This window comes from Scyliorhinus torazame, chromosome 4, assembly GCF_047496885.1.
Source record: "Scyliorhinus torazame isolate Kashiwa2021f chromosome 4, sScyTor2.1, whole genome shotgun sequence".
Taxonomy (NCBI): Eukaryota; Metazoa; Chordata; class Chondrichthyes; order Carcharhiniformes; family Scyliorhinidae; genus Scyliorhinus; species Scyliorhinus torazame.
The window spans coordinates 32,105,820-32,177,908 of record NC_092710.1 but is presented as its reverse complement, the minus strand read 5'-3'; positions in this window follow the sequence as shown (position 1 = coordinate 32,177,908).

The window sequence follows — 72,089 nt, the reverse complement described above, 5'->3', positions numbered from 1 at the left end:
TAAACCCCAAGAAAGCCCAAATTTTGGAAGACAAAGTGCTATATTTGGGAACGATTATCACGCATGGTAAATGTGAGATCGAGCATAAAAGAATTGACTCGATTGTCAAATTGCCCCTTCCTCAGAATGTTTCAGCCCTCCGGTCATTTTTAGGATTGGTTGGCTACCGCCGAAACCATATTGACGGCTTCGCCACCAAGGCAGCACCCCTCTCAGACCTCCTAAAGAAAGGAGCCCCCTGGGAATGGCTTCCACAGCACACGGATGCTGTAGATGTTTTAAAGCGCGCACTCATTGCAGCCCCCGCACTACAGGTTCCAGACCCGCTTTCCCCCTATGCTATAGAGATAGCTAGCACAGACCGCACCCTTTCGGCCGTACTCCTCCAGGAACGGCACGAACAGTTACGAACAGGCATGGCTACGCCTCCAGAGTTTTAGATCCTGTGGAGCAGGGATTTTCGGCCTGTGAAAGGCACCTGCTCGCAGTTTTCTGGGCAATCCAACACTTTTCGAACATCACCGGACTAAACCCCATCACAATCTTCACGGAACACACCCCCACCCAACTTTTACTAGACGGATGACTTAAGGACGGTACAGTAAGCTAGATTAGAGCAGCCAGCTGGACTCTTCTTTTGCAGGGACGGGACATCACTTTTAAAAGGACCAAATCCCACACTTTCCCAGCCGACACCCTTCAGCACCCAGGTAACCCCCACAAATGTGAAATCATCTCACCGCACCACAACACAGGCCCCTTTATCGCAAAAACACCCCCCAAAAGAAAGGTAGAGCCCCCAGAACACAGACACGTGCGCACCTTGGAGGATATATGTGGATGGTTCTTCCACTTTATTGGATGGGAAGCGCATTACAGGATGCGGCATCTATGTTGAGGATGCGCAGGGATGCGCCCTCGATGAAATCTCCTTAAAGCTACCAGGACACTTAGGCGCGCAGGCGGCAGAACTAGCAGCCATTGTGTACATCGTGATCACCCAGATTCCTTCCCTAGCCCAGCAGACATATGCTCGGACAGCCTCTATGTCTGTAACAGCCTCACAGAATTCCTACCCCTGTGGAAAGCAAGAGTATTTGTTTCCACGGACGGAAAACACCTCCCTTCAGCCCCATTGCTCCGGCACATTTTAAACAAAGCACAGGACAGGATATTCGGCATTGTTAAAGTCCGAAGTCACCACCGTTCCTCCCCACCTGGAAATGTAAAAGCCGACGCACTGGCTAAAGCAGGTTCCAGACATGGACAGTTTTGGAACCCCCCCTGAAAGTGCCCCAGTGAATGCAGTTCAGGTCTCACAGACTAATATCGAGGATTTAGTGCAGGCCCAGAAGCAAGACAGTAATCTCAGGAAGATTTTAAAACAAGCTTTCCAGCCCCATACGATAGGTTTAAAAATGCACTGACCACACATGACGGTGTGATCCTAAAAGACACCCTTTATGTGGTTCCTGAACAGGTCAGGAATCAGCTTATTTGATTGTTCCATGATAGTCATGGGCATCAGGGAATCGACCCCACTACATCCCACCTCAGGCAGCTCTGTTGGTGGCCGAATTTAAAGGACGATGTCACGCACTACGTTGAAAATTGCCTTATCTGTGCCCAATACAATCCGGACACATAGGCAAAGAAAGCTCAGCTCAGCCACACCCATCCCGTAAATGGCCCCTGGACTAACCTCCAGATTGATTTTATAGGACCATTGCCCTGTAGCAGGATGGTCACAAGTATGTGTTAGTTGTGATAGACACATTTACAAAATGGGTAGAAGCGTTCCCATCTAGGACTAACATGGCAAAGACTACCGCAAAGATTTTAACCCACTACATCTTCACAAGATGGGGACTCTCCGCAGCATTGAATCCGACCAAGGTTCCCATTTTACGGGACGTGTCATGAAGAACGTCCTCACAATATTTGGCATTACCCCAAAATTCCACATTGCATACCACCCCCAGTCCAGTGGTATCGTAGAGCGAATGAATCGGACCCTAAAGGCAACCCTCACAAAAATGGTCCAACAAAACAGCACCACTTGGGATTCAGTCCTCCCTTTTGCATTAATGTTTTTACGTAACACCGTTTCAACATCCACAGGATACACCCCACACAATCTCATGACCGGACGCCTCATGAAAGGCACAGAATTTTTATTAGGACTTGACTTGACCAGCCCCAAAGTGACGGCCCTCACACACGAGAACGCAGTAAAACAACTAGTTGATAATGTAAAAACGGCTCAGCTAGCAGCCGCAGTAAGATTAGGCACCAGAGGAAACAGAGCAAGGCCTGTTTCGACAAGACAGTGCACGCGACTGAGTTTGATGTAGGACAGCAGGTCATGCTCTCCATTTACGACCCCAGCACGTTCCTGTCACCTAAGTATTCGGGTCCGTACTCCGTTGCGCACAAAGTAAGTCCCTCCGTGTATAAAATTAAGTACCCCAACTGGAAGACTGCGTGGTTCCATATTAACCAGCTCAAGGCATATGGCTCACAGTCTAACCACACACACCACGTCATGCTCGACACAGCAGACCAAACCCCGCCCACAGCCAATGTATCCCTACCCTCCCCCAACACGTCCACCCCATCCACGGACTTGACCTCGGCTCCACCACCGAACGCTAGACTCCGCCCCGGAACGCCCACAGACAGCAGCAGCAGAGACAGCGACTGTGACACAGACAATAGCCACAGCACCACTCCCTACTATCCCCATGCAATAGGACCCACACCCAGCGAATCTGAACACGATTCGAGTGATCCCTTCCTGATCACATTCCTCAACAAACCCCACCAAAGGCCACTGCCCTACGATGACGACTCCGTCCCCACAGAATTAGATACAACTTTTTGGCACCGTGCCAATTCATACAGGCTCGTCCGAAACAACGAGATAGACCCTAAGTCACTTGCAGCTTCATCAACCCTCATCCATTCCAGAGTATGGCATCAGGGAGAAGAGGGTGACTTTGAGTCTGACTCCCAAAACGAGAACCCCTTTGCGACCCTGTTCGCAACTGATAACTGAGGTGTCCAGATGAAGTTTTAAAAAGGAACCGTTTGGGAGAAACGGGTGTCCTTTCTGATGGAACCTGCAGCATTTGTCTGTTAGTATTATTGTTAAGTGTTGTCTGTAAACTCGGAAGTTCCACAGCAACACGCCATATTTTTCGGCAGAAACCTGTGAAAACGTGCCAGCACGCTTATCGGCAGAAACGGCTGAGAGCTTGCCAGCCCCCGTTCATAACTGCTCTTCTGGTTCGATGGTAGAACTTTTACAGCAACCCACCACGATGACTACATTTTTGCCCGTTCTTGCCGGTTGCTCAGGCAGTGGAGAAACGGCATTGGTCCCCGCCCTGCCTGAGGACCCCCCCTCTGGTCAACTACGCTCGTGTAGAGCACATACGGCATTGATCACCGTCCTACCCAGGGATTCCATCCAAATCTTACCCGCCATGGCCCATAAGCACCACATTTCTGGCTCATTATGTTCAAAATTCTTTTGTTTGGTTTTGGCAACCAATGGTTGCTTTCCTCTGCTATTTACATCCTAAAATGCTAGGATGGTAAATGACACAGGCTGCGAGACGGCTCGCAGTACAGCAGTATGTTCTTAGATGCCTTGTCCGAATATTCTGTTTTACAAAAAATTACGGAGTCACACATGGTGACCAATTATAAAGGGAAATTGGCACTAAAAGATAGACATGCTAACATTCAAGATATTACACAAGATAGTAACAGATATTATGCTTGTGTCCATAGAACTACGGAACCTCAGGAACTCCAGAGGAAGAAAAAGAAGAAGACAGAAAGACGGAAAGGTGAAGACAACCTTCATGCTCACCTGGATCTTAGCAGGATCCCTTCAGTTGCATGAGGATGCTACCCCCCTGACCCTACCACACTGGCCGTGAATGATTCCCACCCCTACCATACACTACACCCTGACATGGTTAACCCCAAGATAGTTACCGACACCCCGACCTGGTGTGACAAGTTTCTAACCTGGAATTCACTATCGTACATTGTAAAATCACTCTTAGTACTGGCGATAATCTGCAGTGTCGTGCAGACACTTAGACTCAGAAAATGGCGAAGGAGAGCCTCCCGCTCTCACACCACGGTATACACGTTTAGGTCCCCTATTTTCGGCCCCCATCCCTTGGGGGAATTAAAGTGCATCCGCTTTCTTTATGGGTGTTTGTTTTTGTTCAATAAAGAATGTAAACCTCTGTGCTTGACTGCCAAGCCAGACAAACGTGTCTTGCTGCTATTTGTACATTTAAAGTGTTGTAGATTATTTTTGATAGTTTATTGAGGATAGTTAGAGGTACTGGTTTTGTTATGTTGTAATGCATGTCCCTGTTGAGACATAGTGCCACTTAGAATTGTTAGTTAAAAAAATTTCATACATAGTTGTGGTCAGTGTAGAGGCCATGGAAAGAGTGCTCGCTGGGTCAGGAAGTGAAGACAACGCAGTCATCTGATCCTTCACGCTTCGCGTTAGGGATCACAAGGAGGGTGTGTAGCCACCTCGGTTGGCCACTTCCCGACTTAAAATGGAGATCTATAAAGAATGCAGGGAAATTCAGCCAAACCAGGAAAAGCTAGCAAGTGCAAAGTCTCCTGTGTATTAGAACTTGCTGACGCCCAGACAGCACTGAAACTCATAGCCATCTGCATACTAATGGGCGATCCCCGGGAACAATTGAAACATGTAAGGTGAATAAGGCCAAGCCAGACTCCTCGGCGCCAGCAGGAGCCAAGACAAAGGAAGGCCAACGGACACTCAGGGACCGCCCAGCAATCAGGGAACGGCTCCAGTATTCAAGAAATCGATCCAAGTGATCGGAACATAGTCCAATCACTTGGAACCAGGTATTGGGTCCGCCCCGAATGGCGCGAAGTCCCTGGGGACGATAAAGTAGAGCCCCCAGGTTCAAATCGGTCTTCTTGGCAGGATCACTCAGCAGCGCGAACCAACCCTTGACAGTGACCTGTCTAGCTGCTGCAACAACCAAGTAAGTCTCCAGTCAACGCACGCTACGAGATAGGCGCTCCTAGCTACCAGTCCATACCAGCTTTTGAATCCTGCAGACTCAGAATCGAACGAAAGGCCTTTTGTTCCCCTGACCTGGTGGGTCAGTGCCGAAGCAAAGTATAGGCCTTTTAGCGATAGAGATAGTCTAGAAAGTAGAGTTATATGCATGAGTAGTGATTTACTGTGTATAATAAATGTGTTTTGATTAGAATCTTGCTAATTGGTGTGTTGAGTTATTGATCAGTACTTGAACTTGAACCTCGTGGCGGTATCATAAAGATACCTGGCGACTCTAGAGCAAAGGTGATAAAAACAGAGCAAATTAAGTGAAGACACAACGGGCAACAAATTAAGAGCCAACCTGTTGCTAACTTTTGGTTGGTTCAATTGGCTCTGTTTTATAACCTTTGCTCTAGAGTCGCCAGGTATTTTTAAACCATAATGGCAGTTATGTACAGGCCTCCTAACAGTGGTCAGGACCGGGGGCACAAAATGCACCACGAAATAGAAAGTGCATGTCAGAAAGGCAAGGTCACAGTGATCATGGGGGATTTCAATATGCAGGTGGACTGGGTAAATAATGCTGCCAGTGGACCCAAGGAAAGGGAATTCATTGAATGTTTACAGGAGGGCTTTTTGGAACAGCTTGTGATGGAGTCCACGAGGGATCAGGCCATTCTGGACTTAGTGTTATGTAATGAGCCAGACTTGATTAAAGACCTTAAAGTAAGCGAGCACTTAGGAGGCAGTGATCATAATATGGTAGTATTCAATCTCCAATTTGAAAGAAAGAAGGTAGAATCAGATGTAAAGGTGTTACAGTTAAATAAAGGTAACTACAGGGGCATGAGGGAGGAACTGACGAAAATCGACTGGGAGCAGAGCCTAGTGGGAAAGACAGTAGAACAGCAATGGCAGGAGTTTCTGGGAGTAATTCAGGACACAGTACAGAGGTTCAGCCCAAAGAAAAGAAAGGTTATCAGAGGGGGGATTAGGCAGCCATGGCTGACAAAGGAAGTTCGGGAATGCATCAAAGCAAAAGAGAAAGCCTATAATGTGGCAAAGAGTAGTGGGAAGTCAGAAGATTGGGAAGGCTACAAAAACAAACAGAGGATAACAAAGAGAGAAATAAGGAAAGAGAGGATCAAATATGAAGGTAGGCTAGCCAGTAACATTAGGAATGATAGTAAAAGTTTCTTTAAATACATTAAAAACAAACGGGAGGCAAAAGTTGACATTGGGCCTCTCCAAAATGACGCTGGTAATTTTGTGATGGGAGACAAGGAAATAGCTGAGGAACTAAATAAGTACTTTGCGTCAGTCTTCACAGTAGAAGACATGAGTAACATCCCAACAATTCCGGAGAGTCAGGGGGCAGAGTTGAATATGGTAGCCATCACAAAAGAGAAAGTGCTAGAGAAACTAAGAGGTCTAAAAATTGATAAATCTCCGGGCCCAGATGGGCTACATCCTTGAGTTCTAAAGGAGATAGCTGAAGAAATAGTGGAGGCGTTAGTTATGACCTTTCAAAAGTCACTGGAGTCAGGGAAAGTCCCAGAGGATTGGAAAGTCGCTGTTGTAACCCCCCTGTTCAAGAAGGGAACAAGGAAAAGGTTCTTTTTCGGAATGGCAACCGGTGACGAGTGGTGTCCCGCAGGGTTCAGTGTTTGGGCCACAGCTGTTCTCTTTATATATTAACGATCTAGATGACGGGACTGGGGGCATTCTGGCTAAGTTTGCCGATGATACAAAGATAGGTGGAGGGGCAGGTAGTATGGAGGAGGTGGGGAGGCTGCAGAAAGATTTAGACAGTTTAGGAGAGTGGTCCAAGAAATGGCTGATGAAATTTAACGTGGGCAAGTGCGAGGTCTTGCACTTTGGAAAAAATAGAGGCATGGACTATTTTCTAAACGGTGACAAAATTCATAATGCTGAAGTGCAAAGGGACTTGGGAGTCCTAGTCCAGGACTCTCTAAAGGTAAACTTGCAGGTTGAGTCCGTAATTAAGAAAGCAAATGCAATGTTGTCATTCATCTCAAGAGGATTGGAATATAAAAGCAGGGATGTACTTCTGAAGCTTTTCAAGCATTAGTTAGGCCCCATTTAGAATACTGTGAGCAATTTTGGGCCCCACGCCTCAGGAAGGACATACTGGCACTGGAGCGGGTCCAGCAGAGATTCACACGGATGATCCCAGGAATGGTAGGCCTAACACACGTTGAACGTCTGAGGATCCTGGGATTATATTCATTGGAGTTTAGGAGGTTGAGGGGAGATCTAATAGAAACTTACAAAATAATGAATGACTTAGATAGGGTGGATGTAGGGAAGTTGTTTCCATTGGCAGGGGAGACTAGGACCCGGGGACACAGCCTTAGAATAAAAGGGAGTCGCTTTAGAGCAGAGATGAGGAGAAATTTCTTCAGCCAGAGAGTGGTGGGTCTGTGGAATTCATTGCCACAGAGGGCGGTGGAGGCCGCGACGTTGAGTGTCTTTAAGACAGAAGTTGATAAATTCTTGATTTCTCGAGGAATTAAGGGCTATGGAGAGAGAGCGGGTAAATGGAGTTGAAATCAGCCATGATTGAATGGTGGAGTGGACTCGATGGGCCGAATGGCCTTACTTCCACTCCTATGTCTTATGGTCTTATGGTCTTCTGGTTCCTTACAGGTTTCAATACACATGATTTTTGTATTTGCGAGTCTTTGCCTGGCTGTTGGCTGAATTTCCCTTCAGCCTTTGAGGTTCTCCATTTTAAGTCGGGAAGTGGTCAACTCAGGTGGCTACACACCCTCCTTGTGATCCTCACGCGAATCGTGAAGGATCACATAACTGCATTGTCTTCATTCCCTGACCCGGCGAGCACTCTTCTGTGGCCTCTACACTGCCCATAGCTATGCAAGAAAATGTTTAACTAACATTCTAAGTGGCGCTATGTCAAAACAGGGACATGCATTACAAAATTAAAAAACGGTACCTCTAACTATCCTCAATAAAGTACACTTACTAAACATTCAATCATCCTAACTTCTTAAACAATACACACAAAATCATGGCAGCATTATTCACATTTTTCCTGGCTTGGCAGTCAAGCTCAGGATTGTGCAATCGCTCATGAAATACATTTCTTTATTCACAAAAGGAACGCAAACGAATGTCCTTCATGATAGATCGCGGGGATCGGGGGTCTGGTCATACCCGAAAATAGGGGATCTTATCCTATATACCGGGATGTGAGTGCGGTAGGCTCTCCTTCTCCATTTCCTCATGCAGATAGTCTGCACGATGCTGCAGAGTATCGCCAACACTAATAGGGATTCTATTAAGTAGGACAGGGGGTACCAGGTTATAAACCTGTCACACCAAGATGGTGTGATGTCACTTGTGACTGGGCTCTGGATGCTATGGGGAAGTGAATCATTAACGGCTAGGAGGGGTTGGGGGTCAGGGGTCTCGCGTTCGCGTGCAACCAGATACATATTATAATGGTGGTGATCAACACGGAAGATGTCCTCATTGTTCTTCTTTCTCTTCTCTTCTTTTCCTGGGGCTTCTGGAGTTCTGTGGGATCAAGCATAGTGTCTGTTAGTATCTTGGTTTAATATCTCGTCTGTTAGTATGTCTGTCCTTTAGTGCCAATTCTCCCTTTATAATTTGTCACCATGTGTGACTCCCTCATTTAAAAAAAATCATATATTCAGGACAAGAAACACTTAAAAATACTGAAACATGTGCGAGCCGTCTCACAGGCTGTGCGGTTTACCATCCAAATGTTTGAGGATGTAAATAGCAAAAGGATGGCAACCTAAGTGTTGCCTGAAAATAAAACAAAACTTTTTGAACTAAGTGTGCCGAAATGAGGTGCGTATGGGCCGCGACGGGTAAGAATTGGTCATCGTGGGGGCTGCCTCTCGTGATTACCTTCGAATCAGGAGAGTAGTTATGATTGTTGTCAGCCAACAGACTGGTTCCTCTGAACTATTTTCTGGGACAAACTTGTACCTTTAACAGCCAGTGGGCATTAAAAGAGTGGTGGCGTGGGGCCATGAAAACTTTTAAATTCACAAACAAAATTTTTAACATGTACATTAAACAAACAAACATACATCAAACATGGTGCAGGTTCCATCAGAATACAGGACATTGTAAATCACATTTGGACTGGGGTGTAACTAGCATATGGAGGGAGTTCAGCATGACCGAAGAAGAGTGGAAGGAGGAGCGAAACAAAAATGAAGTGACCTTGCTGAGGTAATGCTGCCATGAGAAGTGGTGGGTATGCGCTCACAGTTTGCATGGGGCAGCTGGGACCCTGTAGCTGCTGTGGGTGGTGTTCACTTTCATATCTGGGGGCAAGTCTAGCTGGTGGGGGTCTCCTGCAATCTCGGGTGAAGTGTCCTGACTGCCCATACTTGTAACATGACCCCTGGGGCAGATAAGGTGGAGCAGGCTCTCTGGTGCATTGTTCCCTTGGGTATGGTTCCCTGGGGGGTGGGGGGGGGGGGCTGTTGGCGTCTTTGCTGGTTCGGTGGGCATTTGTGGGCTGACTCCGTTGCTGTTTCAGGGGGGCTTGACATTCTCGTGCGTGATGTCCTAACTGTCCACAATTGTAGCATTCCTGGGATTTAGGCTGCTGTGGGCTATTTCCCTCATTTACCCATGCGAGGTTCTGGTGCGTCCTAATTGGATGCATGCTCTTCCTGCTGTTCTTCTGGTTTCCTAACTGTGGGTTTGTTTTGTACAGACTGCTCCCAGGCGCGGGACAATCTTTTAAAAACCCATTTCTCATTGTGGGCTTCCTCTGAGGGATCATAATTCGTACAGGCTTTTTGTCCTGCCTCTGTGGCATGGGAGATAAGGGTGCGGGTCCATTTGGCCATACCATCTTGGGACAAATGGGCACGTTCTAAATTGCTAAAAACTGCTGTGAAATGGATCCACAGGCATCCAGCAAACACTGTGGGGTGTTCCGTCTTTTTCTGCCTGCACTTATTCAGGCCTTCTACGGGGTCACCTCTGTTGTAGCCGATCGCGTCTTGGATCGCTGCATGCATTTCTGCAAGGGTGCCTCCTCCTACATTCTGTGGGTCGGGAAGGGCTGCTGCGACTGAAGGGCCTAAACTCAAAACTGTGAGCTTCATGTGCTCACGCTCATCCAGGCCATACATGGTCGCCTGCTGCTTTACTCTCACAAAGAAGTGGTGGGGGTCTGAGGTGGGGAGGAACAGTGTGATTTTCTCGCACACGTCCCGTAATTGGGACACGGTTAAGGGGGTCGTGTACAGCAATTCCGCGTCTCTGTCCGATGTGACGGTGCGGTGGGTGATTACTGGGTTCATTGGTGCCTGAATTATCTGCTCTGTGGGGGGTTGGGGCGCTTTTCTCTTCTGGGGCTTTCGTTGTGCACATGTTCCCTGAACATATCTATGCACGGTCTCATTTAATTGTTCCCAATCCGGCCGTCTTCCTCATCTAATTTGGATCCAAAGGTGCTCTGGAATCCATTCTGAACTGAAAGTAGAGACTGCAGTTCTGCAATCTGCTTCCGGCACTTTTCGTGATCTAATGAGCTTTGTCTGTGCTCCATGGTGGTAGCATGGAGTGCTTGTAATGCTGTTTTCAGGTCGCTACACTGCCTTTGCAATGCCTCTACCTGTTTCTCTGTTTCCTCTCTTACCAGGACTGCACATTGCGTGTCCTGATATGCCTATTCGTACAGTGTCTGGAAGCTGCTTAAATGCGCCAGACAAGACTGGTGTGCCCGCTTGGCATCATCCACTTCTCTGTCCTTTGCTGCTAACCTCCTTCTTAGTTCTACATTCTCTTTTTTTATCTCGCTTACATCGACCTTACTCATTCGATGTGCCTCCTCTATCTCTCTGCGGAGCGTCCGAAGGACCTCCTCTATGCCTCGCAATTGTGTCAGACTGGACACGATTGCCATCGGCTTGCGAGTTTTCCCAAGCTTTTCCTATGAATTTCTGACAGGTTCTCCCACCAAGTATGTCCTATACTCCCGGGTCCTGTTTCCTCATTGTTACAGAATTCGCTCCAAAGGGGCCATCCTTTCCCTTTGAGGTACTTTCTGATTTCCTCTTCCCAAACCGGACACTGTCCTACTCTACTGCTGGTTGCTGCGACCACGAATGCCTCGGGGTTCATGACGCATTGCATTGCCTGCATTGCCATCTTTCCTCTCTGAATACTTTTCTTAAAATTTGGAACGAGGGGTATTAAGGCGGTGCTGTAATTACGGGTACGGCTTTCGCTATTTCCAAAATACAAACTCCCGACAGATTTTTCGCAACAAAAATCTGTCAGTTTACCTTATAACCCTGTTAGTTATGCATGCATTAACACACTTCCGGATTATGAGGATTGATCAGAACTGCTTGAACACTTGTGGTTTTTCTGTTCCCAATTGGATTTCTGATTCAAATTTTAGGGTTCTCCCGGAGTGGTTAAGCCACTTCTAGATCGGGTCCCGTCACGATGTCGCCAGTAATATGTTGCTAACCTTTGGTTGGTTCAATTGGCTCTGTTTTATAACCTTTGCTCTAGAGTCGCCAGGTATCTTTATGATACCGCTACGAGGTTCAAGTTCAAGTAATGATCAATAACTCAACACACCAATTAGTAAGATTCAAATCAAAACACATTTATTATACACAGTAAATCACTACTCATGCATTAAACTCTACTTTCTAGGCTATTTCTATCACTAACAGGCCTATACTTAGCTTCGGACTGGCCCACTAGGTCAGGGGAACAAATGGCCTTTTGTTCGATTCTGAGTCTGCGGGATTCAAAAGCTGGTATGGACTGGTAGCTAGGAGCACCTATCTCGTAGCGAGCGTTGACTTGAGAGGCAACAAGACAGGTCACTGTCAAGGGTTGGTTCAAGTTGCTGAGTGACCCTGCCAAAAAAGGACGATTTGAACTTGGGGGCTTAACTTTATAGTTCCTAGGGGCTTCCCGCCCTTCGGGGCGGACCCCGTACCTGGTTTCAAGTGATTGGACTACTTTCCGAATACTTGGATCGATTTCTCCAATGCTGGAACAGTTCCCTGATCGCTGGGCGGTCCTAAGTGTCTGTTGGCCTTCCTTTGTCTTGGCTCCTGCTGGCGCCGAGGAGTCTGGCTTGGCTTTATTCACCTAAACTGTTGCGATTGTGCCCTGGAATCGCTCATTACTGTGCAGATGGCGGCTGCATTACTATGCAGATGGTTGCTGGTTTCAGTGCTGTCTTGTTCCTTACAGGTTCCAATTCACATGATTTCTGTATTTGCTAGTCTTTGCCTGTGTTGGCTGAATTTCCTTTCAGCCTTTGCAGTTCTCCATTTTAAGTCGGGAAGTGGCCAATTCAGGTATTCAGGTAGCTACAAACCAAAGTTAGCAACAATACCATACCCAATCGTTCTGAAAGCAGAATCAAGGACCGCAGGCAAGGTAAGTCCATAGATTGCGCTGAGCGCAATTAACGTTTTACTATTAAGCTGCATTAAATCGTCTTTATTTCGGGCATGAATGTCACTGAAAATATGACATGTCACGAATAGAGTAGCTCAGAAATTGTTATTTTCTCTCTAGTCTAGGAATAGGAAACTTGCCATAATGCAGTTTAATGGAATAAAACTTACAAATGTAATCTCACAATGCCACTGTCTTAAATGTTACGTAAATAGATTTCTAGGTTACACTTATGTCCACTGCTCCTGTTACATTGTTGTGATTTCCTCCACATGTACTACTAATACCCGTGCAGTAAAGTAACAAAGGTACGAGGATCTGCTGCTTCTGGTTGTAGCTTACATTTACTCTGAATGTGATTTCACATGTCTGCTTCACTTTCCTATCCTGTTACCAGTTTCTTCAAGTACATCACGTCTACCTTAGAAGTGACCACGTTTCTCTGGTTTTGCAGTACAGCACACTTAATCAACATTCTCGGTATTAACAAAATTCAACTGGGTTAGCGATACAAATGCTGTGGTGACAGGGGCAGGTCAGAGAGTAAGAGTCTTGCGGCGAGTGACTCATCTCCAATTTCTGTCAACAGCCTACAAGACACAAGTAAGGCATGGGATTAACTGCTCTCCCCTTGCCTGGTGAGTGCAGACCCAACAAAACACAAGAAGCTTAACGCCATCCAGGGCAAAGCAGCCATCTTGATTGGCATGCTTCCACATTCACTTGCTCCACCAACAAAGGCCTGGAGCAGCAGTGGGTACTGTCTACAAGATGCATTCAAGGAACTCACCAAGGCCCCTTAGGCAGCACTTTCCACATACAGGAGCACTACCATCTAGAAGTATAAGGGCAGAACATACGTGGGAAATACAGTACCTCGAAGTTCCCTTCCAAACCACTCCGCATCCTGATATGTAGCATGGTAGTACAATAGTTAGCACAGTTGCTTCACAGCTCCAGGGTCGCAGGTTCGATTCCCGGCTTGGGTCACTGTCTGTTTGGAGTCTGCATGTTCTCCCCGTGTCTGTGTGGATTTCCTCCGGGTGCTCCAGTTTCCTCCCACAGTCCAAAGATGTGCAGGTCAGGTGGATTGGCCATGCTAAATTGTACGTCGCCAAAAAAGGTTGGGTAGGGTGATTGGGTTACGGGAATAGGTTGAAGGTGTGGGCTTGGTTGGGGGGCGCTTTCTAAGGGCCGGTGCAAACTCGATGGGCCGAATGGCCTCCTTCTGCACTGTAAATTCTATGAATCTAGGTAAATATTTAGCCGTGCTTTCATTGCCGCTGGGTTCAACCCTAGATCTCTATCTCTAACAGTATTGTGGACGTATCTATAATACACAGTCGGCAGTGGTTCAAGAGGGAGCTTCTCAAGGGAAACTATGGATGGGTAACAAATATGCCCTCGCCGCGATGCTTGCACCTTTTGAATCACTAATAATAAAACAATATATAGCTGACGGTGCTCCTGCGAGACTGGTGACCATCCTAAAATATTATTTGGAGTATAGCTGGCATAGTTCTATAAAGGCCAATCTATGTCCTACACAAACAATGGGACAATACACTACATTGGACGTAGACATGATCCTCTATTATAATTTACAACGTACTCTTGAAATAACTACTATCCCCACACATTCTGTCCGCATTATACTTGCAATTGAGATGACAGAGGCCACATGGCTAATGACACCTGACACGTACAGAGCAAGTGATCACCTTTTTCCGTTGTTAGTGGCACAGGTATGCAGACAACATTTCTTCTTTCTTCCAGGGGTGGCTTAAAACCTACATGTTAGAAAAGCACGCTCTTTCTAAACGAATGCATTCTACATTTTTACCAGAGGCGAAAATTCTACTTTGATACTCATGATAAGCTGCACTCATGGAGAGTTGGAAAGATTCTGCTCATATTATAGAAGGAAATATACAGTGGAGCTGAACAATTATATGGAGTGGTAATGATTTTCTACGATTAACTCAAAGGCTCCCCTATTCGATTCAGTACTGCCAACCTACCACACGCTAGTTGCGAAAGTGCGGCCTCGCTACCGAGAGATGAGTGTGGCCGCGCCACGTAGCGGCCATGTTCCTCGGGCATTAATAGCCCATCGTAACGTTGGAGCAGAAGTAGCTAGTTGGCCCTTCCAGTTTGCTATACAAGTCAATGATATCCTGGCAAGTCTGCCTGTGGTCTTAGATGCACGTTCCAGTCTGCACCAGATTATCCTTGACCCCCATGCCTAATAAATATCTTCCTAACTCTTGAATAAATAAAAATTACATCACCCAGTTTGGCAAAAGAGACTTACACACAGGCGAATGAAAAGTTTGGAGAAAATGCATCTCCTTATCTCTGCCTTAAAAGGGAATCCTATTTTATTTTAACTATGTACCCTATTTGAGTCAACCCCACAAGCGGATATATCCTCCGGGTAGCCATCTAAGTGTTATGTCAACACTTAAACTAAAGATTGTCATATCGGTAACTCCTGCAGTAGTGATGTCCTCCACTTACAACTCCACATGAGGCCTGCTTATACTTGCAATTGTGATGACAGAGGCCAAATCACTAATGACACCTGACACCCACAGAGCAAGTGATCACTTTTTTCCATTGTTAGTGGCACAAGGGGGGCACGGTTGCACAGTGGTTAGCTCAGTTGCTTCTCAGCTGCAGAGCCTCAGGTTTCATGCCCGGCTTGGGTCACCATCTGTGCGGAGTTTGCACTTTCTCCGGGTGCTTCGGTTTCCTCCCACAGTCCAAAGATGTGCAGTTTAGGTGGATTGGCCATGCTAAATTGCCCTTAATGTCCAGAAAAAAAGGTTGGCTGGGGTTACCGGATTACGGGGTGTGGGCCTGGGTAGGGTGCTCTTTCCAAGGTCCGATGCAGACTCGATGGGTCGAATGGCCCCCTTCTGCACTGTAAATTCTTTGATTTACTCGTGAAGGTACTGTGCTGCTACCATGCTCATTAGATCTTATATTTACACTACATGCCACGATTCGTGTCGTGATCCCACACAAATTGGATGCCTTCATGTTTTTCATTTCCTAATGACAATGCTGCAGTTACATTACATGTCATGACGTTCTGCGGCCGCTAGCGGTATCCACTATTCTACATTAGATGAGAATATGGGGCTCTACGAGGGATACTAATTCGAAGTTGCATTAAAAGTAGATTTGAGGCACGTTACAGTGCTGTCATTGAATTTATCATGAACTGACAATGCTGTTCTCGTATTAATTGCTCTGACAATGATGCTGGATCAGTCTACTCAACAAAGCGATTGAAAAATAAACGCATGGAAGGAATGTACTGAAAGCGACAGTTTGGTAAGGAGGAAAGAAGGTCTGCAGACGATAAGACCAATGAAGTCCGTATTCATATGAAACTAGACACCTTTTAGTTAAATGTGAGGAAAATAGCACGGCCTAAGGAAAAAATACTAAATTACAGAAATCCGAATTTCATTAAAAATATCCTCGGAGGGATACATAACACGTGAAAAAATAGTTTGAATGGATACAAAAGCACGGTGCATGTATCCTTTGGATGTTTTTTTAAAATGACGGTACGAACAGCTGGGGCGCGATTCCTGCAATTCATGTCCATCGTGGGATTGGCAGGAATTCCCACATACTCTGGATTGGCAAGAATTCGGGGATTGTATTCGGCTGCTGGACTGAAGAGCAATGGTTCTGACTTTGAAGAGTGGCTGGAAGCACAAAAGTCCATAAGGGGAGGGGGGCTGAATATTTACTTGCACGCACATTCTTGGAGGTTGTCACCCCTCTGTTGAAGAATTTTCATGATGTGGAGATGCCGTCGTTGGACTGTGGTGAGCACAGTAAGATGTATCAGAACACCAGGTTAAAGTCCAACAGGTCTGTTACGAATCACTAGCTTCTGGAGCACATCTCCTTCTCAGGTGAATGAAGAGGTGGGTTCCAGAAACATATATGTAGACAAAGTCAATGATGCAAGATGATACTTTGAATGTGACGGAACAACTGGTGAGATGGATAATCACAGGTTAAATAGGTGTGAGTTGTGTCAAGCCAGGACAGTTGGTAGAATTTTGCAAGCCCAGGCCAGATGGTGGGCGGTGACTGTAATGTGACATGAATCGAAGGGCAGTCAAGGGCATACAGCCTCTGATCTTCAGACAAGCATTCTCCAGGCGGTCTTCAGGATGCGCGATTACGCAGAATGGCCGAGCAGAAAGTGATAGTCAAGTTATGCACACGTGAGTACGGCCTGAATCGGGAACTTGGAATCATGTTGCATTACAATCACCCCGCCACCCCCCTCCCCCCCCCCCCCACCGGAAATCCTATTGGCAAGCGGCGTGAAGATACAATCCTATCGCCAGCGAAGGGTGCCCGGCAGAGAAGCACACGACTGGAGGATCGAAATGTCCTACGCGTGGCCGTTAATACGGAAAATGTATAAACGTAATGGAATCTCATGGCAGAAATGCAGCAAAAGCTATGGTAATCATTGGATTTCCTCATCAACGACATTTTTCCCTGTTAACTAACCACGTCTGTGCGCACAATCCCAATGACACATTGATAATTTACGAAGCCGCCTAGATACCGTGGTGCTAATTACAACAACATCTGAGGATTCTCCTCAGCTTTCTGGCCAATAGTCATCCATCAGTAATGCCCGAGAACAACTACACGCATCGCCTGCATCACATTGCAGTTATTGGAAATTTAATGTCGGCACTTAGCATCCAGCTGTTGGATTAAGTAGGATGAACTAACTCAAATGTAAAAGCCAAGAGGACATAGTTGGAGGGACATGAGCATACAGAAGGCACCATTTACAAAATTGTGGTCCGGTCTACGGAAAAAACTCGGCCTGACTATGCTTTGGATTCCGCTCATTGATACTGTTGGACGACTAGGCGATGTAAGCAGCTCATAAGCAAACTTCTGTGCTGCCTGCAGTACCCGATGGCGGGTGTCCAGTACCGATATATATCACCGCGTGTTTCCAATTTCTTATTTATAAAATTAATTAGGCCATCAGCACCCAAATGTTCTTCACTCGCGAACTGAATTGGTAGTTGGCAAGCGAATTTCCGAGGAGTAGTCAGGTAGACAGCAATTGGGAGCATTCGACTCTCCAATCTTCCCGCGAATGCAAGAAAGGTGCAAGGACAGAACATAACCCTTGTGTTTGCAGAGAATGTTGCCTTCTACTGCCTGAATGTATCCAAGTTCTAGAAAAAGTGACAATCCATTCTACGAGCTTGGTCGATTACCTTAAATTCGTTGCTAGGCTTGATAATAGCGTTCTCAGGATTGTTCCACAAGTGTTGTCCCATGGAGGAATCACATCGAACTGCAAACGTGTTGTTTATGGTCCTGAAAGAGAGGGCTTATTGGGTAACTTCTGTAATCTGTTATTAGGGATCATCGAAAAAATATGCTGTTTGAATAGAGCAAATCATTGGGATGGATGACCTATTTTCCTGTGTTGCACTGACCCAAACAAAATCACACGAGGCATTGCTCAAGTTTATGGGAGGAAGATAATGCATGTAGTTGTTCTCGGTCATTACTTTCTGGTCCACCGACAGCATTCTATCAGTGGAGATTGCCCCTCGCTTAGGCTTTGCATACTCACAGAATGAAACAATTGCTTAACATGTTGTTGACTGCCGGCAAGAGGGATGGAATAACATTCTTCTACTGCTTGAGAAGAACTGAAAGGAAATACCCTGTCAAGATATGATTGAATGTTAGAAATAAGACGACAAGAACGTACAACGTAGGAGCAGAAGTCAGCTATTCCGGCCACCGAACCGAATCCGTCAGTCCATGAGATCATGGCTGATCTGATATGATCCAATTTCCTGGATTATCCACGTAATCCTTGATTTGCTTACTGACTAAAAAATCCATCTCAGCCTTGAACATGTTCAACCGCCTTACCTCTACGTCTCTCTGCAGTAAAGATTTCCACAGAATTACTACCATTTAACAGAAGAAATTCCTCATCACCCCTATCTCATGTGGGCGACCTCTTTAACTGAGACGATGCCCTCTGCTCCAAGCCATGGAGGAAATAACCTCTCAGCATCTACCTGGCCAATCCTGTTTTCTTTTATTCCATGCTACTATGCACTCACGTTTTATCTTCACCCTCGGTATATTGTTGGTCATCTTTACCTTTTGTCTCTCTTTACCTTTCCCCATCCTCTGGCTACCAGCAATCGTCGCCACACTGTCTATTTTTTCATTTGATTTAATTCTACCCTGAACTTTCTTGGGTAACTGTAGTTGATTTAACCTAATCCTGGCTTTCGTCTTCCCCACTGGAATATATATTAGTTGGGAGTTACGAATTATTTCCATATAAGTATGTAGTTGCTCATCAAACAAATTTTCTGGTAAACCCATTTCCTCGTCCATTCCAACCAACTCTGCCATCGTACCTATGTAATTGCCCGCATTTAAGTTGAGCATGGTTGTTTCCGACCCAACTGTCTCACTCTCAAATTGAATGCTAACTTCTGACATGCTTTGGTCACTGCTTCCAAGGACAACTTTTGCTCTGAGATTATGTATTAAACCTGCCTCATTACTCATTTCTCGATTCAGTTTTTTCTAGAAAACTGCCCCGAATACACTCTATAATTGCATTGCAGACAGTAGGATTTAATTGATGCTATCGGATGTGACAGTGGCATGCATGTTAATGTTAGTCATTGAAGCAGGGAGCACGTCAACGTTTAAGATTACGTTAAGTAGTGTTTTGAAGGAATGAAAGACATTGGGAACGGCGCTGATTAATACTGAGGACTACCACCCAAGAAGATGAGGCAACATCAAACGCAATGCACGGTGGTGACCCGGATGGTTTATTTCTGTTCTGCAATTTCAATTCAACGATATGTAAGATCTTCTGTTACCATGTGTGAGGAAATCTGCTCAATAACTGATACGGCTGTGATACGAATAATACATTCGCATAAAGGTGATTGATTTAATTAACGAACCGTAATGGCATTGAGCGTCCTGACTGAGAAGGCGCTTCAGAAAATTAAACATTAAAAATAATTTCCGCTCTTTGTGTGAAATATCAAATTCATCGGTGATTTTATTGTGAAGAGAGAATTTCCTGTTGTAAGTTGACTTTCGTAATGGCGAAACCGCCAGAAGCGCGTGGAGGAGTTTGCTGTTTGTGCAACTCTATGCTTGCGTGGGCGACTGTGTATTTTCCTGTACGTGTTTTTAATGTCTGTAATGTTTTCTGCTTGTGTGCCATGTATTGCACGTGAGATTTGTGTTCCGTTTGTGCACTGGTAATTGCATGTGCAATTTGTCTTGTACGTCATATATTGAATGTAGTTTGCGTATGTTTCGTTTATTATATATACGCATTATCTGTGGGTGTGTTTTCCTTGTTAATTGGATGCACATGTAAATGAGTTCTTATGTTTTTAAGAGAATGTGTCATCTATACTTATACCTTGTAACTGTGTCAACTCGCATGTGTTTGGTGGTAATATGTGTTCTTTTCAAGTGTGTGTTAGTTGCATATGTTGGTGTCTTGTAGTGTGTTTTTGTTCTTTGTTGCGTTTGAGTGTGTTTATATGTATATGCATCTGTGGAGTTTATGTGTCCCTATACCTTCGAGAGAAATCTTACATCAGAACCAGATGAAGTGGGTGAAATCCCTAATGAGTTCTTTGTCTCGGTATTCACCAGGGAGAAGGACATGACGGGTGTTGAAGTCAGGGGTAGGTGTGTAAACGCTCTTGAGAACGTCAATATATCAAAGGAGGAAGGGTTGAGCATCCTAAATTGAATTAAGGTAGACTTATCCCTGGGGCCTAATGGGATCTGTCCCAGGTTACTGCGGGAGGCAAGGGGAGAAATAGCTGAGGCCTTAAAAGTAATCTTCACATCCTCTTTGACCACAGGCGAGGTTCCAGAAGACTGGAGATTAGCCAGTGTTATTCCCTTGTTTAAGAAAGCAAGGACAATCCAGCAAATTATTGGCTGCTGAGCCAGTAGTGGCGAAGTTTTGGGGGAAAATACTGAGAGACACGCTATATGCATATTCGGAGGAAAATTGACTAGTTTGTGACAGGCAGCATGGTTTAATATAGGGAAGGTCATGTCTCACCAACTTGATTGAGTTTTTTAAAGAGGTGACAAAGGAAATTGATGAGGGAAGGATGTGGTTGTAGTTTATATGGACTTTCATAAGGCGTTTGACATGGTCCCACATGGCAGTCTGGTACAAAAACTAAAATCACATGGGAGTCGGGGTGAGCTGGCTAGATGGATACAGAACTTGCTTGGTTATGGAACACAGAGAGTAGTAATGGAAGAGTGTTTTTCAGAATGGATATCTGGAGCTAGTGGTGTTCCACAGGGATCAGTGCTGGGACATGTGTTGTTTGTAGTATGTATCAATGATCAGGAGGAATATGTGGCTGGTCTGATTAATAAGTTTTTGGATGACACAAAGATTGGCGGAGTTGCTGATAGTGCTGACGATTGTCAGAGAATACAACAGGATATGGATAGATTGGAGACTTGGGCCCATAAATGGCAGATGGAGTTTAATCTGGACAAATGTGAGGTGATACATTTTGGATGATCACATCTACTTATGAATTCGACTGTAAATGACAGAACCCTTAGGAACATTACCATGCAGAGGTATCTGGGCGTGCAGGTCCACAGTTCACTAAAAGTGGCAACACAGTTCGCCATGGTGATTAAGAAGGCATATGGCATGCGTGCCTTCATAGAGGAGTTGGGAAATCATGTTGCAGCTGTATAAAACCTTGTTTAGGCAGCATTTGGGGTATTGCCTGCAGTCTGGTCACCACATTATCAGGAGGACGTGGAACCTTTGGAGAGAGCGCAAATAATGTTCACCAGGATGTTGCCTGGTCTCGAGGGTGTTGGCTATTAGGAGAGGTTGAATAATCTAGGATTGTTTTCACTATAAAGTCGGAGGCTGAGGGGAGACCTGATAGAGGTCTTCAAAATGACGAGAGCCATGGACAGGGTGGATATTCAGAGGGTTTCTTTCCAAGGTTGGAAGTGTGAATTACAAGGGGGCACAGGTTCAACGTGAGAGGGGGAAAGTTTAATGGAGATCTTTTTAACACAGATAGTAGTGGGTGCCTGTAACACGCTGCCACAAGATGTGCTGGAACCAGGCACATTTCCAACATTTAAGAGACATCTGGATGGATACATGAATAGGGATGCAAACAGAGGGATATGGACCGAGAAAGGGCAGAAGTTTTTTTTAAATCAGGGCATCATGATCGGCAGCGGCTTGGAGGACCCTAGAGCCTGTTCCTGTGCTGTACTTTGCTTTGCGCTTTGTTCTATACGAACTACGGGAAACAAGCTTCAGTTGTTACAAAAGAATTACTCGCAAATCTGAGCCTTATTAAAACATTTCATTTTGCAGGGAATGGCATAGATATATTCAGCTTGGAAGACGAATGTCTTTTTATTCTGGGCCACCCTGATCATCATTCATTCGCTGTCACACTGAACATAAGACAAATCAACTTCACTGGAAGGTAAAATGTCCGTGTTTAAAAACAATAATTAACGCTGCACCAGATCACGAAGAAATGCAATGGGGTGGTGCTTCCTGCTGTCTTGTAAAAACTTTAATGGAAGACTTCAGACATAAGAACATAAGAACATAAGAACTAGGAGCAGGAGTAGGCCATCTGGCCCCTCGAGCCTGCTCCACCATTTAATGAGATCATGGCTGATCTTTTGTGGACTCAGCTCCACTTTCCGGCCCGAACACCATAACCCTTAATCCCTTTATTCTTCAAAAAACTATCTATCTTTATCTTAAAAACATTTAATGAAGGAGCTTCTACTGCTTCACTGGGCAAGGAATTCCATAGATTCACAACCCTTTGGGTGAAGAAGTTCCTCCTAAACTCAGTCCTAAATCTACTTCCCCTTATTTTGAGGCTATGCCCCCTAGTTCTGCTTTCACCCGCCAGTGGAAACAACCTGCCCGCATCTATCCTATCTATTCCCTTCATAATCTTATATGTTTCTATAAGATCCCCCCTCATACTTCTAAATTCCAATGAGTACAGTCCCAGTCTACTCAACCTCTCCTCGTAATCCAACCCCTTCAGCTCTGGGATTAACCTAGTGAATCTCCTCTGCACACCCTCCAGTGCCAGTACGTCCTTTCTCAAGTAAGGAGACCAAAACTGAACACAATGCTCCAGGTGTGGCCTCACTAACACCTTATACAATTGCAGCAGAACCTCCCTAGTCTTAAACTCCATCCCTCTAGCAATGAAGGACAAAATTCCATTTGCCTTCTTAATCACCTGTTGCACCTGAACACCAACTTTCTGCGACTCATGCACTAGCACACCCAGGTCTCTCTGCACAGCAGCATGTTTTAATATTTTATCATTTAAATAATAATCCCTTTTGCTGTTATTCCTACCAAAATGGATAACCTCACATTTGTCAACATTGTATTCCATCTGCCAGACCCTAGCCCATTCACTTAGCCTATCCAAATCCCTCTGCAGACTTTCAGTACCCTCTGCATTTTTTGCTTTACCACTTATCTTAGTGTCGTCTGCAAACTTGGACACATTGCCCTTGGTCCCCAACTCCAAATCATCTATGTAAATTGTGAACAGTTGTGGGCCCAACACTGATCCCTGAGGGGCACCACTAGCTACTGATTGCCAACCAGAGACGCACCCATTAATCCCCACTCTTTGCTTTCTATTAATTAACCAATCCTCTATCCATGCTACTACTTTACCCTTAATGACATGCATCTTTATCTTATGCAACAACCTTTTGTGTAGCACCTTGTCAAAGGCTTTCTGGAAATCCAGATATACCACATCCATTGGCTCCCCGTTATCTACCGCACTGTTAATGTCCTCAGGAAATTCCACTTAATTAGTTAGGCACGACCTGCCCTTTATGTCCAATGGGACAATTTCCATCCAGATGCCTCGCTATTTCTTCCTTGATGACAGATTCCAGCATCTTCCGTACTACCGAAGTTAAGCTCACTGGCCTATAATTACCCACTTTCTGCCTACCTCCTTTTTTAAACAGTGGTGTTACGTTTGCTAATTTCCAATCCGCCGGCACCACCCCAGAGTCTAGTGAATTTTGGTAAATTATCACTAGTGCATTTGCAATTTCCCTAGCCATCTCTTTTAGCACTCTGGGATGCATTCCATCAGGGCCAGGAGACTTGTCTACCTTTAGCCCCATTAGCTTGCCCATCACTACCTCCTTGGTGATATCAATCCTCTGAAGGTCCTCACCTGTCATAGCCTCATTTCCATCAGTCACTGGCATGTTATTTGTGTCTTCCACTGTGAAGACCGACCCAAAAAACCTGTTCAGTTCTTCAGTCATTTCCTCATCTCCCATTATTAAATCTCCCTTCTCATCCTCTAAAGGACCAATATTTACCTTAGCCACTCTTTTTTGTTTTATGTATTTGTAGAAACTTTTACTATCTGTTTTTATATTCTGAGCAAGTTTACTCTCATAATCTATCTTACTCTTCTTTATAGCTTTTTTAGTAGCTTTCTGTTGCCCCCTAAAGATTTCCTAGTCCTCTAGTCTCCCACTGATCTTTGCTACTTTGTATGTTTTTTCCTTCAATTTGATACTCTCCCTTATTTCCTTAGATATCCACGGTCGATTTTCCCTCTTTTTACCATCCTTCCTTTTTGTTGGTATAAACCTTTGCTGGGCACTGTGAAAAATCACTTGGAAGGTTCTCCACTGTTCCTCAACTGTTTCACCATAAAGTCTTTGCTCCCAGTCTACCTTAGCTAGTTCTTCTCTCATCCCATTATAATCTCCTTTGTTTAAGCACAAAACACTCGTGCTTGATTTTACCTTCTCACCCTCCATTTGTATTTTAAATTCCACCATATTGTGATCACTCCTTCCGAGAGGATCCCTAACTATGAGATCCTGAATCAATCCTGTCTCATTACACAGGACCAGATCTAGGACCGCTTGTTCCCTCGTAGGTTCCATTACATACTGTTCGAAGAAACTATCGCGGATACATTCTATAAACTCCTCCTCAAGGCTGCCTTGACCGACCTGGTTAAACCAATCAACATGTAGATTAAAATCCCCCATGATAACTGCTGTACCATTTCTACATGCATCTGTTATTTCTTTGTTTATTGCCTGCCCCACCATAATGTTACTATTTGGTGGCCTATAGATTACTCCTATCAGTGCCTTTTTCGCCTTACTATTCCTGATTTCCACCCAAATGGATTCAACCTTATCCTCCATAGCACCGATGTCATCCCTTACTGTTGCCCGGATGTCATCCTTAAATAACAGAGCTACACCACCTCCCTTACCATCCACTCTGTCCTTCTGAAAAGTTTGATACCCTCGGATATTTAACTCCCAGTCGTGACCATCCTTTAACCATGTTTCAGTAATGGCCACTAAATCATAGTCATTCACGATGATTTGCGCCATCAACTCATTTACCTTATTCCGAATACTACGAGCATTCAGGTAAAGTACACTTACGTTGGCTTTTTTACCTCTGTTCTTAATCTTAACACCTCGATCAGTAACCTCTCCTAAGTTATATTTTCTCTTAACCTTTCTCCTAATTTTCCTTGTCGTCGAACCCATATCTTCCTGTAACAACCTGCCGCGTCGCTTACCATTAATGTTTTCACTTCCAGTTTTATTTCTTTTAGTATTCCTGGTCCTATTCACTGAGCTCCCCTCAGTCACTGTACCTTGTACTGTCGCCCTTTTTGATTTTTGACTATGGCTTCTCTGCCTTACACTTTCCCCCTTACTGCCTTTTATTTCTGTCCCTGTTTTACTACCTTCCAACTTCCTGCATTGGTTCCCATCCCCCTGCCACATTAGTTTAAACTCTCCCCAACAGCTCTAGCAAACACCCGCCCTAGGACATCGGTTCCAGTCCTGCCCAGGTTCAGACCGTCCGGTTTGTACTGGTCCCACCTCCCCCAGAATCGGTTCCAATGTCCCAGGAATTTGAATCCCTCCCTCTTGCACCATCTCTCGAGCCACGTATTCATCCTCTCTATCCTGACATTCCTACTCTGACTAGCTCGTGGCACTGGTAGCTGTTGTGTAGCACATGTTGTTGTCTACCTCTGTGATCGTATTGCTCCTGTCATTAGCTTTGAGTTTTGAAAAAAAAAATGGCTTCTGCTGGATCGGCAAATTTCGACACAGTGAAGCTGATATGTTTCACTCTATCTTCACAGCCAAGTGGCATCCGGGCAGCCAGAAACAGGGTGGATCAGTTTCATCGAATTATCACAGGTTATGTCTAGGTTATGTTAAAGGAGAATAAGGGTATTTATTGCTTGCAGCGGGTATAAAACAACACACAATCATCAGCAGTTTGCTCAGAGAACTATTGTTACTTTATGATAGCAACTTTAGCGCACGTTTCATTTCGATTGCTTTATTTCCCCACCACCCCCAGATCAGTGAGGGATCAATTCGCAAAGGTCAAATGCAAATCTGGCTGTAGTCCATGTAGTCCAGTCCATGGCTGGATTTAATATTGGTTTAGGAAGGATTATGAATTGGTAAGCAGAAAAGACGCAGAGAGTAGTTTAAACTGTTTCGCAAACATTAACTCCCTTCACCACCAATGCAGAGTGGCATCGGCGTGTACCATCTACAAATGCACTGCAGGAGCTCGCCAGGGCTCCTTAAGCAGAACCTTCCAAACTCACGACTAGCACCATTTAGAAGGACTAAGGGAACAGATACATGGGAAACCCGCCACCTGGAAGTTCCCCTCGAAGTCATGCACCACCCCAACTTGATAATGTATCAAGCTGTCGCTGAGGAAGTCAACATCCTGGAACTCCCTGCCTTAGAATCCAGTGGCCATACATTCATGAGATGTACTGCAGTGGTTCGCAATGGGAGCTCACCACCAACGTTTCAAGGACAATTTGGGATAGAATCACGAGATTACAGTGCAGAAGGAGGCCATTCGGCCAATTGAGTCTGCATGACCCTCTGTGAAATACCATCTGTTCTCGGTCCCCGCCCCACCCTATCTCTGTAACCCCAGGTATTATTTTTGGGCACTCAGGAGCAATTTAACATGGTGTTGTATCTGTCCAATTCAGATACTTCAACCAGCTCAAAGAACAAAGAAAAAAGAAAAGTAAAGACAGGAACAGGCCCTCCGGCCCTCTGGCCCCCCAAGACTGCGCCGACCATGCTGCCCGTCTAATCTAAAATCTTCTACATTTTTGGGGTCCGTATTCCTCTATTCCTATGCTATTCATGTATTTGTCAAGATGCCCTTTAAACGTCACTATCATCCCTGCTTCCACCACCTCCTCAGGCAGCGAGTACTAGGCACCCACTACCCTCTGTGTAAAAAACTTACCTCGTACAGCTCCTCTAAACCTTGCCTCTCGCACCTTAAACCTATGCCCCCTAGTAATTGACGCCTCTAACGTGGGAAAAAGCCTCTGACTATCCACTCTGTCGATGTCCCTCATAATGCTGCAGACCTCTATCAGGTCGCCCCTCATCCTCCTTCGTTCCAGTGAGAAAAAAACCAAGTTTATTCAACCTCTCCTCATAGCTAATGCCCTTGAATACCAGGCAACATCCGGTAAATCTCTTCTGCACCCTCTCGAAAGCCTCCACATCTGATATTGTGGCGACCAGAATTGAACACTGTACTCCAAGTGTGGCGAAACTAAGTTTCTATAAAGCTGCAACATGACTTGCCAATTTTTATACTCAAACCCCCGGCCAATGAAGGCAAGCATGCCGTATGCCTTCTTGACTCCATTCTCCACCTATGTTTCCCCTCTCAGTGACCTGTGGACCTGTACACCAAGATATCTCTGACTGTCAATACTCTTGAGGGTTCTACCATTCACTGAATATTCCATACCAGTATTAAACCTTCCAAAATGCATGACCTCACATTTGTCCGGATTAAACTCCACCTGCCATTTCGTCACCCAAGTCTCCAAACAATCTAAATCCTGTTTTATCGTCTGACAGTCTCATCGCTATTTGCAATTCAACCAAACTTTGTGTCATCTGCAAACTTACTAATCATACCAGTTACATTTTCCTCCAAATCATTTATATATACGATGAACAGCAAAGGTCCCAGCATTGATCCTTGAGGAACACCAATAGTCACAACACTCCAATCAGAATAGCACCCTTCCATTCCTACTCTCTGCCTTCTATGACCTAGCCAGTTCTGTAACCATCTTGCCAGCTCACCTCTGATTCTGTGTGACTTCACCTTTTGTATCAGTCTGCCATGACGGACCTTGTCAAAGGCCTTGCTGAAGTCCATATAGACAACATCCACTGCCCTACCTGCATCAATCATCTTTGTGGCCTCCTCAAAAACTATATCAAGTTAGTGAGACACAACATCCCCTTCACAAAACCGTGCTGCCTCTCGCTAATACGGCCACTTGCTTCCAAATGGGAGTAGATCCTGTCTCGAAGAATTCTCTCCAGTAATTTCCCTACCACTGATGTAAGGCTCACCAGCCTGTAGTTCCCTGGATTATCCTTGCTACCCTTCTTAAACAAAGGAACAGCTTTGGCTAATCTCCAGTCCTCCAGGACATCACTTGAAGACAGTGAGGATCAAAAGATTTCTGTCAAGGCCTCAGCAATTTCCTCTCTTGCCTCCTTCAGTGTTCTGGTGTAGATCCCATCAGGCCCTGGGGACTTATCCACCTTAATATTTTTCAAGACGCCCAACACCTCATCTTTTTGGATCTCAATGTGGCCCTTTTTCTTTTTGACAAAGCCGACAATATCTCTCATTATCCAACGATCCCGAAATTTGCCATATTTATCCATTTTCCTCATAGGAACATGCCGATGCTGAATACCTTTCAACTGACATTTTAAAGCATCCCACATGTTAGATGTTGATTTACCCTCAAACATCAGCCCCCAATCTATGTTCTTCAGTTCCCACCTAATATTATTATAATTAGCCTTCCCACAATATAGAACATTCGCCCTAGGACCACTCTTATCCTTGTCACCAGCACTTTTAAACTTACTTAATTGTGGTCACTGTTCCCGAAATGCTCCCCTACTGAAACCTCTACCACCTGATCGGACACCCAAAACCAGATCCAGCACAGCCCCTTCCCCAGTTGGACTATCTGCATGTTGTTTTCAGAAGCCCTCCTGGATGCTCCTTACAAACTCTGCCCCATCCAAGTACCCAGCACTAAGTGAGTCTCAGTCAATATTGGCGAGGTTAAAGTCTCCCATCGCAACAACCCTGTTGCTTTTACTCCTTTCCAAAATCTGTCCAGCTATCTGCTCCTCTATCTCCTGCTGGCTGTTGGGAGGCCTGTAGTAAACCCCCAACAATGTGACTGCACCCTTATTATTCCTGATCTCTATGCATATAGCCTCCCTGCCCTCTGAGGTGTCCTCCCGCAGTACAGCTGTGCTACTCTCCCTAACTAGTAGCACAACTCCTCCACCCCTTTTACATCCACCTCTATCCCACCTGAAACATCTAAATCCTGGAATGTTTAGCTGCCAATCCTGTCCTTTCCTCAACCAGGTCTCTGTAATGGCAACAACATCATAGTTCCAAGTACTAGTCCAAGCTCTAAGTTCATCTGCCTGACCGGTTGTACTTTTGCATTAAGACATAAGCACTTCAGGCCACCAGTCCCGCTGTTTTCAGCAACATCTCCCTGCCTGCTCGTCCTCAGAGCCATAGTGGCCCTATTTCCTAGTTCTCCCTTTTGCTCCGGTTCCACACCCCTGCCATATTAGTTTAAAACCTCCCGTGTGACACGAGCAAACCTTGCGGCCAGGATATTTATGCCTCTCCAGTTTAGATACAACTTGTCCTTCTTATTTAGGTCACACCTTCCCCGGAAGAGCTGCCAGTGGTCCAGATAACTGAACCCCTCCCTCCCACACCAGCTGTTTAGCCACGTGTTTAGCTGCTCTATTTTCCTATTTATAGCCTCACTGGCACGTGGCACAGGAAGTAATCCCGAGATTACAACCCTTGAGCTCCTGAATTAAAGTTTACCCAGATGTCTTTATTTCTGAGTAGAACAAAATATGGATATGGATATACTGCAACACACTTTATTAAATATAGTTAACACATAAATTATCCACTATACATACTAGAAACACCCAGGATTCGACTATACTACCTGCAAAGGTGGTTTGGTAATTTCGAGATCCGATCTCTGAGTCCCACTGGTTCCTCCTTGCAATGGTGATTCTCACTGGCTGTTGCTTGCTTGTTTGCATCATTCTGGTCTGGTCAGGGTCACTTCACACATCGAGTCTTTGCTTCGAGTCTTTGCTCCGAGTCATGGCTTGCCTTCTGCGTGTCTTCTGGTCTTCTGCTTATTTTCTGCTCTTCTGGTTCTTCTGCCTCTTTTGCTTGCTCTGCTTACTCTTTTCCTTTTTCCACTTGCTCTGCTCCTTCTGCCTCTGGTGTCTGAGATGCCTACTTTTATTCCCCCTCCACTTGCTTTACCAGAATCTTCTCTGGCTTCCGGCCAATGAGGTCTCGGGAGCGGGGCCCCAGCAGCCAATGGTCCGGTTGATGACTGTTTGAGAGGCCACGTGAGCCCTCCCCAGCTGACCCATCCCTGCTTTCTGTGGGCTACACATGACCTGTTTCTATGTAAGGCAATAGTAGATACTCTCGATGATGGAAAGTCTGGCTCGATCTGGCCTGCGAACAATAGACTTCCTGAGGTTTGACTGCAGTATAATTTTAAAAGGACCACGTAGCCTGTAGAGCTTTGGATTGTTGGGGGAAACCGGCGAACCCGGAGGAAACCAAGGCAGACATGGGAGAATATGCAAGCTCCACACAGACAGTAACCCCAGTTAGGAATCGAACCCGGATCCCTGACGCTGTGAAGCAGCATTTCCAAACATATGGGCAACGAATGCAGCCCTAGCCGGCAAAGGCCACATCCCGCAAAAAATGAATAAATATATAAACGTGTCCGAAGTATTGGCAGTGACTGTAGGGGCCTGCAGGGATCAGCTCTTGGGTCACAGCTATCAACAATATTTATCAATGATTTGGATGTAATATTTCGAACTTTGATGAGGACATGAAATTTGGTGGGAAGGTTTGTCGTGAGGAGTATGTTAAGAGGCTTCATGGTGATTTTGAAAAGTCGAATGAGTTGGCAAATACATGGCAGGTGCAAGATAATGTGGATAAATCATCAGCAGTTTGCACAGAGAACGATTGTTACGAAAGTCGCCACTTCGCAAAGGAGAAACAAAACAGCAGAGTATTATTTAAATTACAACAGATTGAGAATACGCTGAGTAGCTATATTTTGGTTAATTGGATACACACACAGAGACAAATGCAAACACGGAGACACTCTCTCTATCACACAGAAAGACGAAGACATATCAACGATAAACTTTATTTCTGTGAGTCTAGAGTTGCATGCATGCAATCCGCAGAATTTCTTTTCGACTGTTAACCAGATAGCTTTTTCAAACACCCGATGATGTGGTTGTGGCTAGCATAACTCAGGCCAGTTTTTCCATTGCACATATATTAAAATAATTCAGATTCTTCCAGCTGCGATGCCGAGATTTGATCTATGCTCTCAGAGAATTTTTCTGAGTCTCTCGATTACCAATCTGGTGAGTAGAGCACGCAGCACCATGGTGAACCACCTCCGGAATAAAAATACCAAATTGTATCACATTAATAAAAAATACAGGCAGCATAAAGAAGGATACTGAAGTGTAGAATAAGGAAACTATCGAGAACTAATCTTGGTCAGAAAATTAGGAATCTGAATCAGTATGAGTGGAGATTAATTTGGGGCTTGGCTTAAATGGTTCAAGCTCCTTTATTGTAAAAAAGAGATCAGAAGTTCGAATTTCAGTGGTGCTTTATACCTTTAGGTCAAATCAGCTACCTCGAGAAGAAATGCTTGTAATTTCACGGTGAAAGAGAAGATGTTTGATCATCCAACAGAAATGATTTTGGGAGAATTCAACACAATCACCTCAACAGTACTGAGGGTAGCCGAAGAACCCTTCCGGTAAGAAACGGGAGCAATACCATCAACCAGAAAACACGCAGAAGATTCTGGGAGAGGTAAACTCAGTCACTTCGACTCTACTGTGGGTAGCCAAAGAACAAGGAGTGGTTAAGCCCAAAACACGACATTAAGATTTCCCTCCCTTCTCTTCCTACTAAACAAATGGCACTGTGAGGAGGACAAGCAAGGTAAGATGCTTATTCTTATATCTTTCTTAAGTATTCAAGAGCAGGGATCGCAGTTGGGGCAGTGATATGCTCCTGACAGATGTGAGAGATCAGAGAGCTTTCTAGCGTCACTGACGCCTATGTCTGCGAGACGTATGGCCAGTTATATCTCCTCACAGAACGCATAGCTTAGCTGGAGCCGCAGCTAGACATATAGAGGATACAGGGGGAAGAGCGTGTGATAGACACCAGCTTCAGGGTGGTGGTTACACCAAAGGCTCAGACAGGAAGATGAGTGATCGTCAGGGGAGGCAGGGAGGTAAGGCAGGAGGCTCCTCTGGCTATTTCTCCCTCAAACAGGTATATTCGTTTGGATACTGTTGGGGGAGGGTGGGGGGTGGGGGGGGGGACGACGACGACGACGACACAATAGCCTCTCAGTGGAAGATACCAGCAGTAGCTAGGCCTTTGGTACCACAACTGTTTCTGCTGCAGAGGAGTGTCGGGCTAATTCCAACCGAGTGACAGCAGTAGGAGATTTGACAGTCAGGGGCACAGACAGGCGCTTATGTGACCACAAACGGGACTCTAGGGTGGTGTTGCCTCCCTTGTGCCAGGGTCCTGGATGTCTCTAAACAGCTACATGGCATCCTGAAACAGGAGGGTAAAAGCAGATGGCATCGTCCACATGGGTACGGTTGACATAGGAAGGAAGAGTGAACAGGTCCTGCATTTCAGGGAGTTAGGTCTGGAGCTAACGGGAAGCACTCCTAGGGCAGTAATTTCAGGATTACTCCCCGTGCCACGTGCTAGTGAGGCTTGGAACAGGAAGATAGTACAGTTCAACACGTGGCTAAGGAGCTAGTGTAGGAGAGACGGCTTCAGCTGTTTGAATCACTGAGATGTCTTCTGGTTAAGGTGAACAAGATGGACAGGTTGCACCTGAACTGGAGGGGTACCAGTATCCTGGCGGGAGGTTTGCTGGTGCTGTTCGGGAGGGTTTAAACTAGCGACAGGGATGTGGGAACTGGAACAACAGGCCAGTAAATGTAGAGACTGGGAGTGGGGGGAAATTAGACTGAGATAAACATAGTGCAGAGTAAGAACAGGCAGAGGGAAGCCTCAAAGCGCAGCGGGACTGTTTGTGTGGAGTGCGTTTGCTTCAATGCAAGAAGTATAACAGGTAAAACAGATTAACCGAGAGCATTGATTACTGCATGGAACTATGATGTGATTGAAATTACGGAGACATGGTTAAAGGAGGGATAGGATTTGCAGCTAACCATTCCGAGATATTGTTGTTTTTGATGGGACAGAAACAAAAGAGGTGTGAGAGCTGCATTGCTGATTAGGGAGCCGATCACACATGTGTTGTGGGTGGAAACATTGGTGGGATCTTGTAGTGAGGCATTGTGGGTGGAGCTCATAATTAGAAGGGTAAAATCAGAATGTTGGGAGTGTACTATAGTCCTCCCAACAGACCGTAGGAGACAGAGGAGCAGTTGTGAAGTCAAATAAAAGCAGGGTGGTTGTGGTGGCTAATTTTAACTTCGTCTATATTGAATGTGAATCCCTTACAGCCAGGGGCTCGGATGGAGAGCATTTTGTTACATCTGTCCAGGAGGGCTTTTTGGTACAGTATGTTGGCAATCCAACCAGGGAGGGGGCCATACTAGACTGTGAGCCAGACCAGGCGATTGATGTTGCAGTGGGGGAGCATTTTGTGCTTCGTGACCATAATTCAATCAGACTTCGAGTAGTCATGGATCAGCATAAGTGTGGCCCGAGGGCGAGGGCACTTAATTTGGCGAAGGCCAATTACATCCAAATTAGACAGGAACTGGAGAATGTGGATTTGGAGCGGCTACTTTAGTGCAAATCCACGTCTGCCATGTGGGAGGCTTTTAAAGGCCAGTTCCTTGAAGTGCAGGGCACGCATGTCCCCTCAAAAATTAAGGATTGAAATGGCAGGATTCGGAAACCATGGATGACAAGGGAAATTGTATGCTCAGTCAAAAGGAAAAAGGAAGCATGCAATTGGTCTCGGCATTTAAAGAATGACGAAGCGCTTGAGGATTACAGTGAAAGTAGGAAGAAACTTAAATGTGGATTGTCTTCAGCAAACATGGCCAAGGAGAACCCCAAAGATTGTTATGCGTATATTAGGAGCAGATAGAAGCAAGAGAAAGAGTATGCCCACTCAAGGACAATGGGGGGAAGTTATGCTGGAACCACATGAAGTGGGTGAAATCCTTAATGCATACTTTGTATCGGTATTCACCAGGGAAAAGGACATGGCGGATGTTGAGGTCAGCGATAGCTGCGTGACCGCTCTTGAGACCGTCAATATATCAAAGGAGGAAGTGTTGAGTATCCTAAATTGCATTAAGGTAGACAAATCCCCGGGGATCTGTCCCAGGTTAATGCTGGAGGCAAGGGAAGAAATAGTTGGGGCCTTACCAGAGACGACATCCTCTTTGACCACAGGCGAGGTTCCAGAAGACTGGAGAATAGCCAATGTTATTCCCTTGTTTAGAAAATGAAACTGGGATAATCCAACAATTATTGGCTGCTGAGCCTGACATCAGTAGTGGTTATGCTTTTGGGAAAGGTACTAACGAACATGATATGTGCACATTTGGAAGGAAATGGACTAGTTTGTGACAGGCAGCATACGGGGAAGGTTATATCTCACCAATTTGATTGAGTTTTTTGAAGTGATTTTATTTAACGGATCTCTTCTTGTCCTCACTCCTGGCTCCAATGCCGCGTTCACTTTTGGATTCTCTCCATGATGAACTGCAGGCCTCCCTCTCGTGGTGGTGTTGCATTAGCGCAGATAATGCTGTCACTTCAGCTGTTAAGTACACCGAATATACCTGTCTCTGAATGGAGCCTACATTCCTCTTTTCTAATCTTCATGAAATTTGTATTTACTAATACTTTTAGTTGTACTGGGTCAAGATTTGGGGCTTCTTTTGGCTCATAACGTTTCAGAAAGAAAAAATTTAGGAAACAATGTTTGTTGCAACAATTTAACTGGTGGAGGGACAATTTATGTCGCCTGAGAACGGACCAGTGTTTGGAATTTAGTATCAAGGATTTGGTGGCAAACTACAACATATCAATGAGCTGCTGTTAAGAGAGATGTCATAGATGTTATAGATGTGTTAGCTGTCATAGATGGTTACAGCATGGAAACAGGCGTTTTGGCCCAGCTTGTCCATGCCGCCCAGTTTATATCACCAAGCTAGTCCCACTTGCCCGCATTTGGCCCATATCCCTCTACACCCACCCTGCCCATGTAATATGTTATCCGTATAGACGAGTTGCTTTTGTAATATTAATGGAGGAAACGGTGGGGCATCATACTTCATGGCTCTCTGATGTCAAAATAAATTGAGCGCAACACGGTTCCTTGGGTTCGAATTGAAGTGCAAATCCGACTGAAGCCGATTCCCAGCTTGGGTTACTGTCTGTGTGGTGTCTGCACGTTCTCTCCGTGTCTGCGTGGGTTTCCTCCGGTGCTCCGGTTTCCTCCCACAAGTCCCGAAGGACGTGCTATTAGGTGAACTGGACATTCTGAATTATCCCTCTGTGTACCCGAACAGGCGCTGGAATGGGGCGACTGGGGCGTTTCCACAGTGACTTCATCGCAGTGCCAATTTAAGCCTACTTGTGACACTAAAGATTTTTATTATATATTTTTAAAAGACAGAAACACACCGGGACCTCTGGCTTTAAGAAAGGAGACTTGCAGTACAAATGGAAACAAATCCTCATGAAATCTTACGAAGAAAAGACACTTCCAACTCTGAGCGTTTATTTTGTCTAATGATGGCTCTCGCAATTCGGCAAGAATGTAAAGGACTTAGAGAGATTCCATAAAATATTCAGCGGTATTGTTCGAGGGCTGTGCATCGTCTGTGACCTGAAATGTATGTCCAAGCAATTATTCAATGTTCCCAATTTTACGGTTGCTTTCCTTAGAAATTAATAGAAAAATGAAGAGCAGTTTTTATACAGAACGGATAGATAATGTATAGAATGCATCGCTGGTAAATCTGGTGGAAAAATATTGAATCGAAGCTTTTGAACGGTAATTGCATAAAACGCCGAGGATTAAATGCTTTCAGAGCCACAACTGCACAATGGGAACATGTGACGAACAGGCAGCCATTTTAGACGCCAAAACGCTCCTTGTCTGCAGCAACCGTTGTATAATTGTATGAACCACAACCATGACCACATTTAGATATAACTTTCACCTTTATTTCACTCTGTTATTTTTCAACCAATCGGCTCGAAACCCAGTTCATGATTGGCCCGACAGTATTGTACCCTCTAAATCAAGTTTCTCGGTTTGGAAGGTGTTCCAATTCCTGATATCAAATGCTATACATCCAACCTGTAAACAGATTTGTCCCAGCCTACCAATCGCGCTCTCTTATTTGAACATGCCAAGGGTTATGCTGGATTAATTATACTTCCTATTGCGTGCGTGTAACGCGGCGCATGTTAATAATGACTTGCTACAATTAGTGCAAAGGAAAACGCTCCTTTAACATCGTGGGGGCAGATGATTTATGAAGATTCGACTTGTGAAATTGTTGCTTCTGTCTGGATTGTTTCGCAGAAAAAAACGTTTCTCTCTGTGTCCGCAGCATGGCTAGAAAAGCGAACACCGTGTTTCCGGGTAAAAGTTGGTGCTGTGCTCCTTGTGAAGATCTGGATGATGCAGCGAGCATTCCCGATGCCTACCAGAGGCGAGCAGGCGTCCACGGCCGTTTCACTCTTGAAAACACGAGGAGAACTGTATCCTCCCTTTTCCATGGGAAGAAGAGCAAAATTGTAAATCACAGACAGAAAACTGCACTCGAAGAAAGAAACAAAAGCCCTGCGGCAGCTTGCGAGATGGTTGAAGACACCCACAAAGAGATGGGCGAAAGTACTCGCACTTCGAGAGATCCACAACCCACTGTACCTTCAAAGGACAATATTGTCGTATGGAGAATGACATATTTTCTCAGAACCAGGAGAAACATTTTCCTGCAGGGATTCTCAGACAAACGAGCGGCACGAGTCCAACAGGCAAGCTGAAACAAGATTACATCCATTGATAAAAGGTAAATTCGTGTACATGTGCCGATATTTTGCTTTACATTTAATTGAATTACTCGACATTATTTTTGAATATATCAACATATTTGCATATTCATACCATCCATCCAAATACCCCTCTCTATTATCCATCTGTTCATCCGCCTATTTATATCTATCTATCTATATATCTATCTATCTATCTATCTATCTATCTATCTATCTATCTATCTGTCTATTTGTTTATCTATCTATCCATCTATCTATCTGTTATATCTCGTAAAATCCCAATTGTCGTAAAGTCCTAATTGATTCCCCCATATGCTTTAGGGAAGGACATTTTGCGCCCTTACATCGTCTGGCCTATATGCGACTCCAGTTGTATGGCAATGTGAAATGCCCTCAGTGGTGTGAAATAACTGTCAGCCTGCAACAGCCATGTCTTACGAACGAATAGAAAAATGAGATTATAGTGGTTTGACAAAGAGTCATCGGACTCGCTCTTTTATCTCCCTAAAGATGCTGCCAGACCTGCCCAGATTTTCCAGCATTTTCCATTTCGAATGAGATTATAGTGTTTGATCACATTTTTCTTCTTTCGCTATCTGTTTTAGATGCTGAGGCGCAAATCAAGGAGCACCTGTCATATCTCAGAGACATTGAACTCGGTGCAATTACATGTTTCTATCGTCAGAGATTGGTAGACGCCATTGAAGACTTTGTTGAAGGTGTTGCTTTGGCGTTACTGAAAGAAAACATACTTAGTAGTCAGGGATATCAGGTAAAGTATAAACATTACATGGCGTTTTTCACAATATCTGCTTGGAAAATACAAATCAAAAAGTCCAAATTGAATTGTTATTTTCAACATGACTTTCTTCCTTTCGAGATAACTAATTGTTTTTTTTTAAGCTGATGTAATTGAATCAACAATAGCAAACGTATGCATTGTCTGGTAAGTTATTAGCCAATATACTCCAATCTTGCAGGTTTCGAATGATTGCAATTTTCATTTAATTTCCTGATTGACTGAATGTTATAATCACAACGATGTCCACAAACACTCGTGTCAACGTATTTTTGCCTAAAACGTATAGCTGCGAAACATTTCCAGGCTGTAATGTAAATATCCACATATTTCTGATGCGAAACAGCTGATCCGTTCTTTATCCATCTTAAGAATTCCTTCCTTTCCGATTCAAATTTATGCCTAAAATTGAATTCAAATCCACGACTTGCATATGATCTATGTTTCCATTTTCATCAAAAACTAAGGGCGTGATCTTCCGGCCTTATTACATTCGGCCTCAAGCGTAACGATGAAATGAAAATCGCTTATTGTCACGAGTAGGCTTCAATGAAGTTACTGTGAAAAGCCCCTAGTCGCCACATTCCGGCGCCTGTTAGGGGAGGCAGGTACAGGAATCGAACCGTGCTGCTGGCCTGCCTTGGTTTGCTGTAAAAGCCAGTGATTTCGCCCAGTGTGCTAAACCAAGGGGCCAAAATTGAGATCCGTGCTGGGCCCCAAACAGATTGCGATGCAACTTGCCCACTTCCCTAGGTGACATCAGGATCTCGCCGTAGCGCAGCGAGAAAGTAATTATCACCATCTACGTCCCATATCCACAGTATCAACGAGAGAGACCCCATTTCCAACGGCTTCCCGTCATTCAGCGGCCTCCCCAGAAAGTGCTCACCCTGGCGCCGCTTAGTACTCATTTTGAAGAACGTGAACCTGGTGGAAGGGAGTCTGAGTGGAGCCGAGGAGATGAATAGCCATCTTTCCTCACAGGCAAAGAGCCCGGGTATGCTGGGCTTGTGACCTCAGTGTTTGGCGGTGTGTGGACCGGCACGGGAACGTGGAGGGGGGCGGGGCGTGGGGGGGGGGAACTGGGGAGGGGAAAATCGCTCACGGCACCACCGTGCCAACCCCTGGACCCCAACTCCAATCCGGGGGAAACCTTTCTCCTTGGCCGTCTGTCCCATCGATCACCCACAACCCCCACCGACTGCTGAGGACTCTAGCTGCATGGCTGAAGGCTATCGCTAATAAGGAATTGACAATCATAGGTAAGGGAGCACTTGCCACATGCCAAGTATATTCCCGTGGGACACAGGCCACGTAGCATATGGAAGGCATTGTTTCGCATTCCAATCGCACCTTGATGCGCGGACTCTGTCGGAACCCTGCGCAGGCAACACTACACACTCGAACACAGCTCCGAAGACATGTCCATTGTCGCAGGCTGGATGAACGACACGTTGTGGGGGGGGGGGGGGGGGCGCTTGCCTTGAGAGATGGGCAAAGGGTCCAGTTGCAAAAAGTTGTTTAATGTGCTGTACAATACCCCATTCCGGGTATTGCCATCTCCAACCCACCAAGTCCCCAACCCCACCCCCTCCCCACCTCCTAACGATTCTCCCCCTCCCTCCTACCCAGTGCCTTCAGTGATCCTCAACGCACCTGATGCTCCTATCTCTATCACTACGTCTTGGAGTTTTCCCAGAATGCACATCTGAGGTGGAGGCAGCCAGCTGCTTACCTCATCCATGGCCCTCGATGAGTCTGGCGGGCGTATTCTGGGGCCTCTGGCGCCAGAGGCTCCCGGTTCACATGCACAACCGTGCTGCTGTGTCCCGTGTGATGCCAGTGAGACGTGACCTCATCTGACGGGTGGATTTCGGGGGTGCTGATGTCCCCTGTCGCCGCTCCATGGGACGGGTCCGGCCTGGATCACAGCATCCCCTCATTTCAATCGGTGCCCATAGGGCCCTAAGGTTCACCTTGGGACGGAGGTTCGAGCTGGTTCGAGCCCTGGATACCCCTGCATTGTCCAACTCTGACAGACCTGGCGGTTCCCCATGGATGGCACCATGGTGTTGATGCCCTCAACGATGCTGCTCAGTGACTGGGACAAACTCCGCAGGGCCTCGGCCATTCCCATCTGAGAGTGTGACATGTCTCGCAGCACCTCATCAAGGTCGGCCTGGTATAGGGTGATATCCCCCTGCGAGCGGGACATTCTCCGGGACCCTCAGCCTCTGGGACTCCAAGCGGCTATGAATCTGTTGGAGAGACATGGATATCTGCCTCTGAATGTCCTGGCCTGCCCAAATCGTCTCCATGAGCTCCACGTAATTCACTTCCAGAGGCTGAGCATCAGGCTGGGATCAAGCTGGGTCCTGGGATCCAGCAAAACTCCGACTGCTGTCTCGCATGGGGGTTCCTGCATAAACCTGATGTGCATCATCAGCAGTGTGGTGCTCGCCAGGTTGTGTCCCAGGAGCAGAACCACTAACATGTCCCACCGAGATATGTGTATCTGCAATGGTGGAGGGTGGGGTTGACAGCTGTGCCGCGACCACGGTGACATCGTTGGAGCTGCCTTCGAGGTGTTCTCCTTGGAGTCAGGAGAGGCTGCCACCCGGGTGGGCCGGTGAAGTTGTCTGGAGGACCTGTAGGAGAATGGACATGTGGTCAGTGGGAGGAATGGTTCAGTCAGTAAGGTAATGACTACTCACGTTTGAGAGGCTGCCCGGGTGGAACCGGGTGTTCCTCACCTCGGCAGCATCTGCAAGCCTCCACGTGGGTGACTGATCTGTCCGTGGTGCACCCTGTCAGCTTGAGGGCCCGCTTCTCGAAGCTGGTGAGAATTCTAATGCCTGGCACTCATCCGCCAGTCTGGGTCCTCTTCCGCCGATTGTGGGAGAGCTTTTCCTGAGGAGACCCAGAGGGAGCATTGTTAGCCATATGCGTGGTTTAATGGTGGGAGAGGGGGTCTGAAGATGCGGCTGGGGGGGGGGGGTGGAAGGGGGGAGGGAACGCTGGGGTACACTTGGAGTTGGGGTGTATGCTTCCATGAGGGATGGGTGGGGCACGCTGGTGTCTACTCACTCGTGCTGTCCGGTATAGGTCTGTGCCCTTATTCCTTCACTGCTAGCCAGTCTTCTTGGTCATACTGTTAGAACTAACGGCTGCCTCCACCTCATCCCAAGCAGCACTGGCTGCATTGTGGCTCAGCCTCTGGGACGCCTGGAAACAGGCTATCCCTCCTGACCTCCACTGCTACCACGAGCCTCCCAGTTCAGCAGCTCCATGGCGCCAATATTGCAAGTTGGCTGCGGTTGGCTGGGCAAGTGCATATTAAGTGCTGCTCGATCTCGTTAGTGGAGGGACTGGCGAGCGCGGTCCTGGCGAAGTGGCTGGCTAAGCGTTATTTGTGGCGAGAAGCCCGTGACGTCTCCTGAAATGAACCAATTAATGTTAAATGCATTGCTGGTTTTGCGGGGCCAAGCGGTGGCACATTTGGGGCAATTCCCGGTCGCTACAACACTTGGAAATTTTTTTCCGAGAATCGCGGATGTCAATAAAGATAAAGATCTTGGCGGGGTTCTCCATTGGCTGATGCCGAAATCGTGAAATGTAATTAGATGGACAATATGTTCCAATGCTAAAATCGTGGCGGGTGCAATTTGATGCCAAAATGCCATTCTACGTCTCTTCATCAGCAGCATCAATGAGGGCCTTAATGTACGTACAGTGGAAATCGTTTGTATATCATGAGCTGATCTGACCCGATATGATCCAGGGCCTCCACGATGCTCCATCTCCAATGCTCCGAGTTCCCGATGGCGCAGTTCACTTGTGCTTTTAAACATCTTAAAATCGTCATTGGGTCATCTGAGGGAGAAAGAGGACATAGGGAAAGTGTCCAACATCACATAGGTTAGGGCATTACGGTGTCCCAGTGGTTAGCACTGCTGCCTCAAGGCACCGAGGACCCAGGTTCGATCCCAGCCCCGGATCACAGTCCAGTGGAATTTGCACATTTCCCCCCTGTCTGCGTGGTTGTCATCCCACACAACAGAAAAAGATGTGCTGGGTACATGCATTGGCCAATCTAAATTTCCCCTTAAATGGAAAAAAATAATTGAGTACTTTTAAATTTGTTTTTAAATATTTTTTTAAAATACCACCATAGTTTGCTGATGATTGTGCTGTTGGCTGGGGGATTTTGCCAGGGCTGGTGGGGAGTAGACGTGGGCTGTGGCGTCGGAGTGGATGGACACCCTACACCATTGCCACAGCCAGAAAGGCAGCTATATAGCTGTGCATGTCGCTGGCAGACCACTGTGAACCTCGGGCCATGATCGTATAGGTTTGCCCTCAGTCCACTGCCCTAGGTGCCCTCTAGCCCCAGCCAACCCATCCAACGCAACAGCACCATTTGCCGGCTGGGGTGAGTGGATGTGGGGATTGTAATGTGTATATGCGGCTGCAGCTTGTCAGCCACCCAAGTGTCAATCACCAACCCGGCAAAACACATACGGTTTGCTTGGAATCGATTGTGTTCCACGAATTCTGTATCACCGTCAACATTTATGGTGAGTATGTGCAAGTATGGGAGAGAAAAAGAGGTGCGGGCGACGCTGTGTGAGGGTGCGGAGTGTGTGAGTTGAGTGTGTGGTAGTGTGTATGTGAGAGAGGTGTGAGAGTGAGTGTGAATCTTTCTGTTTTTGTGTATGTGAGAGAGAGGGATGGTTATCTGTGGGTGTGTATTGGAGAGAGATTCGTTTGTATGTGTCTTTGTGTGTGAGACGTTTGGGTGACTGTTTATTGCAGTGGGTTGAGTGTACGTGTCCATGCGCATGTGAGAGAGGGATGAGTGTCTATGTGTTTGTGTTTCCCTGTGATGGAAATAGAGAGGGGGAAGAGCATTAATGAGGGGTGTGCTTCCATGTGTGTGCATGTGTGATAGGAGGGCTGTATGTATCTGTGTATGGGTGTATTTGAGAGGTATGATTATTTGTGAGAGAGAAATGTGTGCCTGTAAGTGAGAGGGAGCTGAATATGTGTGTTTGTGTTCTTGTGTGTGTTCGCAGAGGGGTATGTGCGCGTGACTGTGTGGGTGCGTGAAAGAGGTGAGATGTGTGTATAGTTGTGAGTTCGCATGTGTGACAGAGAGGGTGGTGAGTGTATGTGTGTGAGAGGGAAGTGCTTGTGTGTTTGTGTGTGATCGAGTTTGTACGTATATGAGGGGTGAGTGTGTGTGGGTCTGTGTTGGAGGGTTGTGAGTGTGTGTGGCTGTATTACTGTATGTGTGTGACAGCTGAGTCTGCTTGCAATTTGTGTGAGAGATTCGTGCATGCATATGTGTATTTCTGTGTCTGCATGTAAAAGGCAGGTATAGCTGAGTGTTTATGTGAGGGAAGGGTCATTGTGCGTGTATATGCTTGAGAGAGTGGGGGCTGTGTGTGTTTGTTTTTCTGTGTGTATGTGTGTATGTGTGAGAGAAAAAAGAGAGGGGTATGTGTCTGTGTGTGCATGTGACAAAGAGATGTGTGCGCACGTGTTTCCTAAGAGAGAACTTAGTGAGTGGATATGCATGTGTGTGCCTGTCTGTGAGAGAAAGAGGGCTATGTGCCTGTGTGTATGTGAGAGAGAGGTGCCTGCAGCTGTTTGCATTTCTGTGTCTGTGTGTGAAAGGGGTGTGGCTCTCTGGCTGTGTGCGTGTGTGTCCGTGTATTTGTAAGAGAAGTGTGTGTATGTGTTTATGTGAGAGAGGGGTGAGCGCCTGTTTATATGTAAGAGACGGGTGTGTGTGCGTGTGGCTGTTTGTGAGCGCGTGGGGGGTTTATTAGCATGTGTTTGTGCGTGCCTGTGTTTGTGGTAGACACTGTTATATCTGTGAGGGAGAGGGGTGTGTGGGTGTGTCAATGTGTGTGCGCGAGTGTGAATGTGTGTGAGAGAGGTGTGGGAGTGTAGTTGTGAGAGACAGGTGTGTGTTTGTGTGCGGCCGTAACGAGAGGTTTGTTTGTGAAATAAAGGTGTGTGCATGTGCGTTGGTGTGTGAATGTGCGTTTCTGTGTGTGAATGTGCGTTTCTGTGTGTGTTTGTATGTGTGTGGGTGTGTGAATATTTGAATGGGTGTATGTGCGTGCGAGAGGTGTGTCTGTGGGTGTCGATGTGGGTGTTGGTGTGGGATAGAGGGATGTCTTTATATGTGTAAGTGCGTGAGAGAGGGATGTATGTGTGTATGAGCCCGCGACTGTCTGTGCAGATGTGCGTGTGTCTGCGTGAGAGAGGTGTGTTCACGTGTGTGTGTTAGTGTGTGAGACGTGTGTGTGTCTGTGTGTGAGAGAGGGGGAGAGACTTTGTTTGTGCGTGTATCTCTGTCTATGTGTCTATGTTTGTGTGCGGGTGGATCCCTCTTGATCCACACTCCAAAAGAGCAATCGTTTCACTTGCACCTACGATGAGTGCTCTCGTGTCTTAATACAATGTTTTTGGCCTCATTAATCATTTTCCTTATCTTTATGTTTTGAACACTTTCATTCCGTTGCTCTTTATCACACAGAATTTCCTCAGAAATATCTGTTGCAGATTTGCTTGACGAAAGCAAAATATATCACAATAAGTTATATTTTAATTGTTTTCTAAATCAACTATCCATTATGCATCCTCCTTAAAGTCGCTTTCATATTTTGTCCCAATATTTTTATTCCATAATCATTGTAACTCCAACGTGCAAATTTTATTTCCACTGCCAGAGTTCAAAGCAATTTCGCAATCTACTTGCCTGACAAGTTTCAGAAATAATTGTAATGGAACACAAGAAAGTTGGCAGAAATTATTTACAGCGTATCAAGCAACAAATACACGAAGGTGATCGTACAAAAGCCACGAATGATCTTCTTAACGATGTTTTGGAAAGTGACGCTGAAGCAGGGAGAGCATTGTGGGAAGTATTCGTTAAAATGCAGAGCACAAAGCCAAAGTTGAGAGGAATGCTGAAAGAAATACAAGGAAGAGGTATTTTATCTGCAGTTGAATAAGTAAACATGTCAATTTATTCATTGTTTATGTGATCTTGTTCATTACCAATGTGGAATTAACATGTATGAATAGGTTGTAATTTGCCAAAAGAAGCAAGGTGTAGTTTGATTGGATCAGAAGTGCCCAATAATTTGGAAGGTACCTTTCTTTATTTAAACTGCTCGTGTTATTGAATTCCTGGTATAGTTATTAAAATAAGATAAGCTCCTTACGGCTATGAAATAACGGCGGGATAATCCGGTGTTTTACCTTTACTTAGATGGACCATAGAATCTCAGCAGTGTAGGAGGCATTCGGCCCATCAAGGCTGCACGGACCCTCCGAAAGAACACCCTGCATAGGCTGACTCCCCCACCCAATCCCTGTAACCCCAACTAACCTTAGGACACGAAGAGGGCAATTTTGCATGGCCAATGCACCTAACCTGCAAATCTTTAGGCTGTGGGTGGAAACCAAACGTCGAAGGAGCACACGCCAACAAGGGAGCATGTGTAAACTCCAGAAAATCACCCAAGGTTGAAATTGAATCAGGGTCCAAGGCGCTTTGAGGCGGCAGTGCTAACCACGATGCAACCGTGCCGCCATATAACTAATTCGAAGATTAATAATGGATAACCAATTGACAGGACACTGGCATAACTGCTCTAGACACTTTTAATATAATTCCATTGGATTTTTAAATTTCGACCGAGAAAACAGAGAATCATCGGGTATCATCCAAAAGACCGCACCACCAACGTGAAGCAATCTCAAAGAACAACAATTAGCCTTGATTTTAGATTTAGATTCAGATTTATTGTCATGTGTACTGTGGTATTGAAAAGTATTGTGCTGCGTACAGTCCAAACAGATCGCTCAGTACATGAAAACATAGAACATATGATAAATACCATGAGGATACATAATGAAAATACATAAACATAGGCAGTGTGTAAAGTATACCGTATATAGTGCTACAACTGTAGAGGAGATGCGTAGGAAGGTCCGTTCAGCTCAAAGATTAGTTCAGACCCTGAGAGAAGAGGTTCATACAGGAGTCTGGCATCAGTGGGGATGAAGCATTTTTAAAATCTGTTGGTGTATTTTCTGTAACTTTGGTATCTTTTCCCCAATGTTAGAGGTTGGAAGATAGAATAAACCGGGCGGAGGGGTCTTTGATTATACTGTCCGCCTTCCCCAGGCAGTGAGAGCTGCAGACATACTGGGCGCGATTCTCCACTCCCACGCCGGTTGGGAGAATCGCTTGGGCCGCCGAAATTTCCGGGGCCGCCGGTCCGACGCCCTCTCGCGATTCTCCCGAGTGGCGGGAACGGGCCAGTCGAGTTTCGCGGGCCGCAGGCCGGAGAATCGCCGGAGATACCCAAAATGGCGATTCACCGGCACCCCCGCGATTCTGAGGCCCGGATGGGCCGAGCGGCCAGGCCAAAACGGCGGGTTCCCCGCAGCGCCGTCCACACCTAGTCACTACCATCGTGGGCGGTGCGTGAACGCTGGGGGGCGGCCTGTAGGGGGGTGAGGGGGGATCCTGCACCGGGCGGTACCTTAAATGTGGGGTGGCCCGCGATCGGTGCCCACCAATCGTCGGGCCGTCCTGTCTGAAGGAGGACCTCCTTCCTTCCGCCGCCCCGCAAGATCCGTCCCCCATCTTCTTGCGGGGCGGATGTGGACAGGACGGCAACCACGCATGCATGGGTTGGCGCCGGCCAACCCGCGCATGCGCGGATGACGTCCGTTATGCGGCGCCGGCCGCGTCATCTAAGCGGCGCCGCTTTTACGCGGGCGACAAGGCCTCACGTGGGTCAATGACGCGGCCCCGATACTGGCCCATTGTCAGGGCCTGAATCGGTCGCGACTGGGGCTCTTCCACGCCGTTGTGAACCTCGACGGCGTTCACGACGGCGCGGCCACTTCGGTGTGGGGGTGGAGAATCGCGCCCACTAAATGGATGGAAGGCGGGCACGCGTGATAGACTGGACTGTATTCACAACTGTCTGCAGTTTCTCGCGATCTTGGGCCGAGCAGTTACCATGCCAAGCTGCGATGTAGCCAGGTAGGATGCTTTATATGGTACATGATGAGAAATTTGTATGAGCCGTTGTGGACATTCCGAATTTTCTGAGCAACTATCGGCGCTGTTATGTCATTTTGTTTGTATCGTCGACGGGGATAGATTGTTGGTGATGTTTACACCTTGGAATTAGAATATGTCGACCATCTCCACCTCGGCACCAATGATACAGATAGGGGTGTGGATGACACTGTGCATCAGAAAGTCGATGGCCAGCTCCTTAGTTTTGCTGACATTGAGGGATAGATTGTTGTCATTGCACCATGCCACCAAGTTCTTTATCGTCCTCCTGTACTATAACTCGTCGTTGTTAGAAATCTGACCCACTACGGTCGTCAGCAGCAAACTTGTGGAAGGGTCTGGAGCCAAAATTTGTCACACAGTTATATGTGTATAGGGAGTATGGTAGGGGGATAAGTACGCAGCCTTGCGGGGCCCCGATATCGAGGACGATCATAGAGGAGGTGTTCTTGTTTATCCTTACAATTGCAGAACGTGGGCCAGGGAGTCGAAATCTAGGTTTCGGAGTTTGGTATTTTTAGCTGAGATTATGGTGTAGAATTCCGAGCTGTCGTCAAAGAACAGTAGTCAGATGCATATCTTCTTGTAGTCAAGATGTTCCAGAGATGATTTTAGGCCAAGGGAGATAGCATCTGCGGTAGACCCGTTGTAGCGGCAGGCGAATTGCGGAGGATCAAGGAAAACTGGAAGGTTGGAGTTGATGTTTCTCATGACTAACCTCTCGAAGCATTTCATAATAATAGATGCCAGGGCCACTGGTCAGTAGTCATTGAGGCACGTTGCCAAGTTCTTCTTTGACACCGGTATGACAGCGGTCTTCTAGAAGCAGTTGGGAAACTTGGAACGGAGTAGAGAGAGGTTTAGATCTCTGCGAACACACCCACTAGTTGGTCCACATAGGATCTGAGTGCATAACCAGGGATGAGTCAGGACCCATTGATTTCCATGCGTTCACTTTCCAGAAGGCCGACCTAACTTCTGAAACTGTGACTCTAGGTATGGGTGTGACCGAGGCTATTGGAGCAGGTGATATGTTATGCTATGATCTTGGGGTACTTCTAAATAGACAACCCTCTTACTCCGAGTCATGAGTGCGAGCACCTGATAAATGAGTAGGGATACCGAGGAAAAACTTCCCGCTTACCCCAAGTATATGACTCACTTATAAATCAATCATGTCTGTGGACGAAATGAACATGGATATGTAAAGTTGACATGGGAGCATTTTCCTGCAGTTCACGTGATCATTCCTGATTTATGATCGACACATTTACAAATTATTATCGACACATTTACATTGAGTGTGGATCATTTCATTCCACCTAGTTTTCGCAATACTATATCGAGGACATTGGTACTTCAAATTTTCCTGGCAAGGTTCCAGTAATTTTATAGTAGCATGCTCCCATTTTATGATAAGAAGCACGACCAAAGAAGTGATGCTACTCATGTCAGCACGCAGGTGAATTAATATATTTATTACTGTATGGTTAAGTGACCGTTTGTTAGTCACCCCCTCCCACCGTTGCCTACTCCTAATTCATATGTTAACTCTTTAGAAGAACAGGTAAACGTTATCTTCTGTTATTTGTACTTTTGCGCTTATCATTAACAGTATATTTTTGTCATGCGGTTCAAGGATCCGTGCTACAAAGTTGATTGTCTGCCTGTCTCAGCGATTGCTGAGCTAGAGAATCAGGCAAAGGCAGAAATGCAGTTTGTGTACTTGAAAGCGATCATTGCTCATCACCGTTTTCCTCATTGTGCTTCTCGTAAATTTATTTAAATGAAAGGTAGATGAGATATGAAATGAACTGTCGATTCCAAAGCCTCATTTTTATATCAGGTTCTAATATTATTTTTTAATTTGCCCTGCTTTATATGGAAAACATGGCAGTCCTCAGCAACAGTAACCCCCGACCGTGTTCATCTTAACTCCATGTAAATTCAAGGGTGCAATAATATTCAACGGTGCAACTGAGAGGGTGGGTGGCAGTCTATATACAGATAAATGGAGACGTAAAACTCGTAAAACATGGGATTCTGGGCATTTCGAACTGTGGATTAAAGTACAGAGGTGCAGGCATTACAGGAAATGAATTGCACATCAATCCTGAGATCTTAGGAGAGGCGGTGTATGGAATTCCATACACCATATTCCCGGAGGTGTTGCAAAGCCATGACAAGGGTTTAAGGATTTAATACTGACAGGTTATCTTAATGAGGGTCTTTAGGTCTGTCAGGGTCCAAACGAAGCTGGCCATTATATCGCTCAAATAAAGCTCAGGTAAATATGTTAATCAAAAAGAAATAAAACAAAATCTCGTATGAATGTATCTTGCCAGCACAGGGGTTAACTAACCATTGTCTAGGAGGTCAGGTGCTCTAATAAATTGCATCATTATTGCAAAATAAGAGACGCGCCAAACGATTTGTTAACATTAAGATCCAACAACGATCCATTGATAATTGCCAGCAAATATTTTGTGATATTGGTTTCCCATGACTTTCTTAAAATTGAATTCTCTGAGTATGAAATAACTCCCCATCTCACTCCTAGCTCCCTTGCTGACCATTCTCAAATTGTGACCCCTAGTCACTGACATATAAACTAGTGGAAACAGAATATCCATCTTTACCCTGTCAAATTTGTTCATAATTTTGATCTTCTCAATAATGTCGCCTGTTGGTCTTCTCTGCTGCAAGTTGAACATGCCCGATTTTTCGAAACTTTCTTTGTATATTGTACTCCTCCATCCTGGCATAATTTTTGTAAAACTCTTCACCCTCTCTAGCGCATTAACATCCTTCATTAAATAAACTGCGCAGAACTGAACACAATACTCAAAACATTGTCTGACTTTGTAGAGGTGCAGCATCACTTCCTTACTTTATATTCTGTGCCTTTATTTAGAAACCCGAAGATCCTGTAGGCCTTCTTACCAACTATTTCAACTTGCCTGGCCAGCTTCATAAAATTATGCACTTGAACCCCGAGGTCCCTCTGCTCCGGTTCTCCCCTCAAAGTTGTACAATTGAGCTTATATTGTCTCCCCATGTTTCTTCTACCAAAATGTGTTACCTCACAATTTGCTGCATTGGGGTTCATCTATCAGGGGTCTGCCCATTTGCCCAACTTGTCAATGTCACCCTGAAGTCGCTCAGCGTCATCCTCACAATACACTATTCTCTTTAGTTTAACATCATCTACAAATTCAGAGATTTGTCCTCAACACCCACCTCTAATCATGTATAAATATATCAGAAAAAGCAACAATGATCACCGGGGAACACCACTTTCAACTCGCCTCCAGTCCGAGAAATGCCCATCTATACCTACTCTTTGTTTTCTATCTTTTAGCGAACCACTAATCCATGCTGCCAAGGATCGTTCGATACAAAATATTTTAAATTTTCTAACCAACCTGCCACGTGGCACTCTATCAAATACCTTCTGAAAGTCCAATATACAACATCACAACAGTACAGCCTCTGCCTGTGTCACCTCGTCAAATAACTCAATGAAATTTGTCAAACATGACCGGTCCTTGGCAAAACCAAGTTGACTGCCCAGTATTAACTTATATTTCTGAGTATATATTTATCTCATACCGATTTGTGGCCTCCATCAATTTTCCCACTATTGATGTTCAAGCTGACAGGTCTGTAGTTTCCGGGGTTATACTTTGCGCCTTTCTTAAACAAGGGCGCCACATTCATAATCCTCCAGTCCCCTGGGATTAAACCTATGTTCAGAGAGGCCTAAAAGAATTCTGTCGATGGCTCCGGATTATGCTCCCTTACCTTTCTCAGCAATCTAGGATGCGTCATTCGAGCCTGGCGACTTCTGTACCTGGAGTGCTGCCACCTTTTTAGCTCCTCTTCTTTATCTGGCACTATACTGCTTAGTTGCTCAACACCCAGATGTTTAACTAGCCCACAGTTACCATCTTGTAATTCGGTAAAGATAGAAGCAATACACTGATTTAGTGCCATTGCCACAATCTCTGCGTCAGTGAGCAGCTTACCCTGCTGGTCCCTTATGGGCCCACTCTATCCTTCAGTTATATTTTACCATTAATATGTTTGAACAACATTTTGTGTGAAAAGATTCTTTCTTTCTTCAATGGCTAATTCTGCTATGCTCTGGGATGCGATCAAGAGATATTTTAACGAATAGAACTCAAATAAAAAATCAAAATAGAATCGGAAATACATGTAAAGCATACTCAGCCCAGGGGACTGGGGAATGAGCAAGAGAGAGGGAAATTACACAGCTTTTTAAATAGTTTTCGCCGTTATTCCGAGGCCAGCAGCCTTCCTGTGCTATGGTTTGTTATGCAACTACATATGCCATATATTTTCTAATTTCTCTGCTTTTCTAGTTAAATATTATTCATACCCTGAATGATTATTTCAAACCTCTCTTAGTTCTCCTTGAGAATTCGTTGTTGAAGTTTCACTGTATTCCCGGGCACTTCCTTCAAATCAGGTAATATTTCATGAAACTAACTTACTTCGGTTCCAATGTGCATCTGCTCTTTTTTGCACGAATTTCACAATGCAGCGAATTTGAGTATGTTCGTGTGTCAATTTGGATGCCTGTAGGTTTTGGTTGTAAATTAGATTTCTCTACTAAATTACATTTTTCCGATGTCATCTTTGGCTCAGTTGTAAGGCTCTCACCTCTGAATCATAAGGTCGTGCATTTACGCCCCACCAAATCCGGTTAATTAGGCCCTTCCGAGTGAATAGTGCAGTGTAGAGTCATGGAGTGATACAATCATAGAGCACATAAAAGGCACATAAAAGGCCCTTCGTCCCATTCACTGCGTGGGACAAAAACAACCACCTCAGGATTCTAATAATATTTTCCAGCACTTGGACCCTAGCCGTGTATGCCCTGGAGTCGCAAGTGCACATCTGAATACTTCTTATATGTTATTACAGTCTCTGTCTCCACCACTTTTTCACCAGCGAATTCCAATCTCCCAACAACCTCTTGGTAAAACTCTTTTCACTTGTTTCCTGTCTAATCTTCCTGCCCCTTAGCTTGAATGATGAACCACTCCACCAAGGGGAACATTTTGCTCCTGTCAACATAGGGGCTCTCTTGTTTTCGTAGTGCAGCAGAGGCCAACGTCTTGTCTGTCCTTCCAATTGGGTGGAGCATGTAATGCCGTGATTTGGCGAAGAGCAGGCAAATTCATTCGTCACCCAGAAGAAGGTTCACTGGTAATGCTCCGGCAAAGTGAACTTCACCTGGCCAATCGCGCTGCAATGGGAAGCATCCGACAAAACGATATAAACCGCTAAATTCAGGGCATTCCGCCACTTTTGCACCAATAGTCAGTCTGAAGGCGTTAGAAGGAATACAACAAATTTTAAGTTCCGGAAGACTATTTTTAAGACCTAAACCGATTTCCGCAAGGGAAAATATACCCCTCCCCCCAACACGCCCCAGATCAACAAGGGGCTCCTGCCCCACCTGCCCACAACACCACCCTATTCCCCATTCGCAAAACTGTTCCATCGACCTGCCCCTCCATCCAATCAGACTCAGCGCTCACCGGCCCGACCAACCTCGACCCGTATCCTTTGATGTATGCCCGCCCCAGTCCAACGCTGCACCTCATGTCCGAGTTCTCCCCATGTCCGACTATTGCCCTGACGTCTTCCGTCCACTCCTTATGTTCCACCCTGTCGTCATCGGTGTCTGACTCCTCCTCATGTTAGATTGCCCCCGACCGATGTCCGATTCCCACATGATGCCTGACTCTCCCATGTCCAACCAAACATATAACCGACTCCTCCCCCACACTATTCAACCACCCTCCCCCAAGCACCTCTCTGAATTGATGTCACGTTCCTTAGACCCTCGCTTTCTCCCTCGCCTCTTAGTTACAATGTGACATTGAAGCTCACGTGCTTTAGGGAAGCTTGTTCCGGAAAGGTTGGCATGTCTTCCTTTGCTTCTCTGCTTTTATATAGCGCTTGAGTTATGGGCACTCCTCTTTGCTGGAGTCATACTCGACCTGAGTCATGAAAGTCCAGCCAGACAAGCGCTTTTGTATTTTAGTGCATATAATTCTGTACAGAGTGACAATCCACTGCTGATTGCCACGCCGAGGGAGTTCCCACCCAAAATTAGAAAGGTATGCACAGTTCAAACGTTTTTCATGGGATTTAGAGACAACGTGGATAATGTTTGAAGTCTGGATATTTCTTCCTCGACACTTTGATGTAGAGTCATCCAGACTCGACACTTTCGCTCCGTTCTGTCTCCACAGATGCCATCGGAACAGTTGATATTGTCCAACATTTTCTATTACATTTCAGATTCCAGCATCCGCAGTTAAATGCTTGTATTAAAGTTGGTAGAATTGTCTGCACGCCTGTTAGATTCGCCTCAGTCTCAAACCAACAAGGCGAACAGGCATAACCTCTCTCAACTAAGCTTTGAACGGAGGCCGAAAATTCCTGTAACCCATGCAATAGAATTTCTCTGCACCAACTGCAGGACCAGCACGTCACTCTTAAACCGTTTTTCTGGAAACTGTGCAGCATGCTCGTTGTGTCTAACAAAAGTGTCACAAAGATCCAGGATAAATTCCCTTTTTCACGTAGTTCCTCTGTTTGTTGTATCCATGATGTCATATGCTTGGCAAACTGCTCTTTCAGTATTCCTTGCCACATTCACATTTTTTTCTGCACATAGATTCATCAGTCCCCAGACATTGTTTACTCTATTATCCTCTTCATATTCCCTCTGTTAAAATCCAATACATGCATTTCTTCATTATTTATTATTTGTTCTTTAGAAGAGCAACATTTTGAATTTCTAAACGACAACATGATGTGATTATTACAATGAGGGTTAATTCTCCGTTTAATCCTGACTGCTTCTTTCATAATTTAATATCCATTAAATTTTGACTGCTTCTTTCACCTTTTGGTTTTATATTATTATTTATTGTTTCTGTTTCTGTTATTACATTGTATATCTCAAATGTGTTGAGTTTGGTTTGACATTTCTCTGCCCATTTGTTCGGCATGGAAAACTGATTCTTTCTTTCCACGGGTTCTAAACTGTAACTTTCTGCCTTTAGACTAAACGGTAATGCTTTAGAAGATTCAAGAGTACAACAATTACTTAGAATTTTGGAAAGTACGGATTGCAAATTAGAAACACTGGAGTAAGTGAAATTCTGCTCAGTTAGAGTTTAAATGGTTTATCTATTATTGGTAAACATGCCATTTATTAGTCGTGAAAGTTCCTATTTTATTGAGCTACTGTGCTTTGAGTGGCATCCGTCTAAAAATAAAATAAAAAGCATCCGAAGTCATTTTGCTACCTCTGCAAACTTTTCAATACAGGTTAGCCAACAACCAACTCACAGACGCATGTACAGAGGGACTCTGCATGACACTCTACAAGAACAGATCACTGAAGTATTTGAAGTTGTATTCATCAGAGCAAGCGGGGGGCAAGATGTAATGTCTTTTCAGGTGAATCCGATCGACAGATCAAGAAACTCGCCCCCCCCCAAAAAAAAATTGAAATACGAACATGGTAAATGCCTTTTCTTCATTATTTATTATTTGTTCTTTAGAAGAGCACCTTTTGAATTTCTAAACGATAACATTATGTGATTATTACAATGAGGGTTAATTCTCCGTTTAATCCTGACTGCTTCTTTCATAATTTAATATCCATTAAATTTTGACTGCTTCTTTCACCTTTTGTTTTTATATTGTTATTGATTGTGTATGTTTCTGTTATTACATAGTATAATTTAAGATTTTGGCGGGACACTCTCTAATTACTGATTTTTTAAAAATAAAAACATTTTATTAAGGTATTTGTAATAATAACAGTAACAACAACAATGCATATCCAAATATAAACAAATTGCATAAATCATCTCCATCCCTAACATGCCCCTCCTACCCCAAACAGAAAAGCGCCTAACTTCCCCTCCCCCCCCCCACCCCCCCGCACCAACCCCACCCCCTCTAGTTAATTTTCCCCGAAGAAGTTGACAAATGGCTGTCACCTCCTGACGAACCCTCACGTTGACCCTCTTTGACAAACGTGTTTTTCTCAAGCCTGAGAAACTCAGCCATGTCGCTAACCCAGGTCTCTGATTTCGGGGGCTTCGAGTCCCTCCACGCGAGCAATGTCCGTCTTTGGGCTACCAGGGAGGCCAAGACCAAGACGCCAGCCTCTCTCACCCCCTGGACTCCCGAATCTTCTGACACTCCAAAAATCGCCACCTCTAGACTCGGCACCACCCGTGTTTTAGTACCGTGGACGTCACACCTGCAAATCCCTGCCAGAATCCCCTAAGCATCGGGCATGCCCAAGTCACATGGACATGATTTGCAGCTCCCGTCCCCCTGCACACCTCGCACACTTGTCCTCTACCCCAAAAAACCTGCTCATCCAGGCCACCGTCATGTGTGCCCGGTGAACTACCTTAAATTGTACCAGGCTGAGCCTGGCACATGATGAGGCCATATTGACACTGCTCATATCATCGGCCTACAGACCTGCCGCTATCTCTCCCCCTAGCTCATCTTCCTATTTGCCCCTTAGCAACGCTATCTGAGTTCCCTCGAATTCCATGAGTTCTTTGTAGATATCCGATACATCCTCCTCTCCCACCCCTGTTCTAGAAACTACCCTGTCCTGTGTCCCCCGTGGTGGTAGGAGTGGAAAGGTCGAAACATGCCTATGCAAAAAATTATGTACCTGCAGATACCTGAATTCATTTCCTGCTGGCAATTCAAATTTCTTCTCTAAATCCTTCAAACAGGGCACGCTCCCATCTATGAATAAATCTCCCATCCTCTCGATCCTTGCTTACTGCCACCTCCGAAACCGCCCATCCAGTCTTCCTGGTAAAAAACAATGATTGTTACAAATTGGGGCCCAGACCGATGCTCCCTCCACTCTCATGTGCTTCCTCCACTGCCCTCAGACTCTCAGGACTGCCACTACCACCGGGCTTGTGGAGTATCGGGCCAGCCAGAATGGGAGAGGTGCCGTTATCAATGCCCCAGACTTGTGTCCTTACACGATGCCGCCTCTACTCATTCCCACACCGTCCCCCGTCCCCCCTACTACCCACTTCCTAATCATGGCTATATTTGCCGCCCAGTAATAGTTGCTAAAGTTTGGCAGCGTCAGCCCACCCTCCCCTCGACTATGCTCCAGCGACACCTTTTTACCCGCCAACACAAATCCCGAAATCACCTTGTTTACCCGTTTCAAGAAGGCCATTGGGGTAAAGGTGGGGTGGCACTGGAAAACAAACAGAACATTATTTTCATGGTCTGTAACCCCCCCCCCCCACCCCCACCCCCCCCCCCCCCCAGCCCCCGCCGGTAACAGTGGGAGCATGGCCCCCCTTCTAAAGTCCTCCTTCATTTGCTCTACAAGCCAGGTCAGATTGACCTCATGTAATGTCCCCCATTCCCATGCCACCTGGATTCCCAAATAGCGGAAGCTCCCTCCCATCATTCTAAATGGCAACTCTCCCAGTTTCCTCCCTTGCCATGTCGCCTGGATCGCGAACATCTCACTTTTCCCGATATTCAATTTGTATCGCAAAAACCGGCCAAACTCCCCTAAGATCTGTAGAATCTCTCCCATCCCCAGGGCAGGTCGGAAAAGTACAGGAGCAGGTCGTCAGCGTACAGTGAGACCCTGTACACCCACAGACCAACCCCTGCCGGTGCCTATATGCTCTTAGTGCCTTCGGCAGTGGCTCTATGGCCAGAGCAAACAACAGCAGGGAGAGGAGACATCCTTGCCTTGTCCCTCGGTGCAGCTTAAAATAGCCCCACATCAGCCGATTCGCTCGTACACTTAGTATTGGTGCCTGGTACAGCAGCAGAACCCAATCAATGAAGCCCTGCCCAAACCTGAACCACCCTAACACCTGCTGGATCCAAGACCGTATTCCCTCGTCTGTCCTTCACTCTTCCTATCTCCCTGGCCGCCTCCCTTTTCCTATGCTGGCGTGGAAGCATCCTGTTGGCCTTTTTTCCATACTCGTACATCGCCACCCTTGCCTTCCTCAATTGCCCAACCGCCTTGCCTGTAGATAACAGACCAAACTCCATCTGTAGCTTCTGCCACTCCTTCAATAACCCTGCCTCTGGGGCCTCCGAATATCTCCTGTCTACCTGGAGTGTTTCCCCAACCAGCCTATTATTCTCTGCTCACTGCACCTTTTCCCTATGTGCTGTATCCTATTGTTCCCCCTAACCACTGCCTTCAGCGCCTCCCAAACCGTTGCTACCGAGACTTCCCACTTGTCATTCATTTCCAGATAGTTCTGGATGGACTCCCTCACCCGCCCGCATACCCACTCATCTGCTAACAGTCCCACGTCCAATCTCCATTGTGAGCGCTGACTACCCTCCTTGTTCACCAATAAATACACCCAATGTGGGGCATAATTCGCATAGTAATCGCCGAATATTCGGTATCAGCCCCCCCCCCCCAACCCCCACCCACCCACGCCAGTAAAGCCCTGCTAAAAATCAGCAAATCGATCGGGGAGTATACTTTGTGCACATGGGAGAAAAAAGAAAACTCCTTCACTCTTGGCCATCCAAACCACCATGGGTCTACCCTAACTCCCCCCCCCCCCCCACCAATCTGCTCCATGAACTCCTTTAGTTCCTTCACCATGGCTGGCACTTTCCATATCCTTGAATCTCGACAGGTCCAACCTTGGATCAATGACCGTATTAAAGTCTTCCCCCATGATCAGCTTATGCAAATCTAGGTCTGGGATCTTCCTTAATACCCATTTCATAAATTCCACATCGTCCCAGTTTGGTGCGTATATATTCACAAGCACCACCTGCATCCCCATCCAGCTTCCTGCTCACCATAATGTACCTAATTCTCGCTTCCACAATTACTTTCCCTGTCTCAAATGCCACCCGTGTGCTGATCAGGGTCACGACCCCCATAGTCTTAGAGTCCAACCCCGAATGAAGTACTTGGCCTACCCGCTCCTTCCTCAATCTGGTCTGATCAATTACCCTCAGTTGTGTCTCCTGTAGCATTGCCACATCTGCCTTAAATTCCCTCAAATGTGCGAACATGTGAGGCCTCTTAGCTGGCCCATTCAGCCCTCTAATGTTCCATATGATCAGTCTAGTCGGGAGGCTTCCCGCCAGCCTCCCGTGCCGATCAGCCGTCACCCTTCTTAGGCCAGCCCCCAGCTCACGTCCCTCGCCTCCGGAGGCCCGCCCTCAGGCATCCACCATCCTAGACCTCCCATTCGTCTCCCAAAAACAGTCCCTCCACTGTCAGCAGAGCAGTTCCCCTCAACCCTTCCCCCTATTAACAGCACTACAATCCCAACCCCCTTCACAAATTTACCACCTCCTCGCCCCCTTGCACTACTGTGAGCCAGCCCGACCAGCTAGCCTGGTAGCTCCCACCCATGGCGCCAGATATGCAACTCCTATTGTCCTCCCCCTCCCCCCGCTCGAACATATATATTTTTAAAACATCACAGTCCGCAACAAATACACAGAAGAAAGGCTCCGCACACCCTCCCCCCCACTGGAGCAAAGTTAACTTACAGATCTGAGCAACGGCCCAAACATTGTTCCAGAAAGCACTGCATGTACAGATCTAAACGAAAATAACTTTTACAGAATCGATACAGCAATACCCTCCCCAAAGGTACAGACTCCTCAAACACTTGCCAGCCTTTTATGTTTGACAAAATCCATTGCCTCCTCCGGCGATTCAAAGTAATGTTCTTGACCTTCATAGGTGACCCACAAGCACGCTGGATAAAACATTCCAAGCTTCACCCCCTTCTGGAAGAGGGCCGATTTCACCCGAATGCATCCAGCTCGTCTCTTCGCCAGTTGCGCACCCAGGTCCTGGTAGATGCGCAACTCACAGTTCTTCTACTGGCTGCTTCGTGTCTGCTTGGCCCACTGAAAAATTTGTTCCTTGTCCAGGAATTAGTACATTCGCACCACCATCACCCTCGGCGGTTCATTCACTCGCGGCTTCCTTGCAAGCGTTCTATACGCATGTCTACTTCCAGGGGTCGAGTAAATGCCCCATACCCCATCAACTTTTCCAGTATACTTGCTACATATGCCCTTGCATCCGATCCCTCGCTGCCCTCCAAAGGCCAACGGTCCTCAGGTTCTGTCTCTGGGACCTTTTCTCCAGGTCCTTCACCTTCTCCTGCAGGCTTTTCTGGTGGTGCCTCATCAGCCCCACCTCCGCTTCCAACGCGGCTAAATGGTCCTGGAGCTCGGCCACCTTCTCCTCCACCTTCTGGATCGCCAGTCCATGGGTTTCCAGCCCCTGTTCCACCCAATCGATCGTTACCTTAATGGGTCTAACCCTTCCTTCTTTTGCTTGGCGAAGCTCTCCTGAATGAACTCCACCAGCTGTACCGTTGACCACTGTGCCCCAAACAGGGATCTTGCCCCTCCGCCATGCTTTCCCGTGCTGCAGGTTCTGCACTCGCCTCCTTTCCTCGACGAATTATTCTTATACGGCCACTTCTGGTCCACGTTTCCATATACTGATGGGGTATTTCTCCTCACTGTCTCACTCTTCATCTAATTCTCGAAATAAAACTCAGAAAAAATCGGGAGAAAAGTTCCAAAAGGTCCGTCACGAGCCGGAGCTACCAAATGTGCCGCCATGGCCGCCACCGGAAGTTCACTCTAATTGCTGATTAAGCAACACATTGAGATCTGCATGTTGGTTGCCTATGAAATGTAAAAACACAAAAACGCACACGAAATACGAGCAGGGGTAGACTCTATGGTGCGCTGTGACTGCCATACCTTCCAAAACGATCATACTTGAGCTCCTGCAACATCTCCACTTCCCTGCCGCCTTATTTTTCCTCTTTTGCTTTCTCTTCTTCATCATTATGTACTTATTTTCTCTTCGTCTTCTCCCCTACTTCCTTTTCTTCGACTTCTTTTTCTTTGTCTTCTTCCACTACTAATTATTCTTCTTCATTTTCTTCCTCTTTTCTTTTTATTCTTCTTTGCGTTCTTCCTCCTTATTTTTCAAGCACCTATCTCTTTCTCCTGTACTTACTTTTCTTCTCCTCGGACAAGAGAAAATTATTTTTTTATTTTTTCATGATATCCGACAATGTCCCATTTTTCCTCCAGTGTTTTTCTTCCTGCATTGCCGCTCAATGCACGCATATTAAAAATAGAACATATTGGATAGACTCAGCAGATCTGGCAGGATGTAAGGAGAGAAACATAAATAAATGTCAGGTCCGTGTCACTCTTCCTCAGATGTGAAAAGGGATACAAATGTGCCAAATCATATTGTGGAAGAGGAGCGTGGAGAAGGTGGAACATAATACGTGGCCATTAATATGTCGGAGCTAAGTAGAGATTGGCAAACATGTCAATGAAACAAAAAAAAACAGAAGTGATAATGGTAGCATTCAGGACTGAAGCAATTGAGAATAGTAGAATGCCGGTAGGGTCGCAAAATATATTAATGGAGAACAAAGATCAGTGCTCAGTGAAAGCAATACGAAAGAAAATCTGACAGATAGCCTTATGGTGGATCAGTTGTTCCGTCGGGATAAAGAATATAATAAATACGGCGTCCAGATGGGAGAACAAATTTCATAGTTGCAAGTTCTTCAACTCAATTTTGAGTCTAGGTTGCCTGATCGCAGGATGGAGCTTTGTTCCTCCGGTTTGCGCTGGTCATCATGGAATACCAGAGGACTGGTTAAACATGTCTTCCTTTGCTGATTCCGTCCATTCTAAGTTTAATAATTTACAATGTTTAAATCTATTACAGCAGCTCTGATCGACAATCAACAAAAGGGCAAACAGAGATATAGAAAGTGACTGTATTGCTCGCATGCTGGTTGATGTCGAAACTGATCCGCCCCTGGGTTCGGCAGAACGTCAAACAATGTCATAATCCAATTCTGCGAAGCAAATATAAATACATTTTATTATTAACACAGATGTTTCCTTTATTCGGATATATTGTTTAATATGAACTATTATCAAATTGAAAATGTATTCTTGAATCTTAATTTACAAACACTTAGCTCTGATTTCTCTCTAAATAGTTAGCTGTTAAACACCTTTCAACTGACTGTACTAAGCATTGCTGTTTATTTCGTGGTACTTAAAGTCACAAACAAGAACTGATAATGTACCTTAAAATATTCCTTGCAATATTTATAGCGGTACAAATAGTAAATTCTTATTCTATGTAAGTTCAAAAATGAGCGGAAACCTGTAATCCTTATCTACGATTCTATTGATATCAATGTACTGCAATATCAGACGGCACAAGCGACAACATTAGATCTGACCTGCAATGCAGGTTGAGGATTTACCCTGTCACCCTCTGATGATTTGTTCAATGTAGCTAGCCTGGGACGAAATTAATCTTGGACCGCATCTTAAATATTGTGTGGATATGAGGCCCATTGTCTGCATTAAGCGCTGCACCATATGAAGACGTAATCAGTGCACTTGAATGCCGATTTGTATAAACGGCGGTGAAGTGATTCCCTCAGGTTTTGCACCATCGTCGAAATCAAATTATATACGTTTGATTAGGGAAACGTCACCAAGGTTATGAATCATTATCTTGCAGCAACGTAGCCGGCGATTATTGGTTGATTATTTCAAATGTCAAAAGGCTCATGCATTTCTGATGAATCCTGGTCCTTGTGGTATGAGGGCATAATCAGAATTTAGATTTTTTTTTCCGTTTTGTGAGCAGATGTAGTCCTCATAATGTCGTATTTTCTTGTTTTTCTGCATTTATTGGGACTTCGGTTAATTTACAACATTCAATCTATACAAATTCTTGTTCGAATAATTTGTGACCCAACTCGGTAGCTCTCTGTTCGATATTCACTTACGACAAGGAACTGTAGCTGCCAAAACACTGTATATTTTTAGTAGCCTGGAGAAAGTCACAAAACAGCTGACAATGCATAGTTAGAAAGTTTTCCATTCTGCACGATAATACAATCGATTTACTCAGATATAACCGATAAGCAGTGCGCTGTGAATTTCCACCAAATGAAATTTGGATTTTTGTTCAATACAGTTCGTCTCAAGTTTCACCCAACGGTTTTTTATAAGTTTTCTTTTGCAACTTTTATAATTTGCCTTTCATGTCTCATTACATTAACCCCTCACCATCTGGCCTGGACTTCCAAACAATATGGAAAAGACAAACGTAAAGGCCCTGTGCTTTAATGCACGGCACATTTGCAATAAAGTGGATGAACTAATCGTGCAGATAGATATAAATGGGTCCAGCATAATTAGGATTACGGAGACATGGCTGCATGGTGACCAGGGATGGGAAGTGAATGTCCCAGGGTATTCTGTATTTAGGAAGGATAGGCATAAATCAAAAGGTGGTGGCGTGAACCTGCTGGTTAAGGAGGAAATTAACTCAATTGTGAGAAATGATGTCAGTTATGACAATGTGGAGTATCTATGGGTAGAGTTGAGAAATGCCAAAGAGCAAAAAACATTAGTGGGTTTCATATATAGACCGCTGAGCTGCAGTGGTGAAGTTGGGAATGGCATCAAACAAGAAATTGGAAATGCATGTAATAAGAGAATTTCGGTGATCATGGGTGATTTTAATCTGCACATAAATCGGGCAAATAAAATTAGTCACAATGCTGCAGAGGCGGAATTCCTGAAGTGTATACAGGATGGTTTTCTTGACCAATAGTTGGAGGAACCAACTAGAGAGAAGGCCATCTTAGACTGGGTACTGTGTAATGAGAAGCGAATCATTGCCAATCTGGCTGTGCGAGATCCCAATCGGGATGAGCGACCATAACATGTAAGAATTTTTTTTCAAGATGGAGAGAGAAGTAGTTGATTCGGAGACTAGGTGCTGAATCTTAATAAAGGAAAGTAAGAAGATAGAGGCATGAGTTGGCCTTTATAGATTGGGGAGAGTTACATAAAGGGGTGACAGAGGATAGGCAATGGCAAACGTTCAAGGAACGCATGGGGGAACTGCAGCAACTGTTCATTCTTGTCTGGCACAATAGCAAAATGGGTAAGAGGGCCAATCCATGGCGAACAGATGAAATCAGAAATAGTATCCAATCCAAGGAAGAAATATACAGATTGGTCAGGAAAAATAATGCCTGAGGATTGGGAGCAGTTTAGAATTCAGCAAAGATGAACCAAGGGATTGATTCTGAAGGGGAAAATACAGAGGAAAGTAAGCTTGCAGGGAACACAAAGACTGACACTAAGAGTATCTATAGATATGCGAAGAGAAAGAGATTAGTAAAGAGAACTGTACGCCCCCTACAGACAGAAACAGTGGAATGTATAACAAGGGACAAAGAAATGGCTGAGCAATTGAACACATACTTTGGGGCTGTCTTCACAAAACAGGACACAAACAAGGTACCAAAAATTAGAGAGATTGAAAGGTTTAGTGAGAGGGAAATCAATATTAGTACAGAAATGGTGCTGGGAAAATTGATGGGACTGAAGGCGGATAAATCCACAGGGCTTGATAATCTGCATCCCAGAGTGCTTAAGGAGGTGGCCCTGGAAATAGTGGATGCATTGGTGATCACCTTCCGGGTTTCTGTAGACTCTGGAACAGTACCTGCAAATTGGAGGATAGCTAATGTCACTCCAATATTCTTAAAGGGACGTAGAGAGAAAACAAGGAATTATCGACGAAAAAGCCTAATATCGGTACTGGGGAGAATTCATGAATCTATTATTAAGGAATTCATAGCAGAACATTTGGGAAACAGTGTCAGGATCAGTCAGAGTCAGTATGGATTTATGAAGGGCAAATCATGCTTGAAAATCGCCTGGAATTATTTTTAAGTTGTACCTCGTGCCGCTGACAAGGGGTTGCCAGCCGATGTGGTATATTTGGACTTTCAGAAAGCGTTTGAGAAAGTCCCGCATAAGAGATTATTGTGCAAGGTTAAAGTTCATTGGACTGGGGGAAGTGTATTATGGTGGATAGAACACTGGTTGGCAGAGAGAAAACAAAGAGTAGGAATTAATGGGTCCTTTCCAAATTGGCAGACAGTAACTCGTGGGGTGCCACAGGGATTGGTGCTGTGACGCCAGCTATTCACAATATATATTGAGGGTTTGGATGAGGGAACAACATGTAACATCTCAAAGTTTGCAGATGATATCAAGTTGGGTGGAATATTAGCTGTGACGAGGATGCAGAGATGTTACAGCATGATCTTGACAGGTTGGACGAGTGGGCAAATCAATGGCAGATGCCGTATAATATCGATCATTGTGAGGTTATACACTTTGGAAGCAAAAACAGGAAGGCAGATACTATTTGAAAGATTGTAAATTGGGATGGGGATGTGTGCAGCGGGACCTGGGCGTCCTTGTGTATCAGTTGGTGAAGGTAAGCATGCAGGTTCAGCAGGCGGTTATGAAATCTAATGGTATGTTGGCCTTCATTGCGACAGGTGTCGAGTACAGGAACAGGAATGTGTTATTGCAATTATACAGGGCCTTGGTGAGGCCACAACTGGAATATTGTGCGCAGATTTGGTCATATTTTCTGTGGAAGGGTGTCCTTGCTCTCGAGGGAGTGCAGCAAAGTTTTACCAGACTGATTCCTGCGATGGCGGTACTGTCCTATGAGGAGAGAATGACTAGGTGAGGATTGTTCTCGCTACAGTTCAGAAGAATGAGAGGGGATCTCATAGAGACGGCGTAGATGCAGGGAACATGTTCCGGATGGTAGATGTGTCCAGAACCAGAGGCACAGTCTGAAGTTTCAGTGTAAACCAGTTCGGACAGAGATGAGGAGACATTTCTTCACCCAAAGCGTGATGAGCCTGCAGAATTCATTACCACAGGAAGTAGTTGATTCTAAAACATTAAATATATTCAAGAGGCGGCTAGATATAGCGCTTGGTGTGAATGGGATGAAAGGTTATGTGGAGAAAGCAGGATTAGTTTTTGAGTTGGATGATCAGCCATGGTCGTGATAAATGTCGGTGCAGGCTCGACGGGCCAAAAGGCCTCATCCTGGTTCTATGTTTCTATGCACCTATGTATCTATGTATCTGTGTATCTCTGTATCTATGTGTCTAAGTATCTATGGTTCTACGTAACTGTCCTGCCTTGAGACAATTCATACTTCTTTAATATCGGATTATCTTTATCTCCAGCCGTACCGTCTGGACCGTAAAGACTAATTACCTGCAAAGACCCGCATTCAAAGTACCGTCTTCCATCATTTACTTTGTCTATATTTGTGATTGTGGAACCCACCTCTTCACTCACCTGATGAAGGAGCTACGCCCCAAAATCCAGTGATTCCAAATAAACCTGTTGGACTTTAACTTGGTGTTGTAAGACTTTTTACTGTGACCACCCCAGTCCAACGCTGGCAACTCCACATATTTTATAAATTGGCTGCTTAGGGACGGCATAACTATCAGCGCTGCATTAAAATTAAAATTGCGGTGATATTGTTACAATTGTACTGTGGAGGAAAGAAAAGAACCTTGAAGTGTGGAGCAAACCTAAATTTGGGCAAATGTATTATTAACACGCAGCAGAGAGGTTCCTATTACCGAAGCCTAGTCAGCAAAACAAAGTTAGTTGTGCAGCATTAAAAACATATATATATATAATTTCCTTAACGCCATACCTCATTCAAACAGGGTGAACCTTCCCGGCAATTATATTTTTAGTTTGTCCTTTATATAAGCACAGATTGGAAAAAATAGCATATAGTTAAGCAGGCCAGATGCGTACGGTAAAGGCTCGCAGTGCAAAAATACAGTAATAGAAATCTCATCAAACAGCACATTGTGAAGTAATCTAGTGACTTCAATTACAACCTAAGTTCATGATTCGGCTCACTCACTACCCGTGATAAAAATGGGAAAAAAAACTGCTAAGTCCACGCTGTCACCAGACCTTGGGATAGTCCGTGTTCAATTCTAGCCCCAAATGACCCGGAGTCGTAAAACAGATGAAACTAGATTTTGTATTAATACCCACGGCTTTGGTTGAGGTAAATTCATTTTAGTCACCAGGTTTGTAAAATGTACCCACGAGTAACCTATTATGATGAACAATAATTATAATTAAAAAGACAAATATACCAATGACTACTACTATCTGATTCCCGCACCATTCTCTTTATTTATTTTTATATATTTAAAGTGCCCAATTCATTTATTGCCAATTAAGGGGCAATACATAGACTCATAGAATTTAGTGTGACCAATTCACCTGCCCTGCACATTTTTAGGTTATGGGTTGAGACCCATTAAGACAGGGGAGAATGTGCAAACTCCACACGGACAGTGACCTGTTGCTGGATTGAACCCAGGCCTCGGCACCATTAAATAGCAGTGCTAACCATTGCGTCACCATGCCTCCACCCCAGCATTTTCTAACTTCAGCCACTCTGCGCACAGTTAAAGAGCACAGACGAAAAGCATTGATGAATGGGGAAAACAATAAAATACAGGGATGATGACCTTTGATTTGGAAGGTTTTTTTCCAGATAGATTCTTTCTCAAGTCTCGGTATGCAGTTGGGCACTATTTTCCCCCTTCATGATCTTCACTGCAGACTCACGGAGGCAGCAGGAAACCGGGGGCTGACAGAGTGAGAGCACAGCTCATTTTGTTCCTAGGGGGCGATACACTTCTGGCATGTTCTGTCCGAACAAAAACACCTGGAAGGAACAAATCAGTGACCGTTGTCAGGCAGAATAAAATACCTGGCCAAGCTATTGCCTGTCAGTTAACCAACTGAAACACTTCCCTGCAACCTGCTGGGTGACGAAAATTATGAATCCTCCTTTCACAAAAATCAAACCTGAGTTCTCGACTTCCTCTGCATGACTTAAAATCTACACCTCAATTCCTGATCCATGGACCATAAAAAAAGGTAAAATAAAATAAATAGGAGCAAAGGAAATGATCAGGAAGGACTTTAACACACCTCCCCCTTAGAGGGATGAAGCGTCATTGCAAGCACATTTCAAACCAACGTACGTGACACAAACCAAAACACTTTCTCCTTTCGTCCTTCATTTCCCATTACCTAAGATTCTCTAATTCTTATATTTGTCACTCATCTACATTTAAATCTGCGACAATGCATTCGCAATAATAATATTGAATAGTTTGTTTGCACTGAGTGCCGAATATGGTGAATTTGAGTGCCAGTGAGAGTTTGGTGACTGAGGGAGTATAAGGCTTCATTTTTATCTAAAGTCTAGTCTTTCTTTTATTTAGTTAATTAACTTAAAAGTTGCCGTTTGGTTGAGAAGAATGTGAATTTTCAATCAGCTTTAAACAAAGCTTCTACTTGTAGGCACTTGCACCTGGAGCTTGTTAATTAGTTAATTGGATTAGGCCAGTTTTCAGAGGCTAGAGTCACAGTACAAAAGTGATCAGACTTTGTTTGCACTGAGTGCTGAATTTGGTGCATTTGAGTGCTATAGTGAGAGTTTGGTGACTGAGGGAGTGCTGAATTTGGTGCATTTGAGTGCTATAGTGAGAGTTTGGTGACTGAGGGAGTTAGGTGAGGAGGGAGTAAGGTGCTCCTTTCAATTTGTTTCCGACATTTCTGCAAAGAGTGAGACGAGAGCCAGGAGTTTACAGAGAGTGCAACTGACTGGGAGCAGAGTCGGAGGGCAGAGATCCAGTTGGACCACAGGGCAGCTATATACTGTAAGGTAAGAGGGGATGGAGGCTAGGCCAGTTGCATGCTCCTCCTGTAGGATGTCAGTGGTGAGGGATACCGCCAGTGTCCCCGCTGACTATTACTGCGGGAAGTGCAACCAACTGAGTCTGGCTCTGGGGCTCAGCAGGGAAGGGGGGAGGATAGAAAAGCAATAGCTGTAGGAGATTCAATGGTTACGGGAATAGATAGGAGATTCTGTGGTCGCGGGCGAGACTCCCGGAAGGTATGTTTCCTCCCGGGTGCCAGGGCCAGCGAAGTCTCGGATCGTGTCTTCAGGATCCTTCAGGGTGAGGGGGAGCAGCCAGAGGTCGTGGTGCACATTGGTACCAACGACGTAGGTAGGAAAAGGTGTGTGGAGGTAATAAACGAGTTTAGGGAGTTAGGCTGGCAGTTAAAAGTCAGAACAGACAGAGTTGTCATATCTGGTTTGTTGCCCGTGCCACGTGATAGCGAGGCTAGGAATAGGGAGAGAGTGCAGCTGAACACGTGGCTGCAGGAATGGTGTAGGAGGGAGGGCTTCAGGTATTTGGATAATTGGAACGCATTCTGGGAAGGTGGGACCTGTACAAGCAGGACGGGTTGCATCTGAACCAGAGGGGCACCAATATCCTGGGAGGGAGGTTCACTAGTACTCTTCGGGAGGGTTTAAACTAATTTGGCAGGGGCATGGGAACCGGATTTGTAGTCCAGCAACTAAGGTAGCCGATATTCAGGACGCCAAAGCGTGTAATTAGGCAGTGGGGAAGGTAACACTGACAACGGAGAGTACTTGCAGGCACGGCGATGGGTTGAAGTGTGTGTACTTCTACGCAAGACGCATCAGGAATAAGATGGGTGAACTGAAGGCATGGATCGGTACTTGGGACTACGATGTGGTGGCCATCACGGAAACTTGGATAGAAGAGGGGCAGAAATGGTTGTTGGAGGTCCCTGGTTATAGATGTTTCAATAAGATTAGGGAGGGTGGTAAAAGAGGTGGGGGGTGGTATTGTTAATTAGAGATAGTATAACAGCTGCAGAAAGGCAGTTCGAGGAGTATCAGCCTACTGAGGTAGTATGGGGTGAAGTCAGATATAGGAAAGGAGCAGTCACCTTGTTAGGAGTTTTCTATAGCCACCCCCCCCCTATAGTAGATATGGAGGAACAGATTGGGAAACAGATTTTGGAAAGGTGCAGAAGTCACAGGGTAGTAGTCATGGGTGACTTTAACTTCCCAAACATTGAGTGGAAACTCTTTAGATCAAATAGTTTGGATGGGGTGGTGTTTGTGCAGTGTGTCCAGGAAGCTTTTCTAACACAGTATGTAGATTGTCCGACCAGAGGAGGGGCAATATTGGATTTAGTACTTGGTAATGAACCAGGGCAAGTGATAGATTTGTTCGTGGGGAAGCATTTTGGAGATAGTGACCACAATTCTGCGACTTTCACTTTAGTAATGGAGAGGGATAGGTGCGTGCAACAGGGCAAGGTTTACAATTGGGGGAAGGGTAAATACGATGTTGTCAGACAAGAATTGAAGTGCACAAGTTGGGAACATAGGCTGTCAGGGAAGGACACAAGTGAAATGTGGAACTTGTTCAAGGAACAGGTACTACGTGTCCTTGATATGTACGTCCCTGTCAGGCAGGGAAGAGATGGTCGATGAGGGAACCATGGTTGACAAGAGTGTTTGAATGTCTTGTTAAGAGGACAAAGGAGACTTATGTAAGGCTGAGGAAACAAGGTTCAGACAGACAGGGCGTTGGAGGGATACAAGATAGCCAGGAGGGAACTGAAGAAAGGGATTAGGAGAGCTAAGAGAGAGCATGAACAATCTTTGCGGATAGGATTAAGGAAAACCCCAATGCTTTTTACACATATGTGAGAAATATGAGAATGACTAGAGCGAGGGTTGGTCCGATCAAGGACATTAGCGGGAGATTGTGTATTGAGTCTGAAGAGATAGGAGAGGTCTTGAACGAGTACTTTTCTTCTGTATTTACAAATGAGAGGGGCCGTATTGTTGGAGAGGACAGTGTGAAACAGACTGGTAAGCTCGAGGAAATACTTGTTAGGAAGGAAGATGTGTTGGGCATTTTGAAAAAATTGAGGATAGAAAAATCCCCCGGGCCTGACGGGATATATCCAAAGATTCTATGGGAAGCAAGAGATGAAATTGCAGGCCCGTTGGCAATGATCATTGCGTCCTCACTGTCAACAGGGGTGGTACCAGGGGATTGGAGAGTGGCGAATGTCGTGCCCCTGTTCCAGAAAGGGACTAGGGATAACCCTGGGAATTACAGGCCAGTTAGTCTTACTTCGGTGGTAGGCAAAGTAACGGAAAGGGTACTGAAGGATAGGATTTCTGAGCATCTGGAAAGACACTGCTTGATTGGGTATAGTCAGCACGGATTTGTGAGGGGTAGGTCTTGCCTTCCAAGGCTTATTGAATTCTTTGAGGAGGTGACCAAGCATATGAATGAAGGTAAAGCAGTGGCTGTAGTGTACATGGATTTTAGTAAGGCATTTCATAAGGTTCCCCATGGTAGGCTTATGCAGAAAGTAAGGAGGCATGGGATAGTGGGAAATTTGGCCAGTTGGATAACGAACTGGCTAACCAATAGAAGTCAGAGAGTGGTGGTGGATGGCAAATATTCAGCCTGGATCCCAGTTACCAGTGGCATACCGCAGGGATCAGTTCTGGGTCCTCTGCTGTTTGTGATTTTCATTAATGACTTGGATGAGGGAGTTGAAGGGTGGGTTAGTACATTTGCAGGCGATACGAAGATTGGTGGCGTTGTGGATAGTGAGGAGGGCTGTTGTCCGCTGCAAAGAGACATAGATAGGATGCAGAGCTGGGCTGAGAAGTGGCAGATGGAGTTTAACCCTGAAAACTGCGAGGTTGTCCATTTTGGAAGGACAAATATGAATGCGGAATACAGGGTTAACGGTAGTGTTCTTGGCAATGTGGAGGAGCAGAGAGATCTTGGGGTCTATGTTCATACATCTTTGAAAGTTGCCACTCAAGTGGATAGAGCTGTGAAGAAGGCCTATGGTGTGCTAGCGTTCATTAACAGAGGGATGAATTTAAGAGCCGTGAGGTGATGATGCAGCTGTACAAAACTTTGATAAGGCCACATTTGGAGTACTGTGTACCGTTCTGGTCGCCTCATTTTAGGAAGGATGTGGAAGCTTTGGAAAATGTGCAAAGGAGATTTACCAGGATGTTGCCTGGAATGGAGAGTAGGTCTTCCGAGGAAAGGTTGAGGGTGCTAGGTCTTTTCTCGTTAGAACGGAGAAGGATGAGGGGCGACTTGATAGAGGTTTATAACATGATCAGGGGAATAGATAGAGTAGACAGTCAGAGACGTTTTCCCCGGGTGGAACAAACCATTACAAGGGGACATAAACTTATGGTGAATGGTGGAAGATATAGGGGGGATGTGAGAGGTCGGTTCTTTACCCAGTGATGGCATGGAATGCACTGCCTGTGGTAGTTGAGTCGGAAACATTAGGGACCTTCAAGCAGCTATTGGATAGGTACATGGATTACAGTAAAATGATATAGTGTAGATGTATTTGTTCTTAAGGGCAGCACGGTAGCATTGTGGATAGCACAATTGCTTCACAGCTCCGCGTCCCAGGTTCGATTCCGGCTTGGGTCACTGTCTGTGCGGAGTCTGCACTTCCTCCCTGTGTCTGCATGGGTTTCCTCCGCGTGCTCAGGTTTCCTCCCACAGTCCACAGATGTGCAGGTTAGGTGGATTGGCCATGATAAATTGCCCTTAGTGTCCAAAATTGCCCTTAGTGTTGGGTGGAGTTGTTGACTTTGGGTAGGGTGCTCTTTCCAAGAGCCAGTGCAGACTCAATGGGCCGAATGGCCTCCTTCTGCATTGTAAATTCAATGATGATCTATGATTAATCTAGGACAAAGGTTCGGCACAACATCGTGTGCCGAAGGGCCTGTCTGTGCTGTATTTTTCTATGTTCTGTGTTCTATTGTCCATTCAAAGAATATGTACGATTTTGCAACGAATAATGTACAATTAACTCCAACGGAACAATAGTGTGTTCTGAGTTTTAGATTTTCCTACAATTTCAACTGGATCATGGTTGATATAGACTAACCTTTGCTTATTCTAAAACGGTTCATTGACTTCAAAATGCCAATGATAGTACCAGTGATAAGATTCCCTATTCCACCAGCCTCTCGATTCTTGCCTCGTCATCCTGTAGTATCACGGCCCCATCCCAGTTCACTGGCCAACGTGGCCATTTTAGAGACTTTGGAGAAATGTGGGCTGGTCTAGATTTGTTCACTTACCAATTTCTCAAAAACTGTTTGCCATTCTATGCACCATACCATTTTCGCTGGATTCTGTGGTTCAGCGGATATGGAAACTGTTTTATCGGGTTTTCGTCACAGACCTCTACATCATGTTCAGTTAATGTAGCG